Source organism: Hesperophylax consimilis, chromosome 26 (assembly GCF_061612785.1).
Source record: "Hesperophylax consimilis isolate HC1 chromosome 26, BYU_Hcon_1.0, whole genome shotgun sequence".
Taxonomy (NCBI): domain Eukaryota; kingdom Metazoa; phylum Arthropoda; class Insecta; order Trichoptera; family Limnephilidae; genus Hesperophylax; species Hesperophylax consimilis.
The window spans coordinates 9,824,504-9,896,592 of record NC_142861.1 but is presented as its reverse complement, the minus strand read 5'-3'; the positions used below and the strand labels follow the sequence as shown (position 1 = coordinate 9,896,592).

At 34.3% G+C, this 72,089-nt stretch overlaps 2 protein-coding genes across 2 annotated transcripts; both read left to right on the top strand.

Moving 5' to 3' along the window:
- The first annotated feature begins 21,850 nt into the window (after positions 1–21,850).
- On the top strand, positions 21,851–40,673 carry LOC149411086 (uncharacterized). Its single transcript, XM_089647213.1, has 7 exons — positions 21,851–22,104; positions 25,145–25,232; positions 25,928–26,084; positions 27,958–28,088; positions 34,147–34,210; positions 39,095–39,203; positions 40,199–40,673. Exons 2-7 carry the CDS (start codon positions 25,151–25,153, stop codon positions 40,403–40,405), a joined length of 750 nt encoding a protein of 249 aa, XP_089503339.1. The 5' UTR covers positions 21,851–22,104; positions 25,145–25,150; the 3' UTR covers positions 40,406–40,673.
- A 13,170-nt stretch (positions 40,674–53,843) lies between these two features.
- LOC149411085 (uncharacterized) lies at positions 53,844–69,781 on the top strand. The gene is made up of 7 exons (XM_089647339.1): positions 53,844–53,871; positions 54,710–54,799; positions 63,097–63,274; positions 64,222–64,352; positions 67,586–67,649; positions 67,766–67,874; positions 69,242–69,781. The coding sequence occupies exons 2-7, from the start codon at positions 54,718–54,720 to the stop codon at positions 69,497–69,499; spliced, it is 822 nt and encodes a 273-aa protein (XP_089503465.1). The 5' UTR covers positions 53,844–53,871; positions 54,710–54,717; the 3' UTR covers positions 69,500–69,781.
- The last annotated feature ends 2,308 nt before the right edge of the window (positions 69,782–72,089 follow it).

The following is a 72,089-nucleotide window of genomic DNA, read 5'->3' as shown; positions in this document are numbered from 1 at the left end:
CCGGCATGAATCAATACCTTCCTATAGCTCCTACCTTTTTGCTATATTTTCCCTGTGCAGAAAGGTATGAGATACTACTCGTACACAGAATAATTTATACATACGTTTGAAGCTCGTCGGATTGCACCACCCTCCTCGAAACCTGGAATAAAAATAAACATTAAAAAAATATACTTTTATATTTGAACAAATATATATTTATGTATATTTAAAAAATATATATGTATATTTTAAAAATATATATGTTTATTATAAAAATATATGTATGTATATTTTAAAAATATATATATGTATATTTAAAAAAATCAAAAATCCATATTGCATCACAATCCATATCACAAAAATCCATGTATATTTTAAAATATATATATGCATATTTTAAAATATATATGTATATATTCAAAAATATATGTATTTTCAAAATATATGTGTATATTTTTAAATATATATGTATATTTTAAAATATACAAATATATATGTATATTTAAAAAATATACATATATATTTGATCATGATTTGGTAAAGGCAAACGCAGATGCATGAATATTAATATATTTGGAAAGTACTAACAATTTATTTAGAAGCGGCCTGCTGTCCCACTCTTTTAATAAATCAGCAATAATCCTTTTTTTCGTGTACCTTGAAAACTATTCTATTTGATATCACTAAAAAGTTATATTCCAAAATTATGTGGCTTGAAGAGTTTTACCAAAACACAGTCGACATAGTTTGACCATACATCAGTGCGCACAGGGCCGGACTTACTCGGGCGCAATTGCAGCAGTCCGCTCCGGGCGCCGATTTTCCAAGGCGCCATGGCGCTGATATTACCTAACACTCCTAACATATTACCCTTGTAATTATTTGTCATAAAAACGGCGTTAAACAAAAATACAAATCATCCGAATATTATTGATTACAGTAATCACCTACTTAGACGTCTACTGGTTTTGACAACAGACGCCAATTTTTATTTTGGTAAAATATTTTACATTTTTTAGTACAATCCAGTAATGTTGGCCTCACTGGGTGGCTTACCAGTGCTGAGGCCCTCATTTTATAATACAAAAAACATACATAATACATTTAAAGAAAATATATATAATGTTTGTGAAGAAAATAGAAAAAACAACGTTTACAGATTAAGATAAATTTGAACTAAAATAAAGATTTAAAAATAAAGTAAAATAAAATAAAAATAAAATGAAATAAAGTTAAAATCGGTTAATTTATATTATACAGAGTTTTCCAATAAGAGGTGTTATTTTGATATTCAATCGTAAAAGATGAATGGTTTCGTTGCTTGTGTGGCACGTAGCGCCGTCTCGTTAAAAGTAAACGTTGTCCAGATCAATATCATCCAATTCTAGCCATAAAAAATCATTAATCATCTCTCGATAGCGCAATCCATTAACCGTAACTGTTGCTCCAGCCTCATTTTCGAAAAAGTAAGGTACAATGACTTCGCCGGACCATAAACCGCACTAAAGAGTCACACGTTGGGGATAGAGAGGCATTTCGACAATAATTCTTGGATTTTCCGAGCCCCAGATGCCACAATTTTGCTTGTTGATGAAGCCACCGAGGCGGAAATGAGCCTCATCACTCAAGATGATTTGCATTTGATTCACTCAAGTGAATTTTAATAATTTTAATGCGTTGTTGAAGCGTGTATCGTTCCATTTTTATTAATGGAGTGGTTTTTACTAGTCAAATGTCAAAAAATGACAGCTTCAAAAGTAACATCTACCGAAATAGCGGGCTATTCAAAATAACACCTCTTATTGGAAAATCCTATATGTTGTGTGTTTGTGAGTGATGTGTGTTTTATATTGGTTTTGTGTGTTACGTGTATGTTTTATTATTTTATGTTATGAATTTTTTTGTAAAATTGTCTTTTTTTTTTTTAATCCATTTTGTAATTTTGTGTCTAAACGTATTTTTGTTTTCCTGTGTTAGACTGTTGAATTCTTTTATAGTATGGTATTGAAAGTGTCTTTGTCCAAATCTTGTACTTACTGTCAGAGTTTTTATGTTTTCTTTTTTATGTACGCTTGTCTAACTGGTCTATTAGTGCTATTTTGTGTTTGTTGAAATATGTTTTTTATTTTTTTACGCAGGTGTACATTTTCATACGGAAGAATTGAAATGAGGTGCCTACTTGTCACTTCCGAAAATTAACCGGGATAATCAAAAACAATCGTTTAATGTCAAAATCTCACTTCAAGAACGTCGATAAAGCATTCTGTATTGTTGAGCGCTTTGTACAATTCTGTACTCAAGTTCGTCGGTGGAGAGAGCGACCCGCTGCGCTATCTCAATAAGATGGGTGACATTTCGACATATCGTACATACCATAGTGTTAATATCGTACATACCGGTGACCGGATAAATCAAAATGATAATTCATCACATCTTTAGAAAGTTGTATAAAGTCATGGAAAGTGATGAAATAAAAACTTTATTAACTGGGTTAAGAAGGTTAGGTTAGGTTAGGTTAAAAAAAAAATTCATCGTTTTTATTGACTTTATATCACTTTTTAAAAGTGTGTTGAATAGTGTTTTGTTTATTTTTTTATTTATTTATTGTTTAGGAACATTTACAGACTATTAACATGAAGAAAAAATCATTAGATAAGCGCTGCAAAAAAACGTACATGTCAACAGTCCACTTAAAAATGTTCACATCATGCACAATTTAAGTGTCATTATACACTATGTATTAACAAAAAAATATATAAACAGCAAAACGTGAGCAAAGGCAAAAAAAGAGATATCAAAAACAAAACATACAGATCAATATATGATCCAAAAAACAAAAGAAACAAAAATAAAATAGAAAACAAATAGAGCAAATAAAAAAAAAAACAAACAAACATTCACAATCTATTGCTAATTTGCTTTTTAAAATAAGCGAGACTATTTGCATATACCTATATCTATGTAGTTATACTCAATAGAATTGTACAGACGACACATTCTAGACAATGGATTGAAGTATGAAATGTGTTAGCATGGAACCGTACAATGTACATACCATAGTATAGGTCAAAAATTAAAATTTTACAGGAGAACGAAAACAAGAAACAATTTTAAAGCTGTTATTTAGAAGGACCATTTTTAATTGAAAAAAAAAATAATAATTTGTAGGTGCAAAATAACGTATTTTATGATATTAAAATTGTTTAAGAAAAACTGCGTTATTACCTTCATTTGGAAATAAATCAGTGTTGTATTTTTTTTAGACTGAATGACAAGTAAGCAGTTCATTTTTATCAGTTAAATTTGTTTTTTTTTAATATAATTTGATGACAATGGGTTTAACAAAATAATACGTACCTACAAGGCGTAGAACATTTAAATACAATGTCGTTTTACTGGAAAAAAAACAGCCATTACAATAAAGAATTACAGAATTTACGATAATATGTTAGAAAATGTTGAAAAAAATAATCTTTTTTTTTTTTGTTACTAAAAAAACTTACCCAATCTTTTTTTTTATTTGGAAGCATACGCTATTTTTAAAGTTGACACTGTTAATTGGTTCGTCCATTAAAGGTTGATAACGTGAGAACTATCCAGTTGCAAAAACTCAGTTAAGTTACAGGCAAAATTCTAGAAATTACATTTATACAGGTAAAAATGCAATTAAACACAGGTTCCGTACAATTTGAAAACCAAACAAATAATAATATAAAATTATACATAAGTTCAGTAAAATGACAAATAATACTAGGAGAGTTACAGTGATACATAATATAATTATCTAAACATGTTATTTAGCAGTAGCAGAACATTTTTTTTGAAACTGTATATATTATCGACAAAAATATCTACTTCATCACACTCAATCTTATTACACAGTCGACACATTTGGGTCAGAGGGCTAAAATAGGCGATATTATTTTTTAATATATTCTGGTGAAAAATGCTATGGTGTCCTTAAACAATGGAAATTGGGGACATTTATTTCAATATTGCAGACATAATGAGGTATCAAAATGGCCGTGAATAATTTTATGCAAACATATTAGGTCAGTCAATTGCCTTCTTATTTTAAGTATATTAATCTTAAAGTATTCACGACGTGCGTCGTATGATCTAAGATGGTCACGTAGTCCACATTTTAAAGATAATCGTCTTAGCATTTTTTTAACCAATTCTATAATGTTTTCATACTTGCAATGATGTTTGGGAATATTGTAGACATGCTTAAAGATTCCGTATTAGTTATAAAACGAAATCTTTTTAATCATTTTACTGAGTTGTATGAATTCACAACTCCGTAGTGAATACACTTTTGTTTTTATATTTATATGTTCCTTAATACATATTTAGCTTTCCGTAATCCATACTATTAATTTGAATTTACCTTAATTTAATCAAAAATCATAATTTATTGTAAACTATGTAACACAACTGTATTACTTGTTAAATACTTTTGTAAAAGCCCATTAGGATGTAAATAAATAAATAAATGTGGATTCCAAGTAGTGCTTCCATATTCAAGTTTACTTCTAATTAAGGCATAGTGAAGGGTTAGAATTGATAGAGGATCTTTGTAAGGTTTTCTCATTCTGTGAATAAATCTCACCATTTTAAGTGATCTGGACTTAATGTCTTTAATGTGTAAATCAAATATGAATTTAGAATCAAGATTTATTTCTAGATCTCTTATAGAAGACACTTTTTTAAGAATAATCTTATGAATGACATAGGAAAAATTCTTTATAACCTCATTTCGAGTAAAGTTTAAAATTTAACATTATTCAACATTTAAGTGCATATCATTGACAGTACACCAGTTATTTAGTGTATCAAGATCATTTTGAAGAAGTAGATGATCGGTAACAGACTTAATTTTACGAAAAATTTTAAGATCGTCGGCGAAAAAAGCATAATCACAGTTTAATTTCGACCCAAGGTCATTTATGAATATAAGAAAAAGCAGAGGGCCAAGATTTGACCCCTGTGGTACTCCAGAAGTTACAACTATAGGGGATGATTTGTATAGGTTAATAAGCACTAGTTGTGTTCTATTATATAAATATAATTTCATCAGCGCAATAAGTCTCCATGTAATCCTATTTGTTCTAGTTTCTTTAGTAAGATGGAATTGTTAATTTTATCAAAAGCTTTTTGGAAATCAGTGTAAATTGCGTCTACTTGTAATCTTTCATTAAAAGAATCACACACATAATTACAAAATTCCAAAAGATTTGTGTTGATAAGATCTATGAGAAACAAACCCATGTTGCCTAGTGCAGAGAATAGGCTTAAAATGTGAAAAACGTATATCAATGATTCAAAAACCTTGGCAAAATATGACAGTATACTAATTGGTATGTAGTTTTTTATCAAAGATTGGTCACCTGATTTGAAAAGTGGTACCACATGTGCTTCTTTCCACAAGTCAGGAAAAGTTTCCGTAGTTAAAGATGCATTAAAGATAATGAACAGCGGTAAACATAAAGAATCAGCAAAGCAACTGACAAAGAATGGAGGAATTTATCAGGCCCAGGACTTTTACATGAGTCTATTTTAGTCAAAAAACATTTTATTTCATCTGCACTAATATGCATTATACCTAGGTTGCTTTTGTTGTGCTCCGTAATGTTTGGCATTTAATCAGTAGATGATTTTGACTTGTAAAACTTAGTGTTAACAGATGAAAAATATTTAGAGAATATGTTTGCTATGTGTTCTCCATCATTTGCGGAAATATCATCAAGGTGCATTATTTTAGCAATTGGTTTTTCGTACTGATTTTGAGAATGACCAGAATACCTATGTTATCATGCAGATATACAGATATCATGCAGATACCTTATGTTATCATGCAGACCACTTTCAACAGAGTTTATGTATGTTTTATAACATTCAATTTGCATATTTTTTGCCATTTTTATTAAATTAAAGAATTCTCTATAATTTGATGCATTATTATGTTTTTTTTACCTTAAGTCTAACCTTGTTTTTTTTTCTCTTAAGAATAGCAATCAATTGCTGATTAAACCAGACAGGATATTGATTTTTTGATTTAATAATATTTTTTATAAAATTTTCATCAATTATTTTCCACAATTTTTCATAAAACATGAGAACCATGTTATTCACATTTTTATTTTTAAAAAGTTTTATCCAATTAACCGACAATAGATCTTGTTGACATTTATTATAGTTTCCTTTCCTGAAGTTATACTTTGAATCATTTTTGTTATTATCAAAGAAATGATTTTTATTTTGTTTTACCTTAATTTCAAATGAAGGGTGATAATGATCCAATTTGGTTAAGCCTGGTGCTATACGTAATATATAACTTTATAATATTTAACTTTATCAGACCAAATAAGGTCTAATGAATTTTCAGTTTTATTGAGTACATAGTTGAATTGATACAAATTAAAAATTGATAAAAGGTTGACAAGACTGTGTGCTTTCTGGCTTTTATAATTATAATGAGAAAGTACATTATTTTTAAATGAAGTGTCAGGTAACCATTTTATTTCGGGCAAATTGAAATCACCTATACCTAATAATAAACTTCGAATTGGAATTTGAATGCTTTAAATTTAGATCCTGTAATTTTACGATCTGACTGCAATAATTATCAACAGTTACATTAGGAGGAATGTAGACTAGCCTGGGCCGCCACTGTATGGCGAAAAAAATTGACTTATTTCAATAAGCGCTACCGATAAAAAGTTGTCTTAGGTCTTTATTGTTAATAAAAATTTTAAAACGTCATTTAATTTTTTCAATTTTAGGTTCCTTTTTGCGATCGAAAATTGATTAAAATACATTTTTTGTGAATTATTCCCAAGTGATAAGGAATGAAAGAGTTATAATTAAAATTTTCACAATAATTTATTTAGTATTAAATGCTGTTTCAACATTAAGAATTTAACTCATAAATATTACAGATATCGTATAGAAATAAACGTAATCAATTATTCCGGTATGAAATCACGCTTAGTTTCAATTTTCGGCATATTTTTTCTTGAGATTATGGTGGTAGTAATAAAGCCTCCCCTGTTCTTCTTGCCACACACTTTCGAAGATCCTTCAGTTACAACCTTCACACAGCGTTCTACCGATTGTGTGTGACAGGGGAATCTCTCAAATTTTATGAAAATGGAACTGATTTCTGAAGTTAGGTTAAGATCCTCCAGGTCTTGTTTTGTTACACCTTCTAAAATGGGAGGATATGTGATCGGCGTATCTTGCCAAGATATCATATCAATATATATCATTGTGTATTAAAATTCAATGTTGGTACTTTAAATGTTCGGAGCTCTGTCCGGGAAAACTCTCTGGCTTTCAACAAACGTCTTATCCCAAGTTATTTGATGATAGGCGATTCATCGGTTATCATTGATAAGAGTAAATTTTCCGGATGAGTGTAGTAAGCATTTCGCTGTATTACGGGATAAATGATGGCTTTTAATTCGTCCGGAAGATAGCACAAATAGTTTATCATATTATAAATATGCCTCGCACCATCTTTGCACGACCCATGTAGTTTTATATCAAACCACATGGGTACATTTATACCCTCATGATAAATGTGGTTAATATGACCAGGTTTTCTGATGGCGTTGCGCATCCAGTATACAGTGGTAGGATATGACTCGCTGTAGTAAGCCATCGTGCATGTGACATCACTCCTGGGTTTCTTCTGGCAATATCAGGATGACAACGTCCGCTGGAAAGTGTTTTGAAAATATCGAGCAAGTATTTTTGATCGGTGCTTAAATCAGCATGCAGGACATCGGTCGAGTACTCCACATAAATATTTTAAAAAGATTGAACCGGCAAATTATGACAATTATGAAGAGCCGAACCTACGGGGCCGGAAAAAGCACGAGATCCAGTAGTTGTGCCATCCAACTTAATAATCAAATGGCGTAGAAGCAGCTCGTTGCAATGAAAAAGACAGATCAGCCACTGTACTGGACGATATAAGTGTCTCTCCATCGTTCGAATAACACCACCAGTTTTTCCCGTGTTAACATTTGTACCATCACAACCAATTGCTTTTAAATGGTCAAGTGAAATGTTTTGATAAGCAAAGTATTCTACAATTGCTTTGGTTATGTTAACGGCAGTGCCTGACCTAGGGGTAATATGGGTCAAGAAATGTGATCCTGGTTCCACGATTAACGATACGTGTTCTTCAAGTACCGTGCTTTTATAATATTTCTGTCCTTTTTATATTAACCAAAGTCTTGTCCTTTCGACCATCAAAAAATAATCCACTTACTTTATCCCAAGTTTTTGATTTCATGAGTATAGATCTGGTACGCAGACTATTTTTATGTATTACTTTATTAGTATTATCCTGCGTTATTATGTTGCAATCATTTAATTTTTGATTGCTGCACCAGCTCTAAGGCCAGCTCTATTTGCACCAAGGCCTAGGGCAAATGCAGAAGGGCGAGTAAAGCGCGCAGCCCGTGCGACGGCGACGGCGAGGCTAGGAACTGCGGGCGGGAACTTTTTTGTGTCGTATTACTACAAAAATAATAGATTCTAGTTATATACAGTAAAGCTAAATACTTTATTAAAGAAGATTTCATAAATGCACATGATTAAACAGATCCAGAATACTTTATAATGAGACTGAAAAAAACTAATTTTTAGCATATTTTCTCCAACTTTAAAGGCAAAGTGGAGCCTTAAGATATTTTTAGATTTTTTTTAAGTATATTATTTTGATGTTTTAGATACAAAGACAACTTTTTATAAGTTATAAAGAAAGAAAATCAGCCCACACTAATGTAGACGACACAAATAAAAATGAACTAGTATTAAGTTCATAAATATTTAAGTTTGCAAATTCTCGATTAAGTATGCCATTCAAAAATTCAATTTAGGTAACTTTGACAATTTTTTGTGAGTTAATGATAAGTATCAAAAAAATAAGTTTCCCAATCTACTATGTAAAATGGCCAAATAAAACATTGTAAAAAAGACGTTTTTGTGTAGAATTAAATTTAAGCCCATCAAAATAGTTTTTTTAGTGATCCTTTGTTTTATTTTATACCTCATTATATTTGCATAGTAAAAAAAGTATAGTTATTTTTTCTAGTAATCACAACCATTAAATCACAAATAATTTCCAAAATTGCTTCTAAAATCGTGAAAAATCGATTTATTTAACTGGCCATATTTTATAATTTGAAACACAAATTAATAAAGCAGTACATATTGGTATTAGATATTTGCTAAACATTTTGATAAAAAAATATTTGTATATTTGCTGGTGAATAAATATTTTAAATGTATACTATGCCCTTATCCACTCTTTGCTTATCTGCGGAATCGTAGGCTGGGGAGGATCCTATAAAAACAATCAAAACTCTGTAAAAGTTTCACAAAGAATAATCATAAAAGTAAAACTAAAAAAATTCTACCTTCACAACAGAATCACTTTTTAGATTGTTTCCAGTACCAAATGTCAAAAACATATTGAAGCAAGCTTCCATTGTAAAAATGTGCAAAGAAACAAATAACAAAGAATACCAAGAATTTTAGAAAATAATGAGAAATGGAAATCAATTTATTACACCTAATTTTAAAACAACACAAATGCAAAACCATTATATTTACCAAGCCATAAAAAACTACAATAATCTCCCTTCTGAACTACGCTGTATTGTCAACCAATCAGAAAAAATAAATGAAATAAATAAAAATTAAAAAAAAAACTTAAATTAAATATTACATTAAAAAATCAATATTCCATACAAAAATGTTATTATATAATAAAACTTATGTAAGAATCGTTGTTCCCTTATCAGGCACAAGAACTTCTCTTTTCTGATAAGGTATACATAACCAATGATGATCTCAAATGTAATATTGTTAAATATTTATGTATCTATGTTCCTTATATTACAATTAAAAACAAATAAAAGATTTCTTTCACCTTTTTTTTAATATAACACATTTATAACTTTCTTCCACATTTTTTAAAGTTATAACCTTCTTCCACCTTTTAAAAATAAAAACAAGTTTATAACTTTCTTACACCCTTTTAATATTAAAATACGTTTATAACTTTCTTCAGACTTTTTTTAAAACAACACATATAACTTTCTTGCACCTTTTTAAAATGAAAACACATTTATAACTTTCTTTCACCTTTTTGTTTATTAAAACACCTTTATTCCATTTTTTTATCAAAATGCGTTTACAAGTTTCAACCACCTTTTAAAATTAAAATACGTTTTTAACTTTTTTCCGCCTTCTCTTAATAAAACACATTTATAACTTTCTTACACCTTTTTGTTAACTAAAACACTTTTATTCCATTTTTTTATTAAAACGTTTTTACAAGTTTCAACCACCTTTTAAAATTAAAATACGTTTATAACTTTCTTCCGCCTTCTCTTAATATAACACATTTATAACTTTCTTCAACCTTTTTTCAACTTTGTTCAACTTTTTAAAAATATATATAAATATCTAATGATTCCTAAGCTTATTATGATAATATACAGGTCGTACCCGACAAACTTAAACCACTGATTCCTGAGTTTATTAAAATTCAGTATTTGATGAAAGGTTAGATGTTTTATTTTACTTTGCTCATATTGATATTTGTGATGTATGATGTATGTCGCATGGTTCGTATGTTCTGATTTTCTTTTTATTTCAGACAATTTCTGTTTGCCGGCTTGCAGCCAACACCTTCCAAATACACCCATAATTCTCAGTTTCTTAGCGAAGTATTCACCAATCCCAGAAGAGGGGGTAGGACCAATTATTTTTATACTAGCAGTTAAAAACCCGCTCCGCTGGTGTTTTGCTGTTAACCCTGCAGGTGTCACTTAGTTGGGCTTCGCCCAGTTTAAGTGATACTAACAACTGTTACATTTAATTCAATAAAAAAATGATGGATATTGTAGCCTTCGCGGCAACCGGACGCGTCCTCCAACGCGTCTTCCAACCGCTCTGTGTTGTTTTAGTATTTTCAAGGTAAATGTGGCAACATCCCTTAGAAATTATTTTTAAAATCAATTAATCAACATTTTTAAAAAACTAAATAACCAGTTATTAGAGCTTTATAGTAATGTGATTTTAGTGGAGTGTTATGAAAGTGAATAATCGAAAATTTTCTTTAAAAATATTCGACATTCGCTCGCGATAAACGAACGTGGGATGAGGGTCGGTAACTGTACACCAGATGTTTTCTAGGCCCGTGCAAGTGTTTCGCTACCCCAGGGTAATTTATTATCCCGACCGTCATTTTTATTGAGGGCACAATGCACCTCTAACCCAATCACCATTAACAGGATTATATGGAGATGAATTATGGATTCGTCGAACGTGGCAGCGGTGCTGCCAGGGTCTGTTATCTATGTGAGGATATTGTGTCAGCGCTTTATTAGCAGCAGACACATACCTGGATGGATGATGAACCTTGTGCTGGCACTGTTGGTGGACGCGGTGGACTCTCTCGCTGCAGCACTTGGTCCAGTTTCTTCACCACCTCGGATTCTTGTGCAGAGTCTCCATCTTCTATATTCGTGTCACCTGTTCCTGTATTTCATTTTACTTAACTTAACTTCACATTCTTTTTAAAAAATATATATTTTTTGTAATACCTGCATCAACTGAAAAGCGCTCCTGGGGCTTTATCTCACAAAAGCGGCGCTTTACAAATAAGCCAAGAAATAAATAAATGCGGCTGAGCGCCGGCCCTAGGTTCCGCAACATCACCATAGTCTAGCACGCGCCCGTTTTGCGCGTGTAGACGATTACAACCTTAGTTTCCACTCTACAATGTCTGGAAGTAACACCTCGCAACTCCTGCATTCCCCGGGACAACTCATATAAGCGTACACCAAACCTTTGCCCTATTATGTGCCTTCTTTTAATGTCTGTTAAACACGTCTGCCAGACGGAGCCAATATGAGAAAGAGATTTGTTCAATTCAATCAGCTAGGAATAATTTAGGATGTATATTGTGTCCCTATTTTGTGTTATTCTATGTACCTGTTGACTGTAAATACACTCATTAATCATTCCTATAGGTGTTTCATTTGACGAGGAAAGTGGAGTCTTGAATTGTTGAATTTTCCCCGTGTAAAGGCATAACCTGCCGACCCAAACCTGAGCTGAATAATTAGAGTCCCATGATTCTACCTACTGACAGCCGGCACTGGCTCCAATCTTGGAGTCCGCAAACCCCAGTTCGTAACAGCATATATCGGTAATTATTATTTTTTTTATTTTTACTGTGAAAAACAGTTTACACATATAACCAATAACATTCCACAATTTGTAGTTAATAGCTTAATTATAATGTCATTAATTATATAATATAATAGGTACATTACTAATGACAAGTGCTAAAGAATACCATTATTTCGCTCTTGAAATTATTGAGATTCGATTGTCAATTTCGAAAGAAAGGTTTAATAGTGAGGACATTCTCCCTAGAGGCATGATCATTAGTAGGTTGGTCCTGCCTCTAGGAAAAATAAACAGCCTGTGTTGCCTCGCTGTGGTGAAGTTATCGGGGACATAAAGTGACAATTTTTGGATTGCAAATCTGCCCGTTTATTTAATCTATAAATCTAACGTCAAGACGATTTAGTCCCAGCATTCCCGCGAGGAAATCTGAGGGACACAACAAAGTTAAGTACCCAAACTCTCGCATGTACAGATACCGCATGAAGTTTTTTGCACCTTTTCTACATCATTTGAGTAGAGGGCATCATCGAGTCCCCATATTACTGATCCACTCTCGAGAATGAGAATTTGCAGATTACAAAGCTTAGCATTCGCATCGCAGAGTTGCACACCGAATCGATATGAGAACGGAATTTATTTAATATCAACGGTATAAATATACCATAAACAATGATAACATGTCACAGTTAAAATCGTAAAAATATTTTTAAAAAAGAATTACAAATATATGTGGCATTTGATTGTAAAATGACATTAGAGAGTAAGTAAGTAAGTAAACAAGAGATACAAGTACATAAGTTTCTATAGTGCAAATAAGGTAGAATTAGATTAAATTAATATTGATTGAAAAGATTTGATAGCATAGCCCTCTTGTACCTACCTTGCGTGCAGTTAAATAGATCTGCCACATCTGCGTATCTATTACTAACTTCACGCAACCTAGGTACAAGCGAGTGTTTGGAATACTCAGTCCTGATATTGTTGCATTTAAACAAAATTTTAGATCGAGTAGCTCTCGTGGGTATATGAAATTCAATGAGGTTAATTAAATCTGGACTGTCTATACTACCATTTACAATTTTGAACATAAATATTAAGTCGGATATAATTCTTCGATCTGAGAGTTTTAATAAATTTAGATTTTTCATCAAGTAATTATAATTTATATTTTCAATGGGAATACCGAGTTTAAAATTAATGTGTCTTAGGAATTTATGTTGAATTTTTTCGATTGAATCTGAATGTAATTTGTAGTGGGGGGACCAGATCGAGGAGTTATATTCGACTTGACTACGAACCAGGGATGTATACAAAATTTTTAATGTTGAAATATTCTTGAAACCTCTGGAATTTCGAAGAATGAAGCCTAGCATTTTCATTCCTTTATTATTAATATTATTTATATGCGATATAAAGTTTAATTTAGAGTCGAAAGTTATCCCCAGGTCATTAATTTCTCCGACAGAGGTAAGGATTGAGTTATTGAGTTTATATGAATGAATAATTGGTTGATTTATTCTGTAAAATTTAATTGAATAACACTTATTTATGTTCAGATGAAGTTTGTTAAGAGAACACCAATTAATTAACCTGTTCAAATTATTTTGTAGACAGATACAATCTTCAGCGCTTTTGATTATTTTAAATATTTTTAAATCATCTGCGAAAAGTAACGTATTAATATCTTCATCAAATATATTTACAATATCATTTATGAACAGTAAAAATAATATTGGGCCTAAATGAGACCCCTGTGGTACACCACTGGTAGCTATAAATTGATTGGAAATGAACAAATTGATTTTTACAAGTAAAACTCTATTAGTTAGATAGCTAGCAAACCATTCTAAAAGTTTTCCGTCAATACCGAGCTTACGTAGTTTGATCAGGAGAATTTTATGGCATACTTTATCAAAGGCCTTGATAAAGTCCGTATATATGGAATCGACTTGAGTTCTGTTAGCTAATGCGTTTGATATATAGTTTTCATATAACGAGAGATTTGTCAGAGTTGATCTACCTGACAAAAATCCGTGTTGATTCGGAACAATGAGATGGAATGTCAGGCATGTGTCAAAAGTGATTCCTAAATCCATTATTGATGTTGGTAGTATAGGGAGGATAATTTAACAAGGTTGTAAAAGGTTGTAAAATTAAAGACAAGTGGGGTTATTGTACTTTTTATTGAAATAATTTATAAAATGATATACCTATTCCTATTAAAAATTTAGACGTATTAGATCTATCAACAAATTTATATATAAAGATGCAAAAGTCGGTCATTTTGAATACACGTATGATAACGAAAGATTTTTTAAATATTTATGTTAAGGGATCAGTAGGATTTAAAGGCCCTATTTGGAGTTCTTCCGAGCCGAACCCTCTTATATGAAAATATCTGGAGTCGGTGAATTTTTTTTCCCATTTGATCTCTGGTGAGTTGACGTGTTGTTGTTCTTGTATTGTTTTGTATTTATTTTACTTATATAATGCACTTGCATAATGTTGATTGACTAGATAATCATTTGTGGAAAAGTGTGTGGAAGGGTTTAGTTTTTCCTATGGGGAAGATTTAACCCGGACAACAAAATCGGAAGAATAAAAAATAAAGGAAATATTAAATATTAAAAATATTTGTTGTGTATCAACTTACATGCTTTGTATTAACTTATATTCTACGGGTCTTACTAATAAACGTGTCTTAAATTTTACACAAACTAATAAACGACCATTAATCTCTGGAAAGGGTTGTTTATCAGTTGTGTAAAATTTAAAACACGTTTAGCGGATTTCGGACTACAGTCAGTTCAAGTTTACCGACTTTGGTTATATGGCCTATATCCTTATCTGCATACTTCGAGGACACTTATTTATATTTTAATATGTGTACGTAGATTTAACGTATATCCCTAAACGTACTGCATATTTAAATATGTCGAAATTTTGTTATTCCGCCGCACATCCTCACTGCATACTCCTTCGGGGACATTATTGTTAGTAAAAATATTAGTGTAGCTCATTTCCACTAAAGACGCCTGCTCATATGACTATATCGACTTCTGTTTTTACTACGGCCGTATATTCTCTCTGCATACTTACTTACCAATGAGGACGTACATAAGAATTTATCCTTTAAGGCAGAGGTTCCTAAAGTGGTCTATATGGACCCCCAGGGGTCGATATCGGCTTGCTGGGGGTCTATGTCAGCGAGAAAAAAATTTGGAGGTCCACGAGATTCAAATGGGGGTACATAAAAGCGGACCCCCATTTTCCTGAACTCAATATGTAGGAGTACCGTAAATGACACAATACACCTAACACAGTTTACGTAATACTAATAAAAGACTGAGAAATTACTTATTTGATATTTGTATTTTTATAAATCATAAAGTTGTTTATAGAGGTATATAAATAGAATCTACATTCCTTTTTTTTGTCAGTATTAATATATTGAACGAAAACATTGCACATTGGAAGCCGCGAATTTTCCTAGTTCCTCAACTTGTTTTTGAAAAACGTCCAAGATAATAATGACATTCAACATTCAGATGTACTTCCCACAGACTTTAAAACTTAGTTTGAGGACATTTTGACTGTGGAAATGGAATTTTGAAGAATCGGATATCTTATGACAAGAAGAACTGATCGGAATAAGCGCTAATAATGAACTTAAGGGGCAGTTCTGTAGGGCCAGCTACAGAAAGAAATTCTCGTTGCTTATCCTGCTCCATTTTCATTTGGTGTAATACCTCAAAAGGGCGCCCCTGTCTGCACAATGCAAAAACAGAGGAACTATATCGCCACCCGGTTGTAGGTAGGCAAAGGAAGGAAATCTTTTTACGAAAAAAATAAATGATTATCAAATGGGACGTTAATAGTTTTAGGAAAATTCAATATTCTGCAGGCAGGGGGTCTACGGAAAAAAAATATTTGGCAAGTGGTCTACGGGGCAAAAAAGTTTGGGAACCTCTGCTTTAAGGGATCAACAGCTCGAGGGATCAACTATTCGGGGGTACAACTGTCCGGTGGATCATCTGTCATGTCTGTGGTGTCGTCTGGCTGTAACTACCCTCAAATACCGCAGTTTTATGTCCGGGGAGAACAAGTAAACGAAATATTGATAAGTTTTGTCACGTTCCCATATCTCACGCATATACAGGATTTTCCAATAAGAGGTGTTATTTTGAATAGCCCGCTATTTCGGTAAATGTTACTTTTGAAGCTGTCATTTTTTGACATTTGACAAGTAGAAACTACGCCATTAATAAAAATGGAACGATACACGCTTCAACAACGCATTGAAATTATTAAAATTCACTTGAGTGAATCAAATGCAAATCATCTTGAGTGATGAGGCCCATTTCCACCTCGGTGGCTTCGTCAACAAGCAAAATTGTCGCATCTGGAGCTTGGAAAACCCAAGAGTAATTGTTGAAAAGCCTCTTTATCATCAACGTGTGACTGTTTGGTACGATTTATGGTCCGGCGGAGTCATTGGACCTTACTTTTTCGAAAATGAGGCTGGAGCAACAGTTACGGTGAATGGATTGCGCTATCGAGAGATGATTAATGATTTATGGCTGGAATTGGATGGTATTGATCTGGACAACGTTTACTTTCAACAAGACGGCGCTACGTGCTACATAAGCAACGAAACCATTGATCTTTTACGATTGAATATCAAAATAACACCTCTTATTGGAAAACCCTGTATATTCACTGTCAGTCCTTCTCAAGTATTACTAAAGCCCAGTCAGTACCTACTGGGCAAGATTTTGAACTGCCCGAAGCTAATGGTAATATGGTATCCCCTTCTTGGGTAAGATATGAGGCTGAAGGAAGTATGGTGAAGAAGATGAAGAAATGGAAGGTTGGTAAGTACCTGGCCACTCAGATCTGGTCACTTAACACGGCTAAGCCTGCTTCAAGCAACCTATTGTGGTCTTTCACTTGTGTGATATTGATTATATTTACCACTTTGCTGTTGTATTCAGAAGGGGAACCATGTAGTATTAGCTGTGACGTACTAGATATACGCCAATTATACATTAAAACACTACTAAACTACATTTTTGACAAAAAAAAAATTTCAACATACACAAAATAACACTAACAGACCATTTAGACTAGCGTACAAAGAAAATATAAAAACTCCGACAATAAAATCAAGCTTTGGACAAAGACACTACCAATACCATGCTATAAAAGCTTTCAGCAGTGTAAAATTTGAAATTAAAATTGAAGAAAGTAAAAATAAATTCGCACACAAAATTACAAAATGGATTAAAGAACAAAATAGACAATATTACCAAATTGTCATAGCATAAAATAAAAACAAAACCTACACGTAACACACAAAACCAATATAAACACACATCACTCACAAACACACAAGATTATTTTCAATGTATTATTTTTTAATTTTAAATATATTATTATGTATTTTTAATTTTAAATGTATTATTTTCTCTTTAAATGTATTATGTATCTTATATTTTCATATTATAAAATGAAGGCTTCAGCACGGGCAAGCCACCCAGTGAGGCCTACATTACTGGAAAACTTAAAATGTAAAAAATATTGTACCAAACAAATAAACAAATAAATAAATAAAAAAAATTAATAAATTTGGTATAGTTTTGTGAATTGAAATAACACATAATTTAATTGAATTTTAATGTGCATTGAAATTGAATCTACATAAAAAAAGTTTATTTTAATTTATTTTGTTTCATTACGAATAGTAGCACTTTACAAGTAATGTGTCCAAAGAAAATATTTAATCTTCTACCTATATTTCAATGTAAAATTTATACAGCTCGGTTGTAGAACATTTTGCCACTTGCCTACCTACACTTGATTCTGAATATTCACACTGAAATGTATTTACTTACACGAAATTCATTTACTTACATGAAATTTACTTACCTGCATGAAATTCACTTACCCACACGAAATTCACATTACTATACGAAAATTCACTTACATTAAATTCACTTAACCATACATTCACACAATTCAGTTACATAATATTCACATACACATACGAAATTCACATACCTACCTACATGAAATGCACTTATCTACATGAAATGCACTTACCTACATGAAATTCACTTACCTATATGAAATTCACTTACCTACATGAAATTCTTTTACCTACATTAAATTAACATACCTGCATGAAATTCACTTACATGCATGATATTCACCTACTTACATAAAATTAACTTGCCTGCATGAAATTCAGTTAGATGAAATTCACATTCCTGCATGAAATTCACATACACAAGAATCATTTTGATAAAATTAATTTTCGCGAAAATCACTTACGAAAATACGAAAGTTGCTTTGACGAAGTTCTCTTTTACGTAAAAGAGGTAAACAGTAAAAGTTTTTACTTTTACGAAATTTTTCTTTTTGTTTTATGACAGATTGGAAATAAACATACTCACAAAAATATGATATTGTACGGATGCCAAGAAAAAACTTGTGAGACGTTCGACCATAGTATTTTTTATTTTATTACCCTGTATTTAATAACTGTTCCAATATATTGTGTGGGCTATCTACCACGATTTAGAAATATCGCGATTATTTACAACTGTTTATGTTTAAAGTCAACGATAGACGACACGAAATTATTCGTCCAATTTAATAAGTTACTGACATCTCTCGACATTTACACGAGGCTGCGTTTAGCACAGATTCAAACCCAACAAGATTTTTCTTCAAATCGCTAGAGCATTTTCTTATATCAAAAAGTTTTCAAGTTAGTTTAGTATTTTGTCGCAGTAATGAAAAAATAAAAATTTATTATTTATATTCAATGTACTCGTACGAAAAATACGGCGGTTTGTACAAAAATATTCACACTTTATTTTGCGACAGTAGATTATTATTTAGTGCCGTTCCTTATCCAGAATATTCCATGGTGGGAATTGTCTGCTATCGTCTGGTGGCAGTGTTGATGTCAATTGTGACCACCTTCATGTAGAAGCATTAGCTGGAGGTCCGCCCTCACACCGATTGCTTATCCTTCTGATCTCAGAAATGGAGTACCTTTGGGGGAATATTGAAAAAAGTAAATAGGAGAAGATAATCAGAAATCGGAAAGGAATAGAGATGCTATCTCTCACCACGGTTATTCATTCTGGATAAAGAAGACAACACAACAAGAGTTTTAATGGTAGGTAAAACCACAAGATACTTTCTAATAATAATATTTAAAACTCTCGAAAATAAACAAATCGTTTATCAACAATTAAATAAGTCGTAGGTACTATAAAACGCACTGTAATGGCCGTTTTGACACATTTGAACTACGTGACAATAGTAAAATCATTTGATAGAATCCACAAATACATTTGAGGATTTCAAACAATGAGAATGCAAAGTATCCACTTGTTATTAAAGATATAATATTATCTGAATGTAAATCTTCCATCAGGTGGAAGATATAATAATATTAATATATTTTTGTTCTGGTGCATTATAAAAACTAATGGTGTAAAATTTAAATACTTCACAGCCGAAGTCAATGCACTACGTAGTAATGCAAAATCATGTGTTTTTGGTTTGAAAATTTGGTCGCCTTGAAATGTTTTAGATGCTTTAATTAAATACTGCGAGTAAAATACATTTTAACCTTTGAAAGAATCGAATATTTTTTAGACAAGTATAAGCCCAGAAAAAAATAATTTATAAGGCCTATGAAAACTGCTTTTAAGATCAAAATTTCCTACTTACGAACCCATTTTCGGTTATGGTTTTATTGTATAATTTGGCAAATTAAGTTATTTATAAAATGATCGGAAAACATTTAAATATTTATTCCTGAACATCCACAAAATAAAATAAAAGGCACTTTTTGGCCATGTTTTTTTCTTGTGAAAATCAAAACAGCTGGATGGTGTTAAGCGGAAATTTAAGCCTTATCGCCATTTACGTAAGGAGTTTTATTGATGGCGGCTCGATTCAAAATATTACATGACGTAGTGCATCACCTTAAACGATGTTTTTGTTACACGTTCTATAGACTAAAAGTTTAGATTCGAGTTGGTACTAATGAAAAAAACTCTTTTTTTAAATCCGGCAACATCGCATTTCACATTTTTGACATAAAAATCACGCATGCGCATTCATTTTATTTTTCCCGCTAAGATAAGTTTTTTAATTGAGGGCGACACTGTAATATGATCATAAATCGTGTTTTTGTTCATAAAATGGTCATTTTACTTTTATTTTCGTATAATTCAACACATTTATAAATTATTTGCAGTACCGGCCCTATGCGGGTGCAATTGGAGCAATTGTAACAGTGCAAACACCATCTGATAAAATGTGAAATTTTTAACATTTCAATTTTTTTATGTTGTTTTTATTTTATTGTATAAATATTTTTTTATTGTATGAACGAGGAAAAAAGTTTCAGTTTTAAGTGAAAGGACTTTTTTTATTTTGAATGCACTGAAAGTTTTTAAGATGTTGATAAATGTTTATAGTAAGCTTTTTTTCGTGTTCGAAATCAAAATATTGCAATTTTTTAAACATTTCCAATAGAAAAATGTAAAGGTAATTTTATCTCCACGGAGAAAATGAGTATTACTGATTTATTAAAATCCGGTTAAAAGCGCGATTACAGGCCGTTTGCTGTTAAACTTTTAGTGCATTCCTGATAAATCGGAATACTTGTAATATTATTATTGATAATATACGATACGAAATGCGAAAATATTTTATTTTTTATGAACATGTGTTCCGACATTGCGATAACACTCGTGTTTTACGAAAGTTTACTAGTAAACTTATCAATTTATTCAAAATCAACGGAAAATCAGTCATGTCAATATTAACAGAAACCGATTCGTCTAATATATTTATAGTTCTATTTAGATGATTAATTTATTGGGAACCCTACACTTTTTATAATAGTAGTGCATGTTATGCATGATGTTCGAATGTTATATTATTTATTCCCAAAACCGATAAATATTATTTGTTTGGCCAGATAGCATTGATAAGATAGTAATATCGTATTCTAAAAAAATAAATAATCCTAATCATTTGTGATGACAGAAAGTACTGATTGAATCTTTGAATTGATGTAAATATTAATAATTAGTTTCAAAGTATACGAAAGTTCAACAACTTTTTCAAATTTTAAATTTGGCAGGCGGTATTCCGTGTCCGCCAATCCTAGACACAATAATCCCATGATTCCTACGCAACCATCATAATTTTACCTTCCCGGAACTTCATTTCCCTAAAAAGACTCTTCATACAGCATCCCCAAAGATGACATAGGCCCTCAGGCAAATTATTTTCCACGGGGCCTCCTCCAAATGAAGAGGACTGCGAAAAGTGTAATATTATTCTTATATTATGCTTTATACTTACATCTTGTACAAACTTTGCCATTGAAACTAATAAATTTAAAAAAACTTATTACAAATATGACCAAAATGACATCCAGTTTGAACTGTCTTACGACTTCGCAAGGGGTCAATGTGACACTATTCCATTTGGGACACTTGTGATTGGTCCTTAATTGAAATATAAAGGACGCTTGCAAGTCCCAGTATGCCAGATATATCCACAGAGTCTAATTTGCTATCTTGTCACCCATCCAGTCATTCACCATGCTTTGAATGGTCAAGTGCTTCATCTGTCTTTACGGCAGTGATAAAATTATACATTCAAACTGCGCAAAATATATATTTATTAATTACACCTTTGTGCGTAAATAATATACAGCACGTCAAAGTTTATGTCAGTATCTTGGTTCAAAACTTTTAAAGTGTGAAGATAATAAAAATAACCCTAGCAAATATTTTTAAATCATTTGAGCATTAATTATTGTATCCCGTCAGTGCCCTACCAACCTAAATAAATCTGCAGGTAAGTGTGTTTTATAAAAAACATATTTTCTAATTTAAATCTAATATTTAAAATTACTTCTGATGGCAACTTTGCTTTAATTCAATACATATTGGCGTACCACAGGGATCAGTTCTGCTTCCAGCATTGTTTTTTTTTTGTAAAATATGGTGCATCAATGCATTCGACAGTACAGTTTTAATTATCATTCCCATTTGGAGAAAATTGTAATGTGGGTGAAGTGGGGAAGAAGTGGGAGAGGTAGGTTTGTAAATACGTAGTCACTAAAAACAGCAAAAGCCAAAAGGCAATTGTGATTATTCTCTTGACATTTTCAAATATTGCCAATTTTTAATACTTTTTTTTGTAAATGTGATTACTGCACAAATGTTCCAACTTCTTCTAATTGCCTGGACACACTGAGACTTTGGCATCTCCAATTTAAAATATTTGTGAGGCTGAAAGTAGTGGGGAGGGATAGGAGATGGGGAGAGGAAGGTGGAGAAGTACCTTGCTATTCAGATTATAATGACCTGCTTGGTCGAGGGTAAAGCTCTCGACTAGCAAGTTGAATCCCGGCGTGCGCAGGTATATTTTATTTGATTTATTAACCATATTTCACATTTTATTGGTTTAAATTAATATATAGTGTAATTGCGGCACGTTTACTTTTCAGTATCGCCCTGGTGTAAGACCACCATTCAGAATTGAAACGTTGCTAAACGGCTTTAGCCGTGTTTGGTGACCAGGTCTGAATAGCCAGTACCTATTCCCCATCTCAACCTTCTGCCTCACAAAATACCTCAATTGGGGATAACATGGTCTCACTGGCTCGAGACAGTTGGAAGCAGTTGCGGTATTCATATATTTTTTTTAATTGTCACCAAACACGGCTAAAGCCATTTCACACAACATTTCAATACTGAATTTTGGTCTTAGACCAGAGCAAATCTTCCAATAAGGAAAAGCCGTGCAGTTTAGGACTGGTAGACAAGTATGTCTGATTATTTTTATGACTAAAGAATATGGTAAGTATCTCTATTCCTTACTTGTCTATACATGTTAACATGTATCATATGAGAACAGGTTGCTTCCACGACTCGTTCTTTTATTCAAGATCTCAAACAACAGCTCAGCTCCCTCTCACAACAAGACCGAGATCCACTCTTTACTGTCCTCAAAAATACCATAAAAAATATTCCCCCTAGCATTCTCAAATATGTGATTTATGATCCCAAGATTTCTGTTTGGTGTCAATTGACTGAGGGTGAAAGTCCTTTTTTATACTTTAAGTTTTATTCCTGCTGTAGACCGTTATACAATTCGTCTGTCTGTAAATTTGTTTGTATGTACCGTTTCCGGTTAAAGATGGTGGTCATTTCAATGGGTCAGTGAAGATTATTTTTTTTCAAATTCAATTGTTATTGAGATGGTGACTTGAGAGAGTGAGTTTTTTGGACAAATTGAAAATACCCTAAATGAAATAAAAAAAGAAAAGTTCATGAAATATTGTTTTTATTATTATAGGTGGGTAGGTACATTGTAGGTAGGCATTTATTTATTTATTTTTATTTAAGTACATAAAACAGGCATGGTGCCCAAAATTTTACAAACATGGATGTTTAAATACATAATAATAACCAAATGATAATAACAAAAATAGTAACGAAATGAATAAGCTAAATATGCAGAAGTAAATAACAAATAAGAATGGGTAAAAGGTAAATACAAATATGCTCATAAACGATTTGTTATTGTCACACCTGTACTGGTGAGACACTGATTAGGTAGGTACAATGTTACTTATTTTTAAATAAAGGGCTTCATCACAATATCAGCTTAATATGATTAAAGGTAATACGTTTTTTTATGTGTTTAAATTGGTCATTAAAAATGTCTATTTCATTATTAGAGCCATGTATAATGTTATAATTTCTTAATGTTCGCGGTACAAGGGAAAAATATCCTGTATTTGTGTGGTAGGCTTTAATATAGAAAATGTCTTTCATAGTCCTTATTGATTTTCTTGGTGGTATATTGATGTTAATTTGGGATAAAATGTTTGGTGTATCAACTGATGCATGTATAATTTTGTGTAGAAGCAGTACGTCAGAAAGTTTACGTCTGACCGTCAATGAGTGTGGTTTATAGTGCAAAATTCGATCATTATATGTTCCGAATTGATCAGATAAACCTTCACGATAAGCAATTACACGGTTTAGTTTCCTTTGAATGGATTCAATCGTATAATTATGAATCTCATAATTGGTAGACCACATTGTTGATGCGTATTCGAAAATACTCCGCACAATTGATTTATATAATGTTAAAGTTAATTCTGTACTTTTAGAACAATTTTGAAATTGTATCTACATGTTTATTGAAGCTAAGTGACGAGTCAAATGTCACGCCTAAGTCTTTGATTGAAGCTGTGTTTAGTAAAGGAATATAGTTAATGTGATATGTATTTGAGAATTTATTAATGTTCTTTGTGAATGAAATTACGGCACATTTGTTTTCATTAAAATATAAATCATTTAGTGTGCACCATTCATGAAGTGATGATAACTCTTTTTGCAAATCGGTGCAATCTTCTAATGATGTAATTTTTTTGTACAGCTGAAGGTCATCGTAAAACAGGAGATATTTTGATGTTTTTATTCTTAAAACTATGTCGTTGATAAAGATTAAAAACAGCAAAGGTCCAAGATGTGAGCCCTGCGGAATTCCCAAGGTTACAGTAAAAAGATCCGCGGAGTACCCTCCTACAACCACTTGCAGTTTTCTTTCTGTAATGGCATTAAAGTACCTACTTACAAATCTAATGATTTCAGAGGAAATTTTGGTTTTGATTTATTAAATAGGAGAAATTTAGAAACACTTTTGTTCATAAAAGTACCAGTATGTTAAGGTTAGGTTAGGTTTGGTTAGTTGGAACAAATGAAAATATTTTTGCATGGCATGAATTTCAAAGCTTACCTACTTGTCAACTATGTCCCAAAGTTGATTTTAGAGTCCAAACTGAATATAGTAGATTAAGAGTATGTTTTTCTTCCCACAGAACAAAATGAAGTTCGTCATTATTTTGGCCAGCTTTGTGGCTTTTGCCGCATCGTCTACGGTCAACTTCAACCAAAAACATGTAGCAGGTAAAGAAATGTATTTATAAGTTTGTTTAATAAATGCAAGATTATTTGTAAATGATGCCTCTGCCACACTGTTAAACCATTGGTGTTGAGAATATTTCAACTCAACGAACAATTTACCCGTTATACATTCAGAATAATACAAGTATTTCTAGACACTTAAAGAAGTTCAAAATTATTGACAAAAATATGATCACTACAGTGAAGACTCTGTCTATCTAATTTTAAATCGCGTTTAATGGCCACTTCTTCCTCATATAGTATTTTAGAGTCACACAGGGATCAGTTTTGCATCCAGCTTTGTTTTTATTGCACTCTAACGATATTTAGCAGTTTGCACCAATACAGTGACGACGGTTACTGAAGGTTTTACCTCTTCCTCACATTCAATAAAGCTGGCGTACCACATAGATCGCTTCTACCTCTTGTGTTATTACGCGGAAATCAGTACAGGCCATGATTGTTTTTGATTGAATTACCTTCAAAGGGCATAGATACTCCAATGCCTTGGAGGGCCTTGGAACAGAAATCTATGGCTTCCTCCAGAGAGTCTTGGAGTTAAGATATCTTCCATATTTTGAAGATTTAGATCCATTAATAGGTCATTTTTCTTAACTAATGTCTCGTCCTGCCTTTTCAAACTTCAGTGGGTATATGAAATAAAATTTTTTGTTTTTCATATGTCTTGTCCAAAAAAGCCCAGGCAGAAAAATCTTTTGAGGTGGAGCTCCGTCTCCTGATAGAGAAGTTTCGGGACTTTATGGACGTAGGGAGCGAGGAACTGGGCATCCCAATCATGGACCCCCTGCATCTGGAGACCTTCTTGGTGGACTTGGAGGTTCCTGACGTTGCCAAGTAAGTAGTCTTCTTACTTAGACGTTGTGTCATTGCTAAGGATGGTGACTCCCAGTCAAAGTCTCCTGTATCCTAGTGCATAGAGAACCGCGGACACCATTGTTCCGGACATGATTTTGATCTTTCTCTGCTACTCTTGTGCTTCATCTTGCCAGTGACAATCAGTTTCTCTAAGTTCGAGTTCTGAATTTATGTCCAAAATATCTATGGATACACTGGTGGCTAGATAGTCAATAGTCTAATGGGGATAGCTCTTCCGTCATGGATATTGATACATATCTAGAAGGGCTTTTTAAGACTAGAGATTTAGTTTGTTTTCGGTTATTTACAATGAGTTTATCCAGCTTGGTTCGGGTGACTTCTGTCGCTTGAAAAGAAGTACTCAGAAGAGAAACTTCGGGGACGGTATATATTTTATTTGGTGATAATGTTGTTTAATGTTTATTCACATTAGGAACATTAAAGCAAAAATAAAACTAAGGTCATCGGTCCATTTAAGAAATGTTCTCATCGTGCGTGTAGTATTGGATAAAAATAAAAAAATTATTATATTATATTTAAATGTAGAGAAGAAAAGAAAAATAAATAACATTATCAAGTCATTACAAACCAAGGACATATTTTTCTAAAAGTAAACATGCAACTTATATTTTAAGTTAATACCTACGCCATTATAGATTTTTTTAAGTTTATTGGAGAATATATCAATTTAATTTTACACACCCATTTTTGTTGTACAACCAACACATGGGATAGAGAGAGGATTGAAAACTGCTAATCATTTCTAATTTAAAGGTTTCATATTTTCTTTGTTGTCTAGCTCTTATATTAAGATTTATTTTAGATCTGATTCAATTGTATTGTTTAATACTTTGTGTAAGCACAAGTCTGCTAATTTTCGCTTCTGACTTTGATTAAAGTGCTTTAATCAGTCATTTTAGTTATTTAAAGTGTTGCTTGTTTATGTTTTATTGGATATTGTCTTAGTGAAGGCACTTTGAACAGATTCTACTAAGTTTTGATATATTGAGTGGCACCAGATGGGAGAACCATACGCAAAATATATATGTTATCAAATTTTTACTTAATTAGTTTCTAAATTTCTCCAAATGACCTTTTCCTGTTCTTGTAAAATATCTAAATACATATTTCTACATGAGGGGTAGAGCTGAATATTTTCAGTGTGAATTCAAGAGATTCTTTTTTATTGGCTTACAATTTTTGCTATTCGTCGATATTAAAACCTATTTCATTTAATTTTTGGATTTTTGTAACGATTTTTGGTGATTGCTGGTCAGTGTTCAGTGATTTATTGAAGGCTGTTTGAAAAAAATGATAAAGCTAATTTACCGTGTTCTATTACACGGAAATGAACTGTAAATCAAATCCACGAGAATAGGACAGTATAATGGTCATTCAATTGGGTTTGAAAATCATGGGAAATATGGAATTATGGAAACAGCCTACCTTGAATTCCCATAAATCCCAGCAGTAGGGCTCTCGACGAACTTGCACTGTTCACAGGGTGACATTTCCTCCAAAGCGAGATAATCTTTGATATGATTTTGATATTTGCAAACAGAACACAAAGCATGTGAATAAACGACGAAGATTACACCTTCTTGCCACACGACACAAATACGAACGATGACTTGCGACAATTTACAGTGCAACAAAATCATCTTATTCTTTCCAATGTGGGTAAGGCTGTTTTTAAGGAAGGAAATGGATAGTAGATATGATAATCGGGAAAAATGGTAGGTATTATTCATAACTGTTTCAATACTAAACAGTTAAAAATAATTAAACAAAACTTTACCGCTAGCGATTACATATGAAATAAATAAACTGCATTGTTTACTTCTATTTGCAGGATACAGATCGACCTCACTGACGCCCTGGTCTACGGTCTGAGAGACTTCGTGGTTCGGGATATATCTTTCAACCTTCTTCAGCTCAGGGTTGACTTTAATGTAACCATTCCATTGATGAAGTGCACAGCCAGTACGTATTAATAATCATTCTGTTTACTGTGCTCGGTCACTAATCAAGGGCACTCAAGCATGTTCCCTTAAAACGTAGAACATCGCAGACGGTGGAGTACCTATAATTAAGAGGGCATTTCATCTTCCTCTTGACAAATTATCCATTCAATAACGTATATTCAACATACTCCAATTAGGGATGATATAGTCTCACTGGCTCCAGACGGTTGGGAACAGTTGGACTCTTGTGCAGTTACAAATTTTTAAAAATTTTAAAAATGTATTTTAGATTTACGAGTTAACTCTAAATATAGTCGCTATCATCGTCTGTCTGTTTGTGTATTTTATTAGGCTTTTCATTTTTATTTAGAAAATTTCTTCCAGAAGCTTTATATACATAATATTTCCAACAAGAGGTGTTATTTTGATATTCAATCTAAAAGATCAATGGTTTCGTTGCTTGTGTGGCACGTAGCGCCGTCTTGTTGAAAGTAAACGCTCTCCAGATCAATACCATCCAATTCCGGCCATAACAAATCTTCAATCATCTCTCAATAGCGCAATCCATTCACCGTTACTGTTTTTCTAGCCTCATTTTCGAAAAAGTAAGGTCCAATGACTCCGCCGGACCATAAACCGCACCAAACAGTCACACGTTGAGGATAGAAAGCCTTTTCAACACTCACTTTTGGTTTTTTCAAGCCCCAGATGCGACAATTTTGCTTGTTGACGAAGCCACCGAGGTGGAAATGGGCCTCATCACTCAAGATGATTTGCATTTGATTCACTCAAGTGAATTTTAATAATTTCAATGCGTTGTTGAAGCGTGTATCGTTCCATTTTTATTAATGGCGTAGTTTCTACTTGTCAAATGTCAAAAAATGACAGTTTCAAAAGTAACATTTCCATCGCTTGCACAGATTAGGCAATGAATATTCCAACATCGATCACGCTGATTGTCTATTATCATATAAAAGATGCATATAACAAAAATTGTCGAATAATACCATACCATCATAATGTTTATGTACTTCAGATTAAAAACTACTAGTACTCGATAGGTAGAAGCTGATATCAGTGCATTATATTGTGATGGACTCGCCCTGGGATAAATTTTTTTTATTGTTGATTTATTATGGTTAGAAAGAATTTTTAAGTTGATTTCACGAAGTAAGGGTTTACCAGATGTTGGCCTTAAAGCTGCTTTAGAAACAAGTGTTTAGATTTATTAGGGTAGAGAAAAAAATAGGAACATGCACTGTATCGTCACAGACCTCCGTGATGGTCGTTTGAATTCTTAGATTTTATTCAGTGGGGTAGCAATGGATTTGCCAGAGTAGGGCGGATAGAAAAAAAAACCTAACGAGATCGATAAGAAACAATTCAACTAGGTTGAGCAATGCTACTAAGTGGCTTTCTAAGTATGAAATACGCCGTTAAATATAGTTACGTAATTTGCTAAGGATTCAGACGAATTATAATTATGAATAGCGAGGTAAATAACATTTTAACAGGACGAGTTTGGAATTTGCCTAAGTAAATTAAAATCTCGCAAGAAGATTTAAAAAATAAAACTATCACATCATAATTATTTAATACATCCTAGACCGTGTTGATAATTGTAAGCCGAGCTAAAATGCTGGTTGGCCGACACGCCACTGGACTGGGGGTAGTCAAGTTTCATCCTTTGAACAAAGAATTAGACATTTTACTGGAGAAGTAACAATTTATTGGTTTTGAAACGATTTAAAATTAATGTGACAGGTTCTAGGGCCATAATTGATGTGTTCCTTTAGTGCATTTCTGTCTTTTGAGAACAAAAGAGCATTCAGAATTCAAAAGAACATAAATTAGAAATCGCATATGGTGATTTGGGGGGGTTGGTTTGGGGAGGGGGAGTCTGGATTTGAAAGCGCGGGGAGACGGTCGAGACAGTTAGCGTTGAAGATCGGAAGGAGGAAGTCGATAGTCGTGGTTAGAAAAAGCGGTTCAAGACAGTCAGCGTTGAAGGTCGGAAGAAGCAAGTCGATAGTCGTGGTTAAGGAGCGTGGGCGGGTAGTCAGTTTTTGATAGTCTGGATTTGAAAGCGCGGGGAGACGGTCGAGGAGTGAGCGTTGAAGATCGGAAGGAGGAAGTCGATAGTCGTGGTTAAAGAGCCCGAGCGGATAGACAGTCAGCGTTGAAGAACGGAAGAAGAAAGTCGATAGTCGAGGGTGAAAAAAAGCGGTTCAAGAGAGTCAGGTTTTGAAAACGTTGGGAGGCGGGAAATAGAGTCAAGGGGGTCAGAGTTTCAAGGTCTGGGAGACGGTCAGGAATAATCAGGATCGGTCAGCGTTTTAGGATAGTCGAGTCGGTACAAACTAGGGAGCGCGTCAACAAGAGTTAATCGTCGGGACGCGAACGCAGCTAAAGTCATTTAGTGTAGAAGGTGTGGTTTTCTAACAGCATGAGTATTTTACTGCATGTGACTGTGTTTGTTCATTATAATTATTTGGATTGTTGACACTAAGATGTATCGGTAAGTCTATTATAATCTAATTATTAACACTTATTTCCCTAATGTAAACCAAATAATTCAATTGTATTTTGAAGTAGGGGTATTTAACTTGAGCACTATAGGTACCCGTTAGAAAAGGAGGCCATAAATTACGAGACCTGGCCATTAAAAAAAGGACGAAGAACGGTTACCCTGAAACCGCTTTAGATCATTCGACAATAGACATTGTTTATGAGTTAGACAATTTTTTTTCTGCAATTTAAAATGATTTAAAAATTCTCCAGTAATAATATTTAACGATTAGGTTATACGGAATTTATAAAATATATTTAATTAAATATAATTTATTCAAACATCACTCTTTTAATTCATTTTTGAATCGGAATAACGCAGCGGATCGAGGCTAGCCGCCGAGAGAATGCATCTGTCTGGCATTCCTATTCTATCAAGTGAGACTTTCATTTTGCATAAGTTTGGCGGGGACGGAGTGTACGAATTTTCCGTAGGCTGTCCTATCTTACCAAAGCGACAAAAGCGAAGGGAACGAAATTTGTAATTGGCTTGCCTAATAGGGACTTTTGTGTTAGCAAAGTCGATAACCCTGGATACCGAGATAAAGTCTATTTTAGTATAGCAGCGCCGGCTTTTTCCCCTGCTATTGGTGTGGTTGAGTTATTCCCGTAAAAAGCACCGGTTTCTGTCGAAGGTGTTGGCGGACCAGCCTTAGATAGTCACCCTAAATAGACCCCTGTTTCGAGTATTTTCAGCTGGTGAGAGGACGCTTTCACGGAGTTCAAATCGAAGGGAACGAAAATTGCTAATGGGCTTTCCTACTTGAGTTAGCTGGTAGACGAAGGAACAAAGCGGATAAGGGCTATGCTATTCTTGTCTGGCGTATGGAGAGGATTTTCTCGCTGACAGAACGAAGGGATCGTGACGAATATGAAGTTGTTTCGGCGATTTCTGACGTCCTTCCTGTTAAATTCAATAAGTACTTACCCCACTATAGGAGGAGAAGTCATCCAGAATTAGGTTGGAAATTGACTCCGACTGAAACCGTTTGAGCTGACGGAGATCGGATGATTTCAGATTCACGACCTGATGATTCCAGTATCCCTGATCCTTAGCGCCGGAAGTCGAGGATATCAATTTCTACCATTCTTTGATATTTGAAGCGAACGGAGGGTAACAAACGATAGAGCGAATGACCATGACTTTGAAGTGGGGTAAAATCTCCCGTCTAGGAAACATTCGTTATGTCGGATGGACGCCCTCATCCAAATTAAATATTGACATGACTATTTTGAGTGTGGACGAAAGACTTGAAGTATGTTCTGTATTGTACATATGATAAATATGTGTCACTACCTCTACTGGAACGAGAAGCTGTATAGACTGGAGCCGGAAGCTATTTGGAGTAGCGTGACTGCAGAGGCGAAGTCGAACAAACTGAAGCTGAATTCATCATTATTCTTACGAGCGTAAACCAGAGGGGTGTTCACGGGACTCCCGAACTCCTGACGTTGCTGATGCAAACCACTTCAGTATATGTTTATGTTTGAGGTTAGTAGAGTGGACTCCTAATTTTCGGCATACTGGCGAAGCTTAACTCATCATCGATTTGGGGGAGGTTGACGCGACCTAGACCTCGCGCTACCCACGTGACCCAAATGGTTCCTGACACCAGGCTATCATGCCACCGGACCGGAGCAGCCCCTTGTACCTAACGGTATAAGATGAATCTTCATCATTCATCATCAACATCAACATCAACAGTTACCACCAAGGACCCACATTCCACCTTCATCACCCTCCGGCAGGAGGCAAAACATGTCATTATTTCATCTGTCGCTGAGCGATATTCAATTCATTTCTGGAGGTGTTGGGATTGGACCATCAACTTGGCTGCTCTCGAGCTGGTCACGTTGATGGATGGGATTTGGACGGAGACCAATCGAAAGCAACACATGTTTTGTCTCTAGCTGTTCCCGAAAATACCTACTCATAGAAATAACTCACAAACTAACAATCCCTAGTCAAATCATTAACTTAGAATTTTGTGCATCTTGAATTGAATTGTCTATAGTGAATTTCATGTACTTAACTTGTAATTAATTGTCTCATTATATTAGCACTTTATCGACTGCAGCAACCGGAAACGTTTGGACGAGCAAACAAGGTAGGAAAAGGTAGTTAAAATCAGGGTAGTCGGTCATTGTCTTATTTTCAAACCATACAGAATGTAACACGCCTCATCTAAAAAGAACCAAAGTTACCACAACCAATTAAAAGGATCCTTCAATGAATTAATCCCTGTCGAAACAAAAAATTGACACAACGTGACATATTAATTCGTTAAGATTGAAGGGTTGATAAACCGCGAGAAGTTGCAAACCAAATGACGAAAATATTAATCCGTTAGTAAGAACCTTAGGTTATACGGGAAAACATTACAATATATTATCATAGTCATCATAGGTACTATGTAAAACTTTATCGGACTGTCAAGCAGTGTCGCACATTATTATTATACACGCGATTCTCCCATTTATTAATTTTGTTTCCTTTTCATATTATAATAGTATATATTTTATTCTTTTCATTTTCTAATAGTATATACCTTTCTAAAATTTTTTATTTTATTTTTTACAAACTCTTATTGCCTTTCAGACATTTTATAAGCACTTCATTCTTGCTTATACTACTTTATTGTATATTATTACATATAATTTCTTACTTTGACTTAATACTATACTACAGTTTGCTGCTTATACTTTATTTATATCTCTTTTTTTCATATTTTTAACCTTACTACTATTTACTGATTATACCATTATACTTACATTTATATTGTTACATTCCTTATGTTGCTGTACTATTCTCTGTAATTTAGTATGTGAATGGCACATGTTGTGCCGTATATGTGAAAATAAATAAATAAACATCTACCGAAAAAGCGGGATATTCAAAATAACACCTCCTATTGGAAAATCCTGTATATGCACATTGTGTTTATAGAAAGTAGAGAAATATCGATGTTTTGTAATCAAGATCTGGGAAGGAAAAATGTACTAGGAGTGGGTAGGAATTTAGAGGTCATTATGTCTAGGAGGGACGGACGTTTGAATTCATCCCTCCCATTGCGGTGCAAGGCGATAGGTCGAGAGAGTCCTGCTGGAGGGGTAAAAAGATCTCCCTCCCAGTCTTTTCAACTCCTACCTTCCACACAGTAGGTGTGCAGAAGCATCCGCCCACCCCATGAACCAGGGCATCCCTGCTAAGTCACCAAACGAAGCGAACCACTTAGGGTGACCCATGTCAGAGGTGTTGGTTATCAAATCAATGGTTGCCGGGGCGGCGGTATCCATAACTGCCTCCCAAATTTTGAAGTGTAATTATTTATTTATTTTTGTTTTAAAAGCGTTCCATTTAGGTTACTAATCATGTCCTAATCAGAAAAGTGCAGAGCTTGTGCTTGATAAGTGATCCACGTTTCTTACATTGAAATTGAGTTTTAAATTTACGTAATGTGTAGGTTTTTTTTAATATTTAATTAATATAATAACCTTTTATTTTTCAGAAAACTATGTCATATCTGGAAATATTTACAATGATCTTGAAGTCTACGGAAAGGGAAAGGCGGAGTAAGTAAAATATTTCTTTAAATAACGGGGGTTTGCTCTACGCTATCATTTTAATTATTTCTGATGAACGTATTACTAAAATCTAAATTTTTTTAGGGGGATCCCTATTTATTAACATAACTATTAACTTAACTATTAACTTAACTATTAACTTAACTATTAACACAACTATTAACTTAATACCTAAAAACAAACTAACGCAAAAGTTATGCGGCGATTACGTTTACAATATATTTGTGCCATTTTTTACATTTGCAATCAAATATTTTATTTATAAAAGTAAAACTTGACAGCAACAAAAACAGTTTTTAATTTTCGGATACGTTCAGACATATTCCATTTACTTGATTTGTATTGCAAAGCGGAAATACTCTGATCTTCTTACATAATATTGCAGAGGCTTGCGGGGTTAAAACAAATCAAAAAAAAAACTAATCTTACTGAGCAATGTCAATTTATAAAAAGGAGTAATATACAATAAAAAAAATATGGAACACTCATCTATTTTTATTTATTTTTTCAATAATTTCAAAATAATGAAGAAAAAGATAATCAAAGAAAACTATCAAAAAAAAATTAGAGTCATAAAATAGTCCCTTTAAAGATGTTTCTTATATTATGCGTTCATAATTACCTAATTTAAAAATAATTATTTTGTAATTTACGCTTATGTTTTTGAATATCTTGTTCACAGGTATGATTTGAGATTTTCTCGGCCAAAAGTATAATAGTAATTTATTTTTGGGATATTATGCCGCGGTGCCCTACCTCCTTCTTTAGCCAACGTTTTGGACAGCATTACAGAATCCATCATAAGATCTGACCTGCCACACATCTACCCTTATGATGGACATTGTAATGCTGACCGAAACTTAAAAATGAGGTAGCGCATCACGGCATAATATCCCAAAATATATCATTATAACGTAGTTTACAGTTGTATTTTAATTCTATTCAAGCGAAACTGTATGAAAAAAACTTTAATTTATCCAAAGCATTTTTTTATTCATAATTTAAACTTATTTGTAGTAATGATTAAACGAAAATGGTGATTTCACTAATAGTCCAGTCAGTGGGGAGTTTTACCTTGCAAAAGGTTAGGTAGTAGCGATTTTGATATATGTTGTTAAGATTGGGACTCTAAGGAAAAAAAAAAAGTTTTCGACCTTGGGAGGGTCGAGCTCGACCCGCCATCTTGGATTGAAGGTGCCAAAATTTGTTTTTTTCAAAATAATTGTGAAGTGGTCGTTTTTACAACCAAATTGTTGAAAGCAAACTTAAAGACAACTAAATTACCTACATTTTTTGTAAAAAGTATTTTTTGTTAGTCTAATAGATAATGAGTTACAGTGGCGGAAATGTGAATATTTTTCTAAAAATGATGAAATTCCCAACTTTGTAATTTTTTCGGGTTATTCATTACATAATTATAATGATTTTGTAAACTCATTTCCACACCACCATGAGGTATAGAACATGGCGCATTTTTTTATTGTGGTATCTCCAGTAGGTCTACTCCACAGATATACCAGCGATGGTAGATTTCGAAATTATGTTACATTACTATGAATTATGTTACTATAAATTATGTTACTTAATAACAGTCTTCGTCACCAATGTCATCATCTAACTCATTGCCTGTGATACTGAGATTCTGGGCTTCCATTGACAAAATCTCTTCTTCTTCGTCCTCTACATCGATGTGAACCTCTAGCGAATTTCAGCATGTTTGACCATTACAGCACCCACATACAATAAAACACTTCAATCCAGCTTTCGTGCAGCTACATGCAACGCCGTATCCTTTTTTACAATTGCATGAAATAAATTTTAATAAAGTCTCGGGTGCTGGTTTCTTTGTCATTCTTACTGGAACAAGCCCTTTGGTGTCACGTTTCCAGCCCAAGTTTCTGGATTTTTTTGGATTCCATACCATTTTTGGACTTGGTGGTACGTTCTAAATGCATGGTACCGTGCAGCGTCTTTCGTTGGTGGCAAAGAGGTAAGATTGAATTTGCTTTTTGTTGTCGACTTTGCGAAACGTTTGTAGCGGACTTCTTCCAAGGTTTCCTTATCCATGTCACCCCCGTACAAAGCAACAAGAAAGCGTGTTTTTGCAACTGCTATGTCTTCTGGTGTTGCATCATGTTGTTTGAAGATTCCTATCATGGCGTTGAGTCTTGTGTCGTTTTGCACAAGCGAACAAAATTTTGTTTTTCCTTGGTTGAAGAAGGACGATGTTGTATCGCAGCCGCTAAATGCCTTAAATGCCATGAAGAAACAGAATATTCTCAGCCGCCTCTTTGTATTTCACACTATTCGCGGAACACAGTCTTTCAAAAGTTTTGCCTCTCCCGGGTTTGGGAAGATATATACTACTTTTGGGTGGTGCTAATGCTGTCAGCAGAACTAGGAGATCAACGTCTTCGCCAATAATGAAAACAGCGTCATATGATGAACACAAGGAAATCGCAGTATTGACAATCAGCTCATCAGCATCTTCTTCAGCCTGCTTAACTGTAAAATCATCCTGTATAAATTGCTTTGTAAGCATCGAAATCAGACAGACTTTGTTATTTTCATTGGCTAAAAATCCTTCTTGTGAAACTTGAACTGGCATTGTTTCATCGAAAAGAACATCTGCAGACATGAGCATCCAGGCAACGTCCTGTAACCAGGACTCAATCAGTGTTGCCAAGTCAGCTGTAGACTAGGATCCCACTATAACAAATCAACGACATCGAGTACACGTATGATGCTATATAAGTATATTGTAACGTAGAAATACGTTAAAATGATATTGTGTAATATGTTCGTACAAAATTTATCAAGAAAACTGGAGTTTTACAATTTTTTGTCAAAATTTTCTTCTTTCAACCGCTGTAACTCGTTACCTATTAGACTTAAAAAAAAACTTTCTACAAAAAATGTAGATAATTTAGTTGTCTTTAAGTTTGATTTCAACAATTTGGTTTTAAAATTAACCACTTCATAATTATTATAAAAAAACCAAATTTTGGCACCTTCAATCCAAGATGGCGGATCGAGCTCGACCCCCCCCAAGGTCGAAAACTTTTTTTTTTCTTTAGAGTCCCAATCTTAACAACATATGTGAAAATCGCTACTACCTAACCTTTTGCAAGGTGGAGCCCTTTTTTATCCCCCACTGACTGGACTATAAGCGAATACCGTGTTTTCTCTGTTATGCGTGGGTATGCACTAGGCACGTGAAAATAGTGATTTCACTAAGCGGATACCGTGTTTTTTCTGTTATGCGTGGGTATGCACGAGGCGCGTGAAAATAGTGATTTCACTAAGCGGATACCGTGTTTTCTCTGTTATGCGTGGGTATGCACTAGGCAAGTGAAACAAATTGTAATGAATACCTAAATATCTTATATTCCGTAATTGAGTGGAAATAGACGAAAACCTTAGATGGGACATACACATAAATGGAATCACTCTTCAAAAACCTAATAAACATACTACCTAGTAAAGACATCAAAAAAGTATTTTATGCTTTAGTTCATTCCCGTCTTGAGTACGGAATTCTAATATGGGGATCTGCTACAGCAAATAATATTAACCACTTAGATATTGCTCAGAAGAGCATTATAAAAACCATACTAAAATTACCCATCAGAACCCCTTCAAAAGATATTTTTAAGTGTTTTGGCATTCTAAATTTAAAACAAATATATGCCAAGAATATTTTAATACGTCATTTTAAAAACAGAAAATCTCCTAATGAAACTCGGATACATGACACAAGAGCCTCAAAAAGAGATATACGAGATGTTCCAAAATTCAAGACAAGTTTTGGCCAAAGAAACCACATATATCTGGCAACCAAACTTTACAAAATCCTTCCTCCAAGTTTGAAAAATAAAGAAAAGATAAGCTTAAGTAAAAAATCAAAACACGGGTGAAAGAAATTAATGCAGACATACTAGAAAATGTATTAAAAACATCATAGAAACTAAATAACAGAAAATCAAAGAAATCTACCAGTCCGCCTCAGCACAGGACTACCTAGTGAGGAGGACTAAGAACAAACTATATGAATGAAATATTATAGATTTTTATATAATGTAACTCTCATAAAACCTTATTAAATAGACACTAATAAAAAATAAAAAAATAAAAATAAAAAAAGAATAGAATACATAAAACACGGTTGTCATTTTACTAGCGTAAATTATAATGTAGCTGGATAGAGAGAAGACAGCAAGTAGACCATTGTCTGTATCAGTGATGGTAGGAATAATAATCCTGTAGTTCTCTGTAATATCGGTAGCTCCGAATTAATGCTACTAGTTTCATCAGTGTTTAGTACAGCTAACCAATAACTAATATATCACAATATACTTTAAGCTAGTTAAAGCTAGCTACTGCTTCAAGGTTTTGATCTGGAGTAAATCAGGTCATTTTTCAATTGATCCCTTCTCAAGGCTCACAAGATAAAACTATTTTGTCTTGAATTGAAAAGTATCAAGTCATTCTTTTAATATTCTTCTATTACCTATCGCTGAGCAAGCAGGGTCCTTCCGACTACCAAGAGACAACGAGCATTTTTAGTGTAAATATTTTAAAATCGTCATGTGATTGTTTCATTGTAAAATAAAAATCAGCGAAGACAACGAAGTGGTTTTATTCAAGAGACCACAAAACGTAACAATGCCAATGTCCGGTCGATAAAAAAATGCCATGAGCTGTCCACTCGCGGCCGTGGTTGGCAGCGTCCAAAGGTTATTGTGACTAGTGAACGAAGTGATTATCTACAGTAGGGCCACACTACAAAACTAATAAACAGATTATACATTACGTATTATAGATTGATGGTGATGCTTTGTACCAATTACTTTAAAAATGTATTATTTTCAGAGTCGGTATGATTAACCTGGAAGCTGATACCTTCGGATCCATAGTCATCCGCGATGGTCATTTGTTCATGAACAACTTTGAGGCCGTCTTCAGGATGGACAAATGCACGGTATATTTTATTTTATTGAAAATTTTTCTAGTGATCATAAATTAATAATTATAATAAATTATTATAAGCAATAATTAATCGCCAGGTATATCAATACAAATTTAAAACATCTCCCGAGTAAAAATAAATGCCGCCGACGGGAATTTAACCCGCGCCTTCGATGTCCGGTCAGACGATCTGGACCCCTGAGCCACGTCGGTTTATTTCCAACTCGCCAAATAATTCAATACGTACTAGTACTTCAATCAACAATTACTGCTTATTATATTTTTCCACCTGTAAACAACCAACTTTATTTTTGTAGGAAAGGCTTTGTTAGTGCTAAATCTCTCACTAGATGGCGTGGAGACAATATATCTTCATTTGTTGGTGAAATATTTTTGACTCGTCAAATATTATTATTTTTTAACGATAAACTAATGTTTATAAGAGAAGGTTTTTTATGCATAGCATAAAGGATAAAAAATAATTATAATTAATAATTTGTCTCCTGAAATATCAATACAAAATGAAAATATCTCTCAATTATTGCTTATAATAATTTATCATCCTTTTTGCTATGCATAAAAACCTTGTCTTATAAACATTATTTTATCATTAAAAAAATATTAATAATTATGAATATATGATAATCAACATTTATTTTTGTTTTGTTTCTTCATAATGATTAATACTAATTGTATTATTGATTCACGTGGTAACAGGGCAACTCAGAACAGTGGCAATTCAACACACTTCAACGCACTGTTAAAAGTGATAAGTCATGAAAGTGTGGGAATAAGATCTCTTTTCAAAAGTGTGTTCAATTGCCACGGTCACAAACATAGAATATCTATGCATGTGAATAAATCAAGGAGTTTGCAGAGTGTGTTGCGGGGACACGGCGTGATGGTCGGCTCAATTGAGTGATAATGATGATCTATGTACACTCTATAAATTAATAAAAAGAAGTGCTTCTGTGAAATATATATTTGTTTAACTATTGTGTTTTCTAGTCTAACCTCGAAGGTCTGATGGGCGGAAGATCAGCTGCTCTCATCTTCAACGAGGTGGTCGAGGCATTGGTTCCCGCCCTCGTGGTCTCCGAGAAGGAGAAGTTGTCCGCCTTCATCGAAAACATCGCCGTGGAATTCGCCAACCGCCATCTCACGCAGATGACGCTGCAGGACTTCCTCGACTTCATCAATGGCGTAAAGCCGTGAAAAAATACTGATGAAATAGAACAAGTAATGGTAAACAACATGTGCTGAAATCGAACAACTGACTAAATGGAATAACTGATGAAATGGACCAACTGATGAAATAGAACATCTGATGAAAAGGAACAACTGATGAAATATAATAACTGATGAAATGGAACAACTTCATAACCAATTGTTACCATTAGTGTATTCTTAGAGCTCTATGAAATAATTTTTTTTAAATATAATTGTAAATTCACATATGGTATCATTTTAATTAAATGAAAATAAATAACTTTTTTAACTACTCACTGCAAATGAATTGTATCAAAATACACCAAAAATAATTTTATCATTAGCTTTGTACTCGGGCCGTACATCGCACTTGAGCCACTCTAATAAGTATTTAACCTGTCAAAAGGGCAACCAATTAGTAAGGTAATCAATTATTGTTTTGTATCAATTTTGGTTGAGACAAAATGAAACTTTAATGTAACTTTTACCATCTCCCTCGACATAAATATTTTTTATGTTAGTAAATAAGTTGAAACAAAGCGTTATTTAAGAAAACTTTACCCCAAAAGGCACCAATCAGCGGAGGCATTGGATTCGATTCAATTCTATACGTAATGCATATCTAGTCTTTTTCTTTAAGGCCCCCTTAATAAGGGTTCAAAGATTGTTTGAAAGGGAGATATGTAAATACGAATGTTAGAGGGAGCGCGCTAATATTAAAAACGATAATAATTAAGCGAAAATTATGAAAATATTTAATAAAACACGACTCGTTCGAAATAGAGCAAAAATCTCTCGATAAATACTCCAATTATTTATTACATTATCACTGCGAATTTTTTCATGCCTATATAACATATCAAATAACAGAACAAAACGTTTTTTTAATTGAAATTATTAAAATTCACTTGAGTGAATCAAATGCAAATCATCTTGAGTGATGAGGCCCATTTCCATGCCCATACATATTAAATAACACAACAAAAAGTTTTTTTTAATAATTTTCGGAGCTTAATTTGCGATTTTTTTCTATTGAGAGAATTTCGTATAATTAACGTTGCGGCATAACAAATGTATAGATATTATCTTAAATAATAACATATATTTTTTTGGGAACTTAAAAACTTTAAGAGTTAACGAGTAACTTGTTATAAATCAGTAGAAATAGGGTATGCGGGGCTTCATCTTCTCTTCCAAATTACACCTACTCGATTGCTCCAAGGATTCTCCGTTTACAAGTACAGGGTTTTCCAATAAGAGGTGTTATTTTGAATAGCCCGCTATTTCGGTAGATGTTACTTTAAAAGCTGTCATTTTTTGACATTTGACAAGTAAAAACTACGTCATTCATTAAAATTGAACAATACACTCTTCAACAACGCATTGAAATTATTAAAATTCACTTGAGTGAATCAAATGCAAATCATCTTGAGTGATGAGGCCCATTTCCACCTCGATGGCTTCGTCGACAAGCAAAATTGTCGCATCTGGAGCTCGAAAAACCCAAGAGTTATTGTTGAAAAGACTCTTTATCTCCAACGTGTGACTTTTTGGTGCGGTTTATTGTTCGGCGGAGTCATTGGAACTTACTTTTTCGAAAATGAGGTTGGAGCAACAGTTACGGTGAATATATTGCGCTATCGAGAGATGATTAATGATTTTTTTATGGCCGGAATTGGATGGTATTGATTTGGACAACGTTTACTTTCAACAAAACGGCGCTACGTGCCACACACGCAAGGAAACCATTGATATTTTACGATTAAATATCAAAAATAACACCTCTTATTGGAAAACCCTGTATATTCACTGTCAGTCCTTCTCAAGTACCATATTACCAAAGCCCAACTCTCCAGCGTCAGTGGGACTGGCATCTGTGGTTGAAGGGTATCGGAGGTAAATGAGATAGGTAAGAAGAAGTAGAAGATTGTGAAGTAAGTATATACTTATTTAACTTTTTTTTATATTAACTCCACACAGGAGGCCCTGAAGAAAATAATTTTCCTCAGGGCCTATGTCATCTTTGGGGATGCTGTGTGGAGGATCTTTTTGTGGAGAGGAAGAAGTGAACATGGGTCTTGAAGAGTCCCATGTTGTAGGAGGGAGGAAACACAGAGGCCGGCAGTTCGTTCCACAGCCGAGCTGTTGAACTTAAGAACGAATCGTAGAATCAACCCGTTCTCATGTGACAAATGTCAACTGTGTACAAATGTTGGGCGCGCGTTTGGCGTGTATCCCGACTACGCACCGGTGCCAAAGGGATCAATGACGCTAGTTCCTCAGAGCATCTTCCATTGTAATACCGATAGAACAAGGACAGCATACCTACCTGACGCCTGTGCTCTAAAGATTGCAGTCCGCTTGTTAAGATTGGGGAATCTATCAAACGGACCACCCGTTTTTGCACAGAGTCAAGGGTTTTTTTTCAGGTATTTAGGGGCTGCGGACCAGAGATGGCTGCCAAATTCGACAGTAGGGCGCACTTGCGATTTGTACAGGGTCAGCAGTTGTGTACTATTAAAGTATCTGCGGGCCCTGTACAGTACGCCCAGCTTCTGAGAGGCCAACTTTACTCTGGCTTCGATGGAGCCCCCATACCTGAGCTGGTCACTTATAGTTATACCAAGCATATCAATGGAAGGCCTGTTCGGAAGATTGCTTCCGTTGAAGGAGACTAGATTATCATTTAGATCCCTTTTAGACGTAATCAGACAGGATTGGGTCTTTGAAACATTAAATTCGACGAGATTATTTTTACCCCAGGAAGAAATACTCTCGAGATAACCGTTCATTCTCTGCTTCAAAGCCCTCCGAGCCGTTGGAGTTTGTGTGCCCTTTGGGGGCTCGTCAAAAAAAAAGCTATCATGAACTGTACTGTCATCCGCGTAACAATGAATCGGTGCACATGTCAAAAGGTCATTGATGTGCAACAAAAACAAAGTCTAATTTTCAACTAATTTACTTTATATGGACGGCCTCGGCGGTCGAGGGGTAACGCTCTCGACTAGCAATCCGGAGATAACGGGTTTAAATCCCTTGTAATTTTATTCAATTGGTGTATTTAATAACTAATTTAAAAAATATTATATTTTACATTTTTGGCACATTCCGGAGTGGTAGATATTCTTAGTATCGCCCTGGTGTAAGACCACCATTTAGAATTAAAGTCTTGCTTGAAATGGCTTTAGCCGGTGACCAGATCGGAATAGCCAGGTACTTCCCCACTTTCCTCTTCCCCCTCTCCAACCCATTCCCACTACCTTCAGATTCACAACATACCACAATCGGGGATGCCATATCCTCACTGGCTCCAGACGTTGAGATTATTCACATAATATGACACAGATGTTATAAAAAACATATTTTAAGGCGATGCACTACGTCGTGCAATATTTTAAATCGAGCCACTATCAATAACAGCCCTTACGTAGATGGCGATAAGGTTTAAATTCCCGCTTAACACCATCAGCCAGTTTTGATTTATGCAAGAAAAAACATGGCCAAAAAGTGCCTTTTATTTTATTTTGTGGATGTTCAGACATAAATATAAAAAAAATTTCTGATCATTTTATAAATAACTTAATTTTCCACACTATACAATATAATTATAACCGAAAATGGCTTCGTAAGTAGGAGATTTTGAACTTTAAAGCAGTTTTCATAGGCCTTATACATTATTTTTTTCTGGGCTTATAAAAAGACTTATCTAAAAAATACTCGATTATTTCAAAGGCCAAGATGTATTCTACTCGCAGTATTTAATTAAAGCATCTGAAACATTTCTAGGCGATCAAATTTTCAAACCAAAAACACATGATTTTGCATTACTACGTAGTGCATCACCTTAATAACAATATCTTTCATATTGTTTTTTATAAAATTATTAAATTCAACACAGGCTAGTCCTAGTGAGGTTAAAAAATTATATTTAAACAACAATCATCACGTGATGCATTGTTAAATAAAACTCATTGAAGTCAACGAAGTGTATTTATTGAAGAGACCCTAAAACTTAATAATGCAAATAGGAAAGAATGAGATTCGCACAGGAAATTTCCCACATAGCCTTTGTCATCTTCAGGGATGCTGTGTGGAAGGTCTTTTTGAGGAGAGGAAAGAGTGAATCTTGAAGAAACCCATGTTTTAAGAGGGAGGGTTCCACAACCGAGCTGTCGTAGATACGAGCTGTTCTCATGTGACAATTGCTAACCGTGTACAAATTTTATGTTGGAAGCGTAATTGCCAACTAAGTGCCGATGAAAAAGGCATCAATGACGCTAGTTCCTCAGAGCATCTCCCACTGAAATTCCGATAGAACAAGGACAGCATTCCTACCTTACGCTATTTATATCTAATCAAATAATATTTATTTAGAACACGAAGGTTATGACGTAGATTAACACAATAGATTCGATTTTGATAGATGATAAACAATTTTTAATTATTTTATATTTAATAGCAATGTCACACCCAGCGTCAACAAAACACGCAATAAATGATATTATATTTTAATTAATATTCGGTTTATCAATCGATCTATCGTTATTTCATAACATATTAAGTGGATCCAAGATTATACAGTTTGTACAGTAACGCACAAATTATTGGAAAGCTAATAAAATTTTGACCATGTGAAAACGAGATTACAAAAAAAAAACGAAATCGTAGCTTTTCTGAAAATATTTTAGGGATATAACAAACGGTTCCATGATAGCTCAACACAGTGACAATTCAACACATCATTATAAAGTGATATAAAGTCATCGGTAAAGATGAAAAAAAAAAAATTTAAACCTAACCTAACCTAACCTAACCTACTTACCCAGTTAATTAATTTTTTTTTCATCACTTTCCATGACTTTATATAACTTTTTAAAGATGTGATGAATTATCATTTTGATGATTTTTCCGGTCACCATAACAAACATATTCAAATTCATTTTCATAACTGTTGACTTAAATGGTATTCACGTCATTATAAGACAATAACTAAAACAAATCTGCCGTCAACCATTTCAGAATGGCTATTGACTTTAATGGTATTGACGTCATTATAAGACCAATCTGACGTCAAACTTTTAAGAATGGTTATTGACGTTATTATAAGACAATAACTATGACAAATCTGCCCTTATTAACCATTTCAGAGTGGCTATTGACGTCATTATAAGACAATAACTAAGACAAATCAGCCCTCATTAACCATTTCAGAATGGCTATTGACTTAAATGGTATTAACGTCATTATAAGACAATAACTAAGACAATTCTGCAGTCATTAACCATTTCAGAATGGCTATTGACTTTAATGGTATTGACGTCATTATAAGACAATAACTAAGACAAATCAGCCCTCATTAACCATTTCAGAATGGCTATTGACCTAAATGGTATTGACGTCATTATAAGACAATAACTAAGACAAATCTGCCGTCACTAACCATTTCAGAATGGCTATTGACGTCATTATAAGACAATAAATAAGACAAATCTGCCGTCATTAACCATTTCAGAATGGCTATTGACTTATATGGTATTGACGTCATTATAAGACAATAACTAAGACAAATCAGCCCTCATTAACCATTTCAGAATGGCTATTGACTTAAATGGTATTAACATTATAAGACAATAACTAAGACAAATCTGCCGTTATTAACCATTTCAGATATCGTGTAAATTTTAAAATATATATATTTTAGATTTTTTTCCCTCTATCTAGAGCAACGATGTACATCCCGAAGCCCACGAGCCCTTTTCATGCGGCCCACTTGGATAAATATAATTTTAAAAAAATTTCAACGGTTTCGGTTATGTTTTGCACAAGAGTTTTAGTAAAAAATTGTAGTTTTTCTTTCAATGTTCAAAACAGACAGAATTTCGATGTTCGAAATTAATTAGGTACAATAAAAATTGCATTGACGGAAGACTAGCAGAGGAATCGAACATAAGACCGACGCATTAGTTAACTCAAGCAATTACCTATCAGATTATTAGATAATTCATCTGACAGGACATTATGATAATTAATCTGACAGGTCATTATGATAATTAATCTGACAGGTCATTATGATAATTAATCTGACAGGTCATTATGATAATTAATCTAACAGGTCATTATGATAATGAAGCTGACAGGTCATTATGATAGTTAATCTGACAGGACATTTTGGAGGAGGCCCACCACTTCCCCGCCCTGTTTTAGGTACTGATGGTACCCCTTCAGAGCTCTCGCAAGGACGCTAATTTTTTTAAAAACGAATCTACATTTAAAATTTCAAAACAAGACCTCCAAAATGTCCATGCATACGATGTTATTCGCAGTATGCAAGTGCTGTGTTTTAATAATTTTAGTAAGTTCTATTCTACTTGGTTAATATAATAAAAACACATTTACAAAATGTCAACAATAGGTAGAGAAGAATTAAAATAATACAAAGCCACCTACAAAGAGAACAAAAAAGAAAAATGGTAAAGTATGCGCCTCTTTCTGTGGTGAAGGGTGTGTCGATACCCACTAACAGGCAGACCTAGGGAGAGAAAGCTGGGCGTTGGATTGGCTTCACGAGAATCAGGTTCCGCGCCCCTAAGCCAGGAAACCGGTTGTGCCTCGACGAGAAGTGTGAGTTGGGGTTGGGAATATCCCGAAGACCATGAGGAGAAAGCGTCGGAATACCTGGAGGCAGGGCGGAAGGTTGCCGATCCACGTTCGGCCCATCCTCAGTCCAGTTCCTGACCTCAGGGGAGGCGCTGCGAGCAGACGATGACACAGATCCCTCATCGTGATTTGATCTTGAAGTTTGATATGCACGGACGAGGTCTTCTGTCACCCCAGAGTTGGGGTACGCCGGACTGACACAAGAAAAATATAAGTTCAGTGCTACTACCAGCAAGCAGGTCACTCTATAGTAGAAAAGAAAGAACAAGATACAAAGCAGTGTATAAAAATAAAAGAAAATCTTAAAAAAATTATAAGCAGAATCAGTCTGTTACAAAATATCCAAAATAACCTGCAATAAGAGATAGAAAGTAAACATTAGATGCAAATAATAAACATTAGTATAATCAGGAACAGAAAATTTGTAGAATGCTAATTAATACAGTAAATAAACAGAAAGAAAAAGAAAAAAAAAACAGTTATAAATATGTACATGAAAACAATTGTCTCGTAGTCCATTGTGTCCAGGAGCAACACCTGGCGTTAAAGCTATCGATTTTAGTCTAGTACTAGACTCTAAGATCAGACCATCTCTCAACCCAGATCTTTGTATACTTCCTCAGACACTCGAAATTCACTTTGTTCGAGACGAGATCGGAGTTCCAAACCGGTCTCGTTGTTACTTCCAAACCGGCCAATAATTCATCTCTTGCATCCATCATAATCTCACAGTGCCACAAAATGTGCTCAGCGGTTTGATCAGAACTACCACACGCGCAGTTTGGATGTGGGGACAGGGAGAGTCTATGTAGTCTCCCCCTGAACTCACCATGTCCTGACAAAATTTGAGTCATGTGATGATCCAATTTAATGTGGGCTCCTTCCATTCTGATTTTAACTGATGGGAAGAAGGAGAAAGTCCATCTTCCCATATTCGACCTATCCCAGCGAGATTGCCACTCGTTGAGTGACAAATCACTCATTTGTCTAAGCAGTCCAGGAAGAGTCCCGACACCGCCTGGCGTAAGAGTTACGCCGAGATGGGTAGCGGGGAGTCCCCTGGTCAACTTTTTCTTCGTTAAAACCTCCCTAATTTCTAGATCGATTGGCAAAATACCGGCCAATACGGGCAAAGCGTCTGAAGCAACGGTTCTATAAGCACCGGAGAGCGCCAGCAAGGGGGTTCGCTGACCCCTCTTGAGAGCCGAGAGTATAAGCGAATTCCCCAAACGGTGCTCCCACACAGAGGCAGCATACGAGACTTGCGCCACGTATGTACCCCTATAAAGTAGTCGCAGCGCTGGGGATCGCAACCCCCACTCAGCTGTAGAGATTCTTCTCAGTTTCAAGAAGAGGGCCTGGGCCTTGCTGGAGACCTCTTTAACATGAGTTAAAAAGGAAGACGATCGATCTAGTGTTACACCAAGATATTTGACAGAGTCTGCAAATTGAATAGTGGAGGCTCCCATTCTGATGAAAGGATTTCTTCCTCTACTGAGGGTGCCTTTCATCAAGAGTCCCACGGTCTTTTGGGGGGCAAAGTTCAACTTGTTCCTCTCACCCCAACTGAGGATTGCTCGCAAACCTTCTTCAGCCTTTCTTTCCACTTCCCTTCTGCTGTCCCCCGAGACCAGATACAACTTATCATCAGCGTAGTCGACCGATGTGCATCCTTCAGGAAAGGGTAACCTGGAGGAGTCATCAAAATTTATATTCCAATATTTAGGTGCCAATATGGAGCCTTGTGGGCATCCCTTATCAACCTTACGCACTATTTTCTGATCACCATAAACGATCTCTATTGTGCGATCATTTAAGTAATCGCAGTTGATTTTAAAAAGGTCTGGTGGGCAGCCTCTATTTTTAATTTTGGTGATCAACATCGGCCACCACGCGTGATCGAAGGCACCAGTTATATCTAAGAAGATTCCAATGACATACTTCTTTGGACAGACCTTCACCCATTCAAGCGCATACATAATGGCGTGCTCGGTAGATTTCCCAGGGACGAAGCCAAATTGTCGCTCACATGCTGGTGAAAGATATTGCTGCAACCTGTTATTTATTAGTGTTTCCAAAATTTTGCTGAAAACAGGCAAAAGGGTGATTGGACGGTAGGCCTTCACGTCCGTCCTGAGTTTGTCGTTTCCCTTTGGGATAATCTTGAGCACACCTCTCTTCCATTCCGTAGGGAAAACTCCTCTACGCAGACATGTTTCCATAACCTGGAACAACTCTTCCTTGGCATGGATCCAGACGTTCTTCGCTATTATACCATTAAGACGATCGTGCCCTGGTGCCTTCTTCGGACCCAAACCCTTAATTATAACATCAATTTCAGCCTTAGTTACTTTTAGCGTTCTATCCTCACTGGCGAGGATCCTAGGTTGAAGCCGTGACAGAGCTCTTATCTGTTTGTGGTGGTCGTTTTCCCCGATTACTGAGTCTAATGGAACTAATTTATCCAACAAGGTGTTTAGTGTGCTGGTCACATCGGTACTCTCAGAGTTCCCAGAGGGATTATCCGATATGACGCTAGTCAAATACCGGTCAGAACCTTTTCCCGTTTTTTCGATTGCGCTGTGGATTTCCCACGGGTTGGCGTTACCCACTTGTTTTACCCAATTGTGCCATGCAGTTCGTTTTGCCGAGAGGATAGATAATTTGAAAGCTTTCCTGGCCCTACTGACACGAGTCTTAAGAGATGTGAGCATCTCTTGCGTGCCACCAGTCCTCTTTAGGGATCCAAGTGCCCTAAAAGCCCTCTTATAGTCCCCCTTCAGCAAAGTCAACTCACTCGACCACCACGGCGTTCTAATAGCGGTTTTTGGGTTTGATCTTCCCAAAGACCGTTCAGCAGCTGACACAACGGCTGCGTTAAAGTAATTCCCCAAATTATCCGGATCGTTTGCTGCTACGTTGTGAAATCCCCTTAGAGTGTCACGTAGAGCCTCCCCAAAGTTATCCCAATTCGCCCCTGTGGTTTTGAAGTTCCAGGAGGTTTTCGGAGCATGGGTCTTCTGGACCCCCACAGCAAAAGTAATTAATCTATGATCGGAGACAATTGCGCTATCATGGACCTTCCAGTTTGACATCCTGGTCGCAACTGATCCAGAGCAAAGAGTTAGATCTATGTTGCTCTCCCCATGTATGTTTGCGAATGTGGTTAAGTGACAGTTTTCATTTAATAGTAATAGACCTTGCGCAGCAATTAGATCCTCAACGGCGTCTGATCGTTCCGTTCTATGATTATTATCGTCAAACCACATTGGGGAGCGAGCATTAAAGTCACCTCCAATAACTATGTTACGGCCTTTAAGCGCGTTAAGGGCGCGCGTCAAGCTCAGAATGTGTGGTCCGACAGGGTTGCTATATTTAAAGTAGACTGAGATTAAAATAATCTCTATCTGGCCAAAATTAATAGATACACAGGTTTGGTATTCGTTCGACAGGCCAACCAGGAGGAGGGGGCTGATCAATGTGGTATTGACCAGGACACCCGCCCCCGGTGATCTGCCTACTTCAAGCACCGCCCCTGGATGACTTACTGGTGTTCTCCCTTGCCAGGTGTATTGCTCCTGGATGAGCATAAGGTCGATTTTCAGGTCGGACATGACCTTCAGCGCCTCGAGCGTAGCTGCCCGAGATCTCTGGAGGTTGATCTGACCTATGGTAAAGAGAGGGTTAACGGCCATAATCAGTCATTCTGACCTGAGCGTTTATGGCAGCCAACTGGGCCGGGCATTGTCTGTCACCTGTTGTGTGGTTGGACGGCTTCTTGAAACGGCTACAAGTAGCACAGACAGCCGCTTTGCCTTTGTTGGGGCAGACTTCGAAATCATGTCCAGTTGTTGCACAATGTCTGCAGATGGCGGCTTCCTGTGTACAAACCTTCGAAATATGACCATACAAATGGCATTTGAAGCATCTAGTGGCTCCAACGAAATCTCTAACCCTACAAGAATTCCAACCAAGGAAACAATGGCCACTGTCGATTAGAATTTTCCTGGCCTCGGGATGGCAGGTTAAGATCATGTTCATATACGGCCCGTCCCTCTTTCCGAAGAGCGAGACTCGTCGCATGGTCCTTATGTGATCTTCCTTGGTGAGGCTACCTTTATCTGAAATGTTATTAGTATAAATTTCCTCAAAAAGGGCCACGTCTGAGCTTGCTTCTCCTCTTGGGACGTCATACAAAACGATTTTGGGTAATCTGCCTTGGGGGGAGATCATCTTAATTCCTTGGGCGCTTAGTTTTTCTTCAGCCTTTTTGATGTTATCTAGACCTCCAAGAGAGGTGGTCTGTAAGGCCAGGCCAGCTCCCTTTATCTTACGAGTGCGCACCACTTGAAAGCCGTCCTTTTTAGGATCTAGAATTTCTGTGAGCGCTTTCTGTAGTTGTTCAGAAGTTTTACCCTCCGCGATCGAAGGGTAAAACAGCACCGTAGGTTGTTTTTGAGGTGTTGGTCGCTCTAACCCATTAAGTACAATGGTCTGTGATGCTGGGGCTCCCGAGGCTACACTGACATAACTCCTTCTTTGTGGTACAGTGACAGGCGGTTGTACTATGATTTTGTCCATTTTATCTGACATCTTTTGTTGAGCTTCCAAAAGTTCCTCAATGGTTGCACCTCTCGTTTTTACTTTTGTAAGTTCAATCGTCATGGAGGTCAAATCCGTCATGAGTGCATCTACCAAGGTGGTAATTTCCGTTTTGTCGGTTTTATTTAATCTATTGCTGCCATCATTAATAATTCTAACAATCCTCATCAGTTTTTCCATAGAGGGGATAATCCGTTCTTGTTCGCTATTAGGTGAATCATTAATTCTGGCACGTTTCCTATTTTCCTGGTTAGGTGAGTTTTCGATCGAAACTATGGTAGGGTTTGGTTGGTCATCAAGTAGCACGACTTGCTTGTCGCCTTTGTCTCCTTTATCACTCTTATTTTTTTTTCGTGGTTTCTTGTTTTTTTTATTGACAAATTCCATGAATTCTTTGATATTGTGAGTGGATATGGTTCCAGTAGACGTACCAGGTTGTTCTGAACCTGCGACATGCTTGTCACCATTGTCTTTATCATCCATTTTGTTCTTTCCAGAAATGAATTCCATAAACTGACTCAAACTGAGCTCCGCTTCTTCATCGCTTGAAATTTCATTCGTTGAGGACATTGTTTTCGAAAATTTGGGGAAAAATTTCCCTAAAAAAGGGAGAAATTTTTTCACTAGAAATCACATAAAATGTTCAAATACTTAATATCATTAAGCGAAAATATATTTACTAAATATGATAAATGGAAGCACCAAAAAAAAAAAATATATATATATTTATTAAAATTAATTAAATAACTAAAGAGAGCCTGTCTAGTTCACTGGTTTCTGTGGAGAAAAAAAAAACATGGCCGGCGCCAAAAATGTCGAGTAATTAAAATCTTAAAAATAAGATTAAGTGTACAATCACTACACCGAACTGGGTATGGGGGGTGTCAAACGACGCAGGAAAATTTCCCGGGTCCGGATGACCGTAGTCACAAGTTAAAAAGAGCACTTAAAGGTAATTAAATTATTTAAAAAAAAAACAGTTTTAACACAAGTGTGATGAATTGTCATTGTGATGAATTGTCTGAAACACTCAACACAATAAAAACAACACTGAAATTGTATTAAGAGGATCACACGCAGATTCTACCTGCGTAGATTTTGACGGCGCATTTTTTAGTGTTATATTTGTCTCTCTAACACTATTATTACTAAAGTTATTACACTATTTATATTCGTATATCACAAGGATTATATTAGGCCCTCTATTTTTGAGGACTTAAATTTTTGATAAAATGCACAATTGTTGAATCGGTTTTCAAATAATTTTTTCCTATGCGTACCCGGGAAAAACGCGCACACAAGGGTTACCCTTAGGGGAACCTAAGGGATACGGGGGCACTTGGATGGCACCCAAACGGGAAGTTTGAATGCCAAATTGTTACTTTGAAAACTAAAAATACTAAAAAAGCACGGTTTATACACTTAAGAGAACTGAAAAAAAGCACAAGGCTTTAAGCCCGTCACTTATAATCCCGGTAACACACTTTTTTGTTCGATTTGCACGATATTAATGTTTTTTATGAGAAATATGGCGCTGAGCGAGAGAAAGTTTGACAGATCTGCTCAAAGGCGAGAACTGAACTGTTATTTTAACAGGACATTATGATAATTAATATGACAGGTCATTATGATAATTAATCTGACAGGTCATTATGATAATTAATCTGACAGGTCATGTGGGTACCGCCTCCCGGGGAACAATTAATTGGATAACCAACACCACTTCCGTCGGTCACCCCAAGTGGTTCGCTACGTTTGGTGACTTAGCAGAGGTGCCTAGGTTCATGGGGTGAGGTTTGTCTAGGTCTAGGCGGTGGATGCGTTAGATCACCTACTGCGCGGTGGGCCGAATCTAATGGCTGAGGTAAGCCTTTTGACCTCTCCGGCCGGACTCCTCGACCCATCGCCTTGCACCCCAGTGGGAGGGATGGATTCATACATCTGTCAACTTCCTTTCGATAAAAAAGACCCTCCAAAACGCATCCTCAACGATGACGTAGGCCCTTAGGGAATATTTCCTCAAGGCCTGCATCATATTTCCTGTGTGGAGCAAATGTAAAAAAAATATAAAACAAATAAAATAAAAACTGTGCATCATAATTCCCACCTTACTGTACCAATCTCTTTATCAAAAAAAAATATGCTTTAAATACATAAGAAAATGGATTAGTTTTACATTCGTTCTCAAGTTTAATACCGAAATACACGAATAGGTAAGTCGATCCTAAAATTGGTGTTGCAAGTACAAAAATATTTAATTTATTTATCCATATAATATTATGTATATTTATCATATTTAAAAAAACCTTCATCTTTTCACATACATATCATAAATAAAAACATGTCCATGTATCACGGAGATATAAAATATTGCTAATTTAATTAAAACCTCTTTAAATTATTCGTATTCCGGGACTGCAGGCCTTTAAGAAATCAATTGACAGGTTTCCTAATAAACTATCAGTAAAACACGAATGGCGATGTCGGAACACGTGTTTATAAAAATGCTAATATTTTCGCATTTCGTCATTGTGATCAGAACAAACAGGTGCGTGAACATGTTATCCGATAAATCATTAAAGAACTAAAAGTATATTAGGACACGGCATGCTATCCAGTTGTTAACAGGTTTTTAATAAACCAGCAATACTCTTTTTTCTACGTGGAATGTAAAAAAAGTTTAATTAACTGCATAATAATTAACTTCATGTTCACGTTTTTAAAGAACAAATGTTTTACAGAACTTGAACAATTCATCAAATTTCAAAGTTCGTTTTCAAATTCTGTGAAAGAACTATTCAATTTCTGTTATTAATGTCTCCTTGTTTCACAGAACTTGAATAGAACTTTAACAGAACTTCTGTGACGTAACTGTCTCTTACAGGATCCTTCATTCAATTTGTAATACCTACAATATGTATAAAAATATAATAATAAGAACATTTTTATTAAATGAAATATGCAGTAAACTTTGAAAATTAATATTAGAGTTATTTTTTGTAATATTAGGTTGGCACTATTTAGATATAAACACTAGTTTATTGATTTCAGAAAACAAAATGAAGTTGATCATCGTTTTGGTAGCCTTTTTGGCTGTAGCCAGCGCAAGGAGAATGAGCGTCGCTGACAGGCAGATCGCAGGTTTGTTCTAATTTTTAATTTAAATAAACTCTTGTCTAATATTTTTAAATGGATATTCCAATCAAATTTTATAATAACCCTATAAATAATATTGACAAACAAGACTTCTATCTTGTACTATCAGATAGAGGAATGACGTAACAAGACTTATACTTTGTACTATCAGATAGAAGAATGACGTAACAAGACTTATAATTTGTACAATCAGATAGAAGAATGACGAAACAAGACTTATACTTTGTACTATCAGATAGAAGAATGACGTAACAAGACTTATAATTTGTACAATCAGATAGAAGAATGACGTAACAAGACTTATACTTTGTACTATCAGATAGAAGAATGACGTAACAAGACTTATACTTTGTACAATCAGATAGAAGAATGACGTAACAAGACTAATACTTTGTACAATCAGATAGAAGAATGACTTAACAAGACTTATTTATACATTTAGATAGAGGAGTGTTAAGTAATTGAATGTAGTACCTAATACTTTATGTGTGTGATTACCCTACGTTTGCTTCACTCAAATGTATATTGTAATTGTTGTTCGATACAGGCTTTGTCCTAGTGACGTTGATTTTTACAAGAAAAAACATGATTTATGTATGGTGAGATGCAATAAATAATTCAATGTATTAGTCTTGTTTGTAAAACAAGACTAATAGAAAACAAGACTTCTACCTTGTACTATCAGATATAAGAGTGTTAATCAATGCATTATTATATTAACAAACAATACTCTACCTTGTACTATCAGAAAAAAGAGTGTTAAGTAATGTGTTATTTTTATTCAATATCTGGATTATTGGAACTAATTTTTCATTAATATACCTGCCAGGCAATCTATATATAGACACGCTGTTTAAATCGCAAAGTGGCAAGCAAAAGTACGTCAATTGTCATACTTTCGATTTCGTAGTTTTAGTACTAAACTGTCACGCGCCGCGTAAGATCGCGTGCTACCTCTAAGTAGATTTCCTTTAAGAGGAAGCTACAAGCTAAAAATGTGTAAATTCTTGGTATACCCTATATTATAGGTAAAAGGCATTAAAATCGCTTGACAAACGTTGTCTAGAAACGTTAGATTTCATGCACAAAACTGGTTTTCATTTATTTTGTAAATAGTTTTATAAGAAAGCAAAAAAGTTAATCAAGTGAAACTGTCACATATAATCTAAGCTATAATACTATATTTTTTTTAAGTTATTTCCTTGATGCGTTCATACATTTCTATTGAAAAATATTTTTTTTAGTAGTTTACATTTATATTTTTTATTGAGTAATTTATTTTTTATTAGTGTTCTGTTCTAACTAAACGATAGTAAAACATTTAATTTATCTAAAGCATATTTTTGGTATTAATAACGTACGCCAATTCGTTATAAAGATTAATCAAAATAGTGGTACCAAAATACCCTCGTGTGTGCTGAAAAGTAATAGTATAAAAGTAATAATGAATAATCGCAAGTTCCTTCTTTTTTTGATTATTATCATGATTTGTCAATGTCATCATTGGCCACCTTCAAATCAAACGTAAACAAGACTTAAAGCTACCTATCGTGTTGATCTATAAAATAATTACTGTTGCTGTCATGAAATGTATATGTAAGTGTATGTATGTGTGTATACATGTATGCATGTAGGTGCATACATGTACATTATTCTTTACTTACAGTGTTGTGTTCATCAATGTTGTGTTTGTCTGTAATTAGTGATAGTATCAACCAAGTTTAATTAATGTAATTGTATTTCGAGAGCTTTGATATGAATCACTGTTGACAAACCTAAGAAAAAAAAATTATCAATAAATCAATAATACAGTTGTTTCGTCCGAAGATTGTGTGCATCATAAAAAAATGCAAGGGCGACTAGAGTAGAGGTCTTGAAGCGCAACAGCCAAATTACTAAGTTAGTGCTGTCACCAAATAAACTTCACTGTTTAAATCGGTCTAATCACTATGTTAAGGCGATGCCATACGTAGGAATGCAAAATCATGTGTTTTTGGTTCGAAAATTTGGTCGCCTAGAAATGTTTCAGATGCTTTAATTAAATACTGCGAGTAGAATACATCTTGGCCTTTGAAATAATCGAGTATTCTTTAGATAATTCTTTTTATAAGCCCAGAAAAAAATAATGTAAAGGCCTATGAAAACTGCTTCAATGTTCAAAATCTCCTACTTACGAACCCATTTTCGGTTGTGATTTTATTGTATAATGTGGCAAATTAAGTTATTTATAAAATAATTGGAAAAAAAATAAATGTTTATCCCTGAACATCCACAAAATAAAATAAAAGGCACTTTTGGGCCATGTTTTTTCTTGCATAAATCAAAACAGGCGGATGGTGTTAAGCGGGAATTTAAACCTTATCGCCATCTACGTAAGGGCTGTTATTGATAGCGGCTCAATTCTAAATACTACACGACGTAGTGCATCGCCTTAAGCTTCATACGCTTGCGGCAAAACAACATACAAATCAGCAGTAACAACGAGTATAAACACAAATCGCCATTTGCAAACTGTAGTTGCTCTAATATTCCGACAGGGCCCTACTCTAATCGGCGCAACTTTTGTATACAAAAACGCCGCCCGGTCACATCTCTTATTCCGTTCACACACATATAAGTTTTAGCAACGTTTGAATTAGGAATTTTGCAAAAACATAAGAATGTTTCTAACTTGCCACATTTTATTTTGTGAGACAATAACAAGTCTAGATTTTTATATTGGTCGATGCTTGGTACTAATAAAATGACTCTAGTCATCCTTTCCTATTTATATATTTGGACATAAGTAGATAACATGTTTCATATTTTTGAGTTTGTTTTGTTTCAGAAGATAAAATCTGTGTTATTTTTGTCGATTGAAGGCTTGTCTCTTTTATTATTAAACATCTCGTACGTCGCTGATAGTGATTTCACTGATTACAGTGATTACATTAACATTAGCACGTGCGAGGTGAATTTAAATGTAATCATTGTTACCAATGATGATAATATCATGATTATGTTATGATATCGTGATTTTGACAAAACACAATCAAAATCATCAGTACTGGCCATGTAAAGCAAAATACAAATAAATAAATAAATTCTTTATTCCACGATGTGGGGAGGTTAGTGCAATCCCACACATCCCATAGAGGGTATAAGTACAGATAATATTTACATATAGGAAAATAAATACAATAGATTAAAAATTAAAAATTAAATTAAAGCAGAGGAGCACGGGAATCTATCGGATCTAAGATTGTTGGAGCAAGTATCTTTCTCCGATGGTCTTCAATGATCGATCCTGAAGTCAGACGGGATTCTATGATAAGAATATTTCTGGAATGGTTTATCCTTCCCCTCAGTCCTGCAATCCTGGTTCTTAACAGAGCTGTAAATCCTGGAACTCGCCCTTCTGTAAACATTGAGAAGGCACTGCAGTGCCTGGGGAGTCCGAACATTAATCGGTAGGCGATGTTATATTGCACCCAAAGCCTTTCCATTGTTCTTTTCTTGAAATTAGCCCAGAGCTCGCATGTGTACAGGGTGGTGCAATAGGCTATGAAGAGCCTCCTTTTCACTTGTGGACTACAGAGCCGAAATCTTCTACTGAGCATGTTACATTTTATACTCAGTACACGCCTCTGCCTGTCAATAGCTTGGTCATCCGTTAACATATCCTATGTTGATGACATGTCCTAGATATTTTGTGGTTTCTACTGTTTTCAGAAGCTCACCATTCAAATAGGCGGGGGGAATGTTTTATGGGCGTTTTTCCCCGTGTTTTATGACCAACAGTGCTGTTTTTTTCGCATTATAGATCATGTTGGTTTCGTGTGCGAATTCAAAAAAATAAGTGTACAGTAATAGATTGATACCATGCATCAACTTTCATTTGTTACTAGCTGTACCCCGCCAAGCGTTGCTGTAGCGCAGTCTATCTGTGCAGATAGAGAAACAATAGCTCGTTTTTCTTTTACGTCCAAAACATGGCGTTGTTTTTTTATACATTTAATATTGGTATATAAAAACACACACGTATTAGAATGAAGAAGAACTTTTGTATATTAAATATTTTGAACAAACGAACATTTACATTTTTATTTATTTAAACTAGCGCAGGATCCGTGAAAAATCACGGGATATTAATAATTGTAGGATTCGTGAAATTGTTAGTGTTTATAACAAAATATTTGCCTCTGTATCGTTACCTGTCAAAAGAAGCAATTTACATTTCGAGTGTTAGTCAGTTTGTTAAATTACGATATCTATACAATGACAATTATAAATAGACGACACAAAAATGATAGCCATTCAAAGAATATGTATATATGAACGGACCGCTAAACCATATATACTGGATATAGCTCTGTGGAACTAAGCGCGTTTCTCAACATAACCTCACTTTTTAATGAAACTCTTAGCATCAGCTGTCAAGCATTTGAACGAAAAAATAAGCATTTCAAATAAGGAATTATTAGTTCATAAAACAATTTTGGTACCTACTATATTGCTTGTCTAATATGATAAGTCGTAACAATTTTGGTACCTACTATATTGCCTGTCTAATATGATAAGTCGTAACAATTTTGGTAACTACTATATTGCCTGTCTAATATGATAAGTCGTAACAATTTTGGTACCTACTTTATTGCTTGTCTAATATGGTAAGTCGTAACAATTTTGGTACCTACTATATTGCTTGTCTAATATGATAAGTCGTAACAATTTTGGTACCTACTATATTGCTTGTCTAATATGATAAGTCGTAACAATTTTGGTAGCTACTATATTGCTTGTCTAATATTTTTATTTTTTTATTTTATTTATTAGCGTTATAAACAGTCTTTATACGTTAGGGTGTATCGATTTTTAACTTTTTTTTTGTTTTCAAATTCCAAGTTGAAATAAAGTTGCTACTAGGTACCACAACTTACCACAATTTTTTTTGGATTTTTAAAAAAATGTGTAGGTCTCCCGCACAAGGCCTAAAGTTTTAATTTTTTTCAAAAAATATCAATTTTATTTTAAATTTAAAAAAATAAATTCATAACTTTTGTGTTTATTCCAAGTTAAAAAACAGTAATATTAGGGCATAAAAATAAGTAAGAAACGGTTTTTTTTATAAAATATGGTATTTTGGTCTCCCGCACAAGCCCTAAAGTTTGTTAATTTTGATGAAATTTTGTAATTTTGTGTACATATATGAACCATGTTTTTTTAAAGTTTAAGCCACCGGAATTAATTGTACTTTTCTTACAGAAGGCATAAAATGAGACAATATATATATACATAATTCTTATATACATACACTAAAAATATATAGCACATATATACTATATATATATAATATGTTTTATACCTGAAAAAAGATAGTTGGACGGTGTAAATTGTATGAGAAAGGTGTTGAAAGAAACTGATGTTATTTGCTATTACTGTTGTTTATTACAAAAGTATAAAAGGTTATAACATGTCATAAAATGTAGTATAAAAACTAAGTACAAAATGTTGCTGATTACTTTCCATACGACATAAGTGGCAGTTTTCTTGTTCTACTGCAAATTTACTGACTTGTTTAAGTATTCGTCCTTTCATCTTGGCTTCAAAACCTTAAATCAAAATTATGTATAGTATTTACATAGGCCTAGTGAAAATTTTATAAATGTTATTACAGTTCCCAAATAAAATTTCAATTTAATATGGAAGACAGTATGATAAAGACGTTATTTAGAAACATTATAACTACAAAATAGTCGAAAAAAACTTACTTAAATTCTAATCCTTTGCAGAGGTTTTGTACTGGCTCTTGGTCTCGAACGTAGGTAACTCTTTACGGTCTTCCAGTCTGGCACGGATAAAACTATCTCTTTCGATTAGCCCACATACTCGCTTCAAAGCTTCTGTGACTTCCTTGACAATTCGTTCCACCGCTTGAGTGTGAGAAGGAATTCTAAATTCAACCCTTCCACTTCTGCCAGTTTCCGCAATTGACTCCAACTTTTCAAGGCTCATATCAGTAACAAGAGGGGGTTCGGTTACTGAAGTGGATTTCCAATCAATCATATCTATATAGTCTTCGGCATCAAAATTGATCTGAGGGGGTTTAAATACCCTTACCCCTTTCCTTACGGTTGAGCGAGCTTTCTGGATTCTCTTATAAGCCAAGGCTCTGATATGTTTTCGTTCATCGAACAGCATAGCTATCAAAACATGCTCTGGGTGAGCCATGAAAGCATTTATCTGTAACGTTGCATGGACGACTTTTCTTAGCTCATCTACCAAGTAATTGCTGAAAAGAATCATTATAAAAAAATGAATGGAACGTTGCGGGATTTGGGGATTGCACTTAATTGAGAACCATGATGGTATGTAGACCTTCATCATGAACTCTGCAAGCTTTCTTAGCTGAGGGGTCGGATCATCGGTGGCTACATACAAACGAAGGACTCGATTTGCCAGAGTAAGCCACCTGGCGTGCGAGATGTTGCCGGGGTTTCGTTTGGCCAACTCTTCTGCAATAGAATTGTCTTCCATATTAAATTGAAATTTCATTTGGGAACTGTAATAACATTTATAAAATTTTCACTAGGCCTATGTAAATACTATACATAACTTTGATTTAAGGTTTTGAAGCCAAGATGAAAGGACGAATACTTAAACAAGTCAGTAAATTTGCAGTAGAACAAGAAAACTGCCACTTATGTCGTATGGAAAGTAATCAGCAACATTTTGTACTTAGTTTTTATACTACATTTTATGACATGTTATAACCTTTTATACTTTTGTAATAAACAACAGTAATAGCAAATAACATCAGTTTCTTTCAACACCTTTCTCATACAATTTACACCGTCCAACTATCTTTTTTCAGGTATAAAACATATTATATATATATAGTATATATGTGCTATATATTTTTAGTGTATGTATATAAGAATTATGTATATATATATTGTCTCATTTTATGCCTTCTGTAAGAAAAGTACAATTAATTCCGGTGGCTTAAACTTTAAAAAAACATGGTTCATATATGTACACAAAATTACAAAATTTCATCAAAATTAACAAACTTTAGGGCTTGTGCGGGAGACCAAAATACCATATTTTATAAAAAAAACCGTTTCTTACTTATTTTTATGCCCTAATATTACTGTTTTTTAACTTGGAATAAACACAAAAGTTATGAATTTATTTTTTTAAATTTAAAATAAAATTGATATTTTTTGAAAAAAATTAAAACTTTAGGCCTTGTGCGGGAGACCTACACATTTTTTTAAAAATCCAAAAAAAATTGTGGTAAGTTGTGGTACCTAGTAGCAACTTTATTTCAACTTGGAATTTGAAAACAAAAAAAAAGTTAAAAATCGATACACCCTATTATACATGCATATATAACAGTGATCAGAGTAGTTATGTCATTGACCAATAAAATAACGACAAAACAAACCATAACAGAAAAATACATAACAACATACGTAATGCAAACAATTCTGATAAAGTACATCAATTGTCAAAAATGTATTAATCAATTGAAATATTTTTAAAAAAAAATCAATGAAATATTAAGTTTTTTGGTTAAATAAGATGCAGTATCACTTTTTTACGGATGCTGTGAATTTAGCTAGGTTCGTGTTAAACACATCGATGTTTGGGCATAATCTATTGAATGTGCTACAGCTTCTTCTTATAAATACATTTTCAAGGTAATTTGTATTGCTTTTAGGAATATAAAACGTATCCAGAGATCGAGTAACTCTTTTTGGACATTTGAAATGAATATTTTGTAGTAAGTATAATATATATGATAAGTCGTAACAATTTTGGTACCTACTATATTGCTTGCCTAACATGATAAGTCGTAACAATGTTGGTACCTACTATATTGCTTGTCTAGTATACTAAGTCGTAACAATTTTGAAAATGAAAAGTTCATTGAACTTGAATAATTTAATCATACAAAAATAGCAGCTTCAAATATGGTATTCAGTTTAGGATAATATTGGTAACTCAAGGATTGAGGTATGAGATCGACATATGTGACAAACAGCACGATTTACATGTTTGAAAGAGATGGTTAGATAAACGTAGATTGGTTTTGCATATTGCACGCAAATCTTATGACAAAATTTACTATATTCATGTAATTTCACTCTCGAATTCTTGAGGTACCTACAAATGAATATATATAATCAAGTAAAGGTTAATCGCACTATTTTTAAATTACCTTCCACTTCTGTACCTCTACAGCCACCACTGGTAATTTATAACTTATTGTAGCAATTGAAACAATTGTATTGCAGAGACCCTCCCAAAAGAATCGAATTTGTCTCGAGCCAACTTGGAGACTGAACTTCGAGCACTCCTGGAGAAGCTGAGGGCAATCATGGAAACTGGCAGCGAGGAGAATGGAATCCCCATCCTGGACCCACTGTTCATCAATATCTTCAACGTGACCGTGGATATCCCTTCAGCTGCCCTGTAAGAAATACATTATAATCAGTGCAATGTGAAGCCCTAAGGGTGCAAATAAATATTTTTTAGGCTGTCAAAAAAAAGATTTTCACTGTTGAAACAGTAAACCGTTCATTGGACATAATAGGACCGTCAAAAGTTATCATAATGCACAAAATAAGTGACGATATTCATGCATTTATGAAAATTCGCTCATACATTGAACTTTGCAGCAGAAATTAAGATTTGTAGAGTCCGCCCAAGACAAAGTGATGGAACACCCCTCCAGGTGGTAAACCCTTGTTATTTTATTTACTAAAAACCTATATAATCTCACTTAATATTGATTCTATCGACTTGGGAGTGGTCTCATTCGATTGGGCACTAATACAAGGGCACATGCAATTCAAATATTTATATTTATAAAATTAATGCAAGCATGGCTAACGTTTTTAAAAACGGGTATACGTAATTTCTAGTAGATAACATTCCATTCTCCATCAATGGTAAGAATATTACAAATATTTACCATTCCACAAAAAAAAAATATTCTAGGTAGGTAACTAACTGTCAGGCAGACTATATTTATGTATTTATATAATTAATGCCTATCGGTTTTTGTATATGATACTTATAATATAAAACACGAACCTGAAATTAGAATTGTAATAAAGAGACTTTCTTGAGAGCATGTAAAACAGCAAATGAAAGTAAATAGATGTTAAGAACATGAATAAATAACTAAGCAAATTGAGATTTTGTTTAACTTATACAATGTTAATTAACTTAAGATATATGAGGTACGCAGTAAATGCTAATAGGTAGGTGTATAATGAGTAAAGTTTGCAAATTAAAATGTATAAAAATGATTACTGATCAACTATGAAAAATGATTACTGATCAACTACGAAAAATGATTACTGATCAACTATGAAAAATGATTTCTGATCAACTATGAATATTTTGTTCCCCAGCCTGAAGATTGACGCCAGCCATATAAATATCATCGGACTGAAAGAGTTCATTGTTAACCAGATTAGCTTCACCATACTTCGCCTCAGGCTGGACTTTGATATCGCCATTCCTCTCATTAAGGTTTTGGCTGGTAAGTAATTAATTTATTTATTTTTTACAAACTGTTCTTTTTAATAAAGGGTTTGTTTCAACGGGTCAATCACATTTATTGTCCAATCAATTTCTTTAAAAACAATTTGACATCAGGATACCTTGGTCCCAATGCTGTTAATTTGAAATGAAACTTTTTTGTCTCATAAACGAAAGAAAATGTTTCCTATTTTAAAATAGCAAATTACTACCATCGTTCTATTGATAAATCAATGGTGCCAACAGAGAAATCTGTTGACAATATTGGTTGCATTTTTATTTAGCTTCAAACCTTTTAACCATAATTACCACTGATTACAACTTAAACTAACCTAACCTTAGGTAACAGTGATAGCACACTTATTCTATTTTTCCGACATTTTTTTTTCTTCTTAATACAAAAATACGTTTTTCTTTTAATTTGATTATCATGGTTACGATGTTCCTAGTTCTCGGAAACTTCATTTTGGTATGTTTCTTTATACAATTTGCTAACAGGAATCTGGTGAATTCTGCTTCGCATAGAGAACCCAATTTTCTTAAATTATTTTTTAATGGTAATCTTTTTTAACAAATTTATTAAATTATTATTAACTAACTAACTAACTAACTAACTAACCATCACGCCGTTTCCCCGCAGGGGTAGGCAGAGAGGACGGACCGCCAAACAACTCGGTCTTGGCACACACTCCTTGCCTCATTCACATTCATACATCGTCTCATACATACTCTTTTATTATTCTGACTCTTGACATGGCCCGACTCGAGTATCTGATTCACTTGATCGTGCCATGTCTTCCTCGGGCGTCCCCGACTTCTGCTACCATTCACATTTGCATCATATATCCTCCTTACACTCCTATCTTCGCTCATTCGCTCTACATGCCCAAACCATCTAAGCATCCCTTTCTTAATCTTACTCATTACGCTTACATCAGCCTTGCACTCTTTGCGGATCTCCACATTCCTCACACGATCAAACATGGTTTTACCACACATACGCCTCAGGGATCTCATTTCAACAGCATTTAATCTACTGAATTAAAATTATTATTAATTGAAATTATTATTATAACACTCCAAACCAGGAAAGACGGCCTTCGCGGTTGCCAGAGTCTCGACCGGCAATACGGAGGTCGCCGGTTCAAATCAAAATTTGTTTAGTATGTGTTATTACACGATAAAATAATACAACACATATTTGCTTTACATTCCAAAGTGAAAGATGCTCTTTGTATCGCCCTGGTGTAAGACCACCATTCAGTATTTACACGTTGCTTGAAATGGCTTTAACCGTGTTTGGTGAGCAGATCTAAATTCCCAGATATTTCCCCACCTCCTTTTCCCCGCCTCCTTCCCTACCCTCTATCTTCAGACTCACTACATACCCCAATCTGGGATGCTATAGTATCACTAGCTCCAGACGGTTGAGAGCAGTTGAGACTAGGGTATTCACATAAAAAATAAAAATAAAAAATGCCCTCCTGTACTGCCCTGGGGTACTCCAAATTTTTTTTGCGAGTTGCCGTTATTTACCACTAGAGTTCTTTTCGAGAGGTTGTCATCAAAACCATGAGGGTGGGGTAACTCTCACACCCATCGTTTCTATTTTCCTCGATGGACTTTTTTATGATATTGAGTCAAACGATTTCTATAAATCTAGAAAGATTCCCACGCATTTCATTCCTACAACCAAGTTGATCGCCAGATATTCTGTCCTATCTGTATTCGCATTTTCGGTAAATTTTTTCTGTTTGAAAACTTCTTTTTTCAGTGGGATTAGTTTAGCTTATTGCAGAAATTCATTAAACCTACTTAAACGAGCTTTTCGAGAATTTTAGAAACAATACTTCATAGACATATTGGTCTGTAATTACTCGGAGAGGAGGGATCTCCTTCTTTGAATATTGGACAAATAATATCTTTTTTGATACAATTTGGGAATACTCCAGTTCACATTCTCAGATTAGCTGTGTGAGGTGTTATAATACCTTATTTGCATTTCTTTATGATGTTTGCAGTGATTCCATTCATTTCGGGTGCTGAGTTGGATTTTGGTTCAGAAATGATCCTATTAATTTTTCTTGTTTGGGATTGTTTAACTAAAGGATTAAACAAACTTTCGTAACCGGTTGTACGCTTTGACGTAATTTAAAAAAAACGTGACAAGCTGGTATTAACCCCACAACCACCGTTTATTTTCAAAATAACCTTACTTTTGTTTACCTACTTAAAAGCTTCGTCATCACTTTTTTTAAATATCTATGAATTGGTTCGTATGGAGCTCAAAAAATGAAATAGACCACTGTTGGGTTAGGTTAGGTTAAGAGGCGCGTGCATAACTTGACCATTTATTAATTAACGGAAAAAATGATCCTGTTAAAAAAGTGACAGGGTGCAAACTTCCTGATAAAATATTAGACATTCAAAATATATCGAAAACACGTGTTCTTTTCCTCATATCAATGTTGTCGGAACACGACAATATCAGTATTTATATATATATATTTTTTTTTTTAATAACATACTGCAAGTTATCATGTTGTTGCTATGAACGCTGTTCAGTTGCATACCAATCATTTTATAAACATTTGTTCAGTTTAGTTTTTGGTGTATATCAATGATTATTGCTGTTGGTAGTGTAGGGGGATTACATGCTTTTTATATATTGTTATTTAATTGTTCTCTTATTGTAAATATTAGATAAATAAGAATTATCTAATATTTACAATTGTGAATTTTTGAAAATATTTTAGCCCAGGGGTACCTACTGGACCCTTAGTTTTTTTGTTATAATTTGATATTTATGTGAAAATCTGTCTATTAGATTTTATTTGTATTGTTTATAAGTTTATTATTTCAAGATGCAAAAAAATCTATTGATTTACTAAATAAATAAATGTCAATATCAATACAGTATTTGGATAAACACGTATTCCGCCGTCCTTTCGCTTTTGACTGATACTTTGTTAGGAACTCTGTCAATTTTTATTTCTATTAATTACTTCTGAAAATGGGTCATTTTAGTGTACCGAAGGTTTCTTAACGTTAGGTTAGGTATGCACAGTGCGATCGTGAACATACGGATACTCGGAGGAATAGCCAAGCAAAACTTATTTATTCATTTGCGAAGATTCGTGCATATAATGCGTTATAGTCCAATAAATTATAGTTAACATAATTTTTAATTAAGTAATAGACAATTAATACCATAATTGTTTTGTGTTTTTACAGAATATTACGAATTAGATGGCAACGTTATGGAGCAGTTCCATGTCTTTGGAAATGGTGCCGTTGAGTAAGTATTTTTTTAAATGTAAATGTGATATGAAATAAATTACAATATATTAATATATTATTGAGATATTTATTGTCTCATTCTTGGTAAAATTAAAATGGTTATTTTATTTACAGTGTTGAAGCTTTGGACATTCAATTCTCTGGATACGCGACCGTCAAAATCGTCAATGGGCACTTGGCTATCAACAAAGTTGAAATTGAAGCCAAATTGGGAGGATTCAAGGTTAGTATAATCTTTTTAACTTAACAAACACACAACTTAACAACAACAAATACACAACAGCAACAACATAACAATAATAAAAACACGTTAAAATAGAAACAAGAACATCAAAAACAAATAGACAACAACAACGACACAAAAATATAACAACAAAAAAACAACGTCAGCAACAAATACATAGTAAAAAACATAACAACAATAGCAAATGCCTACCAATAACAGAAATAATGCACAACATTAATAACATAAAATAACAATTACTAATTCCTAACAACAACAAATACAAAACAAAAAAGTCAAAATACGCAACAACAACAACAAATACAATACTAGATCAACAAATATCGACAACAACATCTAATACATAACAACAACAGCAAAAAATAAACAATTACTTACATCAATATAAAATACCAACAACTAATACACAACAACAAAAATACGTAACAATAACAACAACAAATTCATAACAACAACAAAAAACACACATAAAAACAACAAATACCTAATAACAAGAGCAGCAAATACACAACAGCAACAACCACAAACACAACATCAATCCTGCGCTACTTCAGCTGCCTTCGTCATTAGCAGGCCCAGCCTTCTAAGAACTTCTCACAGCCTCTAGAGTTGTGTCTTCCAACTTTGCCTGAAGTCTTGCCTCTGGAATCGCATTCAGATTTTCAGCGGTTTTTCGATAACCTTGCAATCTTTATATAGGATTTTCCAATAAGAGGTGTTATTTTGAATAACCCGCTATTTCGGTAGATGTTACTTTTAAAGCTGTCATTTTTTAACATTTGACAAGTAAAAACTACGCCATTAATAAAAATGGGAAAATACACGCTTCAACAACGCATTGAAATTATTAAAATTCACTTGAGTGAATCAAATGCAAATCATCTTGAGTGATGAGGCCCATTTCCACCTCGGTGGCTTCGTCAATAAGCAAAATTGTCGCATCTGGGGCTCGTAAAACCCAAGATTTATTGTTGAAAAGCCTTTTTTTTTCAACGTGTGACTGTTTGGTGCGTTTTATGGTCCGGCGGAATCATTGGACCTTCCTTTTTCGAAAATGAGGCTGGAGCAACAGTTACGGTGAATGGATTGCGCTATCGAGAGATAATTAATAATTTTTTTGGCCGGAATTGGATGGTATTGATCTGAACAACGTTTATTTTCAACAAAACGACGCTACGTACCACACAAGCAACGAAACCGTTGATCTTTTACGATTGAATATCAAAATAACACCTCTTATTGGAAAACCTGTACATGGCCAAGTTACCTCTATTTCAACTTTTATATGGCACCGTGCCGCCCCAACCACCAAATTAAGAAATCTAAAGTATAATAAATAATTACAGAGTGACATCTCCGGTCTGCTCGGCGGCGGGGAGGTGAGCGACGTTCTCAACAAGATCCTCGAGGAGCTGGTACCTGGTCTGGTAGAAACTCAGGCCGAGGGTATCTCCGCATACCTGGCCGAGCTGATCACCGGGATCGCCGATGGATTCCTCAACGAACTCACCTTGCAGGACCTAATCGATCTCATCACCGGAGGGGGCAGCATCTTTGAACAGAAGAACTTAGTAGTAGATCAACTACTCAAAATAAAGACATAAGTTTGCAAATGAACCCAATACGCCCACGAATCCACCGTGTATTCGCTAGTAGGTCAACAAACTTTCCTTGGTTTTATTGTACATATTTTGAAACATTATGGCTTACTTTAATATGGGTCATACATACTCACTTTCGTAAAGTGTCATTTTTTTTGTGAAAATGAAAAAAGTTTCCGATTTTCAAATACCTTGTAATGTATTATTTACATCTCACGTAATTATAGCTTTGTCGTAAACATCACTTATTTCACTGAATAGAAAATGAAATAAAACTCAAGAATATTTTCGCATTTCTTCATTATATAATATCTGACGTATACGGTTATCCTTAGGAGATAGACATATAGCATAGAAGAAAATTCTGTGGGCCTTTTAAAGATGAACAATTCTGCAGTACATTATTTTGAAATATCTCACAAGGTTTAGCCAGCGTTAGCAATGTAAGCGCCCGAAAATATATATTACCACCTTATTACGAAACATCGACTTTTTTCTACTGTCTAATAATCCTGTAAATAATACTGTCTAATATAATATGCATGTATAATATATGTAAGCCTTCTAGAAGAAATTCTTTAAATGATAGTAGATAGATAGTTTAGAAGAACTAAGCGCACAAACAGACAGAAACGAACAGCGACTTTATTGTATACTATTTAAAGATATTTTTTATAACATCAGACAGAAAAAAAACATTTTTCTGAACATAAATAACTGTTATATCTCTGATTACTGGCAAATTTCTGTGTTGGGAACTTTTTGATAAGTTAAAGGTTCTTTAATATAATTGCGTTTACCTATTTACGTTACAATAAATAAGTCTGGATTTAGCTATACTGTTCATTACCCGAGGGTTGGTAATTCTCTGTTTCTAGAAGCTTGTTGTCTGGCAATAATATCCCACAGGCTAATGCTACACTCTAGCGATATCTGTCGGACTCTGGAGAAAGCTATGACTGGTGCCATCTATTGCTTGAAAACCCAACTTATTACCAAACATCACAATAGCTATCCTGGGAAAAAAAGACGGATTTATATATATATTTTTTTTTAAAAGAAAGACAAACATTCCCGGGTTACGAATAACCCAACAATGTTTGAAAATCTCCTACTACCACCACAGAAAGCCGAAAATGTTGCTTGTGTTGTGATGGAGGACTTAGCCAGCCGAGGAATCGAACACGCGACGCTCGGGTGAGACCCAAGCGCTATGCCCACTCAACCACTGACCGGTCGTAAATATGTTTTTTTTTTTTTTTATATGTTTTTTTAGTAAATATATTTTTTTATATATATCTGGTAAAACGGTACAATTTACAAAAACATTATTTTGCAAAAGAAAAAACAGGTAAGTTACAATTTCCAAGTTGCCATTCTAAGGGTTAAAAGTTAAATGTTAATAGGTAAATGATAAACGTAATAATTGGTTACATGAAAAAACTATATTTTAAATAAAAATAACAGACAACAGGCCTAACCTAACCTAAGGTAACCTGATCTTATATAAACTAACCAATTGCTAGTCGTAGAAACGATCCGTTCTCATGTTACAAATGTCAATTGTGTACAAATATTGGACTGACGATATATTTTAAAGATTGCAATCAGTTAATCGATACGAGTGTGTAAACACCCTTAGGTTTTATAAATATGATGAAATATATAGCACCAACAACACAAACAAAAATTTTAAAAAACCGTCTGTAGCGGGCGGCTTCGCTTTGTTTTTTTATACAAATTTATAGTTTTATTCATACATTGATGAAATTTTGCACAGTAAACTTTCAAACAAGAGGAAGGTGACTGTCTAGATGAGATTTCGAGAATTTAGATACTTCTTGATGAAGTTTTGCAAAATTGACGGCAAAAGTAAGGGGAAAATCTTTGCAAAGCCCGGGCAACGCCGGAACTTCTATATGTATATATATAATACTAGTGGCGTTCTCCTCCAACTGACCGCCTTCCATTTAGTTCTGTCTAGGGAAGTTTGTAAAATTTGTAGTTGTATATATTTTTGGATAAAAAATTCGAAAAAAAAAAATAATAATCTCGACTATATTGCCATCTATCGGGTTCAAAACTATTCTATCTTTCAAGCTGGAACTGACCATACACATTCACAATATTTCTTTGAAATCGGTTGGGCAGTTTCGGAGATTAGCGTGTATGAACATAGTGACACGTGATTTTTATATATTAAGGACGGGTTGTTTCGGACAATTTTAACAACTCTTATTATGTATGTTGATAAATAATAAAATATTAAAAAAGGTACCTACACTGTGATTTTCGTATTCATAAAAGTACATTTGCAGGATGGGTTGTTTCACAGAATTTGAAGAATTCATCAAGTTCTGTGAAAGTTATGTTATTATTTTAGTTCCGTGCAGCAACTGGTCCATGATGATATTATAACAGAACTTGAATTGAACTTTCACAGAACTTGAAAAATTAAAATTTAAGGCGATGACATAAGTAGTAATGCAAAATCATGTGTTTTTGGTTTCAAAAATTTGGTCGCCTAGAAATGTTTCAGATGCTTTTATTAAATACTGCGAGTAGAATACATCTTGGTCTTTGAAATAATAGA

Coding starts and splice junctions, on each gene's coding strand:
- LOC149411086 (XM_089647213.1), top strand. CDS start 25,151: ATGAAGTTCGTCATTATTTTGGCCAGCTTTGTGGCTTTTGCCGCATCG. Junction 34,211..39,094: donor TACGGAAAGGGAAAGGCGGA/GTAAGTAAAATA, acceptor TATTATTTTCAG/AGTCGGTATGATTAACCTGG. Junction 39,204..40,198: donor TCAGGATGGACAAATGCACG/GTATATTTTATT, acceptor TGTGTTTTCTAG/TCTAACCTCGAAGGTCTGAT.
- LOC149411085 (XM_089647339.1), top strand. CDS start 54,718: ATGAAGTTGATCATCGTTTTGGTAGCCTTTTTGGCTGTAGCCAGCGCA. Junction 67,650..67,765: donor TTTGGAAATGGTGCCGTTGA/GTAAGTATTTTT, acceptor TTTTATTTACAG/TGTTGAAGCTTTGGACATTC. Junction 67,875..69,241: donor CCAAATTGGGAGGATTCAAG/GTTAGTATAATC, acceptor AAATAATTACAG/AGTGACATCTCCGGTCTGCT.